Below are 72,089 nucleotides of genomic sequence, written 5' to 3'. Positions count from 1 at the left end.
CACCATTTTCTTGCCGTCGGTTAAATTTCGCCTCTGTAGCACGTCATCTTCGTGGTGTAGCAACTTTAATGGCCAATAGTGTAGTTTCAGGTCGGAAGTTTTTCTCCGTTACGAATATGTTGTGTTCTGTTTTCTTAATCACAAATCTCGCCTGATCTGTGTATGCCTGTATTATGTTCACAAGAGAACAATAAGGAACTATGTCCAAAGCCTTCTGGAGGTCAACTGTGTTTTCTGCATACTATCCTGTCACCGCGGGACTACGCATTCATAGAATAATAGCTATCTTGCTTAGATGCAAACAGCTCAACAGAAAAATGTTTGCACATAAACTGCATACGTGGGCATGCAGACGGAGGGCTCGCGGACTAGCGGAGTCGCTGCTGGCTGCGGCGTCGTTTGTCATGCGCGGCGAGTCTTCCCGGCCGGCGTGGCTTTACCTGGGCCCTGGGACCGCGGCTGTCACACCTGTGATCGATTGCGGCCGCGTGTCGCGCCGGCCGCTGATGATACGGCGTCATTTGCCGGCGCCATTCATCCCTTACAGTGATATTAATAGTCGCCCGGCCGGCGAGCATTGTCCTCTGCGCGCCGCCGTGTCTCGCGCCCTCGCACCCTCCACCCCCGCCGCCGCCACCGCGCCGCTTTCACGCGGCCCGCGGGATTCTAAATCACTGTCACGCAGACACGATGCCCCTACTCCTGGCCGTATCCCCCAAATCTCGCGCCGTGCAGATTTTATCACGAATTTGGTTTTCAAATTCGCCCCAAATAGCCCGTCAGATTTTTCAGAATTTAGTCCGACAGCTGGGATTCGTGATTGCGTTACGTCTCAGAGCATATACTGCTCTGACAGGCGTTGTGTGTGTGTGTGTGTGTGTGTGTGTGTGTGTGTGTGAGTGAGTGGTGCGACGTAGGACGTCGCTAATACCTCAAATTACACGAACAGACAATAAACTTAGTAATACAGAACTCTACAATATGTTAATCGGATTGTTGTGAACGAATTGCTTGTGAATCTATCACAGAGATGCCTAAATACGTCAGTTTTATTGACACGATTTTCAACATACACTGTCCCATCACTGGGTGAATTCCGTTCAATTCCCTGTTGTTTCCAACCCTTCCAGGCAAGATGGGGTTGCAATCACGTCACTGAAATTATCATCAGTGACTAGTTATGCTGTAATCGTTTCCGTCTCCAACTTCTCAGTAGTCAGTGTTGTTGATCTGATTAGATCCAGGCTGACCTCGGTTGCTTATTCATATTGTATACACTCTACAAATTTATAAACCCATAAGGCCAAGAGCATTATACCAACTGGCCAAAATATTCTTATTCTTTTGCAGTATCAACTAGCTGATTACCCAGCACTGACCAGGTATATGTTTACTCCAGTCTTCCGTTAAGCCTACCTCTCCATCCCTGTAACTCCGTTCATTTCCTCCATCACCCACTCTCCATCCATCTCCTCCACCTCCTGTCTGCCCTTCCCTCTGTCCCCCTTTGACAACACCTTCACTCACACACTCTTCCTTTTCCTCCCGTGATTCTCTGTCCTTTTCCTCCTCCTCCCCCCCTCCCCCCAACCTCTCTCTGTCAATATGTTGCTTCGCCCTCTGTCCATCTGCTGCTTTCCCCTCTGTCCAATTCTTCGACCCCTTCCAATTCCATCTCCATCCTCTTTGTCCATCTCTCCCTCCCCCTGCCTCTGTCCATTTCCTGCAGTCTCTCCCTGCATCTCATACTCTTTCCTTTCCGGGGGCAGAAGTGGCGGAGCGGTTCTAGGCGCTACAGTTTGGAACCGCGCGACCGCTACGGACGCAGGTTCGAATCCTGCCTCAGGCATGGATGTGTGTGATGTCCTTAGGTTAGTTAGGTTTAAGTAGTTCTAAGTTCTAGGGGACTCATGACCACAGCAGTTAAGTCCCATAGTGCTCAGAGCCATTTGAACCATCTTCCCTTTCCACTCTCCCTTTCTCTGTCCTCCTCCCTCCTCTGTTCGTTCATCTCCTCTCTCCCCTCTGTCTGCTTCCCTTTCCTCTCATTGGCTCTCTCCACCTTTCCCTCAATCCTATTTGTGTCCATCTCTGCCTCTCCCCTCTCTCTGCTGATTTCACCACCTCCCCTCTCCCAGTCCGTCTCGTCCTCCCTCCTATCCGTTCCTATTTCCTCCTTCCCCCTCCCTGTCCATCCACTTCCTACTCCACGTTAACATACTTACCCCAGCAACAGGCTGGTCGTTCTTACCCCAACAGTATTTCTTTCCAGATTGTAGCTAATAAGTGTACCAGATTCGGTTGAAACCATTGCAGGGGCTTAGAGTGAGTTTTTCACCTGTGGTTTTGCCCCTCTACACACATTTCACATATACATCATGTATATTCAACATGTTCCACAGATATCTACATACAAATTTCACCTGTATCTCTACCGAATTTTATCCTGCAGTTCCATTTTCATGCAGCTCAATGTTAATGATACCGTATCTTCTGAATTACGAGCTGCACAATGATATAATTTTGCAGGTACTTATAGTGACACATGGAGATAATGCCAACGAAATTTGTTCCGAATAGATTTAATGGAAAAAAATAATAAATTAAAAAGTCCTATTGCTGCGGCAGTTTTTCACACATCTATGTTCTATGATGACATATCTCATGAATTACAAGTCGTACAGTGATATATTTTTCTAAGTCCATCCAGCTGCATACGTGTCTACTGTGTGCGAAGTATTGCGAACAGAGTTGGTCCTAGAGAAGTAATAAATTAAAAAGACATGCCTGATACGGCAGTTCTATTGCATGAACAGCAAAACTGTGAAAATAAAAGGATGTATGATCAGAAGCAGTACCACTTCAGTATCATGCAATACTAAGTGGATTGTCCTTAATAGGAAAAGGGTTCACTTTAGAACAGGATAATGACCTAAAACATTGGTTGGCATGCTGTACGAACTACATTGCATCAAATGAAACACAGAAAGTCCTGAATGGCTGTCCCGAAGCCCTGATTGTAATCCCATTGAAATGGTCCGGGATGAAGTGGACAGACATACAAGGGAAGTTAATATGTCCAGCAAGGAATATCTCTGTAATATAGTTAAGGATGTGTGGAATCATGTAGATTCATGATATCTACAAAAACTGATTGACTGCATGCTTGTAGTTTGTGAGGCAGTTATTAAATCCATAATACTTTGATGAAAGTAAAATATGATTGTGATTGTATTACATATGTGGAAGCTAATATAATTATATTTTGTGAGAAATAATGTTTCATTTGTGTTGCAAATTTGAAATACCAGGTTGTATTGAAATTAATGTGTGGTAGTGTTTATTGAAATAATGTGTACCCTGTGTCTGTCCAGGAATTTATTAGAGTCTTATGTTAGCATTTAAAATACATAGTCACGAAATTTTTGAGGTTTTTGCTGTTAAAGTCTCCCTTCATATATTATGTAAATGAATAATTAAAAATATTATATATATATATATATATATATATATATATATATATATATATATATATATATATATATATATAGCCCATGGTAACATTTTTTAGACAATCATGTAAAACTTTGAAATTTGTCAGTATAGGTTTTACCAGTTATATATATTTAGCCATCGTCTGTCCAGATGTTTATTAGAGTATTGTTTAAAAATTTATAGTAAGTTGTTCAGACTTTTTTTGAGCTTTTTGGTAACAACAGTACACAATAGCATAATTATTATTAGATTTCTGTTCATATGTGGCATATATTAAAAAAGTACATAGCCTCCATCTTTTGGAATGTTTATTAGACTAAAAAAATCTTGGTAAACTAATCAAGAACTTTTCTGAGATTTTTGCTAGCAACTTAAAAAAAATGGTTCAAATGGCTCTGAGCACTATGGGACTCAACTGCTGAGGTCATAAGTCCCACTAGAACTTAGAACTACTTAAACCTTACTAACCTAAGAACATCACACACATCCATGCCCGAGGCAGGATTCGAACCTGCAACCGTAGCAGTCGCGCGGCTCCGGAATGAGCGCCTAGAACCGCTAGACCACCGCTGCTGGCTAGCAACTATCCTCCTTTATGTAGTGTATATATGTTTTTATGCTGTTCATATTTAAAAAATCTGGCGGAACTTTTATTAGAGGATCGCTTAAAAATCTGAAGTAAATCAGTCAAGAACTTTCTGAGATTTCGGGTAACAAGATTAAACAACTAGTTTTTATACAGCAGTTCATAGATTAGGGTAGATTTCGATTCTGCTTACACATGTGTGCTACAGGATTGATTAGCCACTATTTAATGTTTTTTTGTCATGGGCAACCTAGAAAAGGGATTCGTTGTATGCACTGGTCGATCTGGAGGTATTCACTAAAAAATTGCTCATGAATCTGTAAAGTTATATATGATGGTAAGAGAGTTGTCCAGCTGATTATACGAACTCTGCATTACTCGTCAATTGCTCTTTTCCGAACAACCCGCCAGTGAGATCATTGTTCTGTGATATGTTTATTTGTCTTTTTCTTCGCATCAGGCTTAGCTGATTCCATCAGTGTATTTCGTTGGCTTTTGCCAATATCTGCTGTCCTGTACCCCATGAATTTAAGCATTTTCTTCGGGCTGGTGTTTTATACCGCAGTTGGATGTGATATAATGCAACTGATTTCTTCTAAATCCCATTTAAGCAAATTTAAGTAACATTGTTGACAAATTTACCCGCCAGCATTGGGCGGTCTTTCTTGCTTCATTTTTTAATTATAATCTTACTCCCATGCACTTCAGGTATCGTATTTAATTCTGTATTTTGTCTCTGTGAAGAGTTCATTTTTTATCGGTTAACCAACTGCTGTTCAAGTATAACTTATTTTCTGGTGCCAGCACATTTCCAGCCCTCATCCACATTCCTACCGATTTTGATATATATAAACTGGTACTATATCGGATGAGTTAAAGGAGACTACCACGATATGATTGTAAAGAAGAACAAACAACTACTTATGAGGATGAGGTTACATCGAACATTCATACTTAGAAAACTCACATCTTAAGAGCAAAGCTGAAGCCAGTTTAATTGAAACTTATTTGACATCCGGGAAGGGAGAGGCACAAGAGCAGCTACCCCTTTTCTTTGCAGTATACTTGATGAAAACATCTACATAGCTTCAATAAACCCAAGGAAAACATTGCACACTGCCAGTTTGAACAAACTGAGGAAAACTCTTTAAATTATCAAACTGGACTTTAGAGTTAGAAAAACAGTGAAGAACTATGTAAAGAACAAACTGAGATAGCAAAGTTAAAACACAAAAAAGGAGGTAGAATTCTTATAAACGTTGGAGAAGGATGCGCCCTATGCCCACTCCTACACAAAAACTACACGGAACATGCCATAAATGAGAACAATCGATACTTCAGAATTATCAGAAATAATGGAGACAGATTACAGGTCCTTAGGATTTTGTTTGACATAGCTTAGGTCTACACACAACACAGTTTTGATAGCTCTAGATCAAAGAACGCTCTAAAGGATTTTAGAAGTTACTGGTTCAGTACTAAGGAATAACTACAAAATGGATATTGACTCAGAAATACAGAAATACTTGTGTGCGCCAAGGAATATAAAGAAGGAAATATTAAATTTAGAGAACACAAATAAAACAAACAGGATGATATAAGTATTTGGAAAGTAAAGTAAGTGAAGACAGAAGAAGCAAAGAAGACACAATAAAAGTTATTAAAGAGAAAAGCAAGGTTCACGAATAAAAGAAAAATATTGTCTTCAATGATCGTAATACTGAATTGGAAAGAGTGAGGTTAAGAGCAGCATTTTGGGTGTAGCACTTTACTGCAGTGAATCGCTAACACCAGGGCCAAATGACATGAAATCCCTTAAAGTATTTTAACTGTTATGCTGTAGACCCCCAGTAAAAACAAGATGGACTGATAAAATCACAAAATTAGGAACTAGCAAAGCACAATAAACGATGATAGCACAAGTAGTTCTGTCGCATAGTACGACACATCCAGTTACTTAAAAATAACCTAGAAGGAAGAATGCAAGAAAGAGCGAGACTGGCATTTTTAAAACAAGTTATAATTAATTTAGCAGTCTCTGATTATGCAAATATAAGGGAGTTATTTTCTAATTGTCCCAGATGGAGATCTGCAAAACAATCAAATTCTTACACTCTTAGTATATTACATGACATTCCGTTTTGGCCGCTTTTTATTTTCATGGACATTATAGCTTTAATACATTTCGGTATAGGCCGTCATAAAAGGTATGCGAGATAAGAAAGAAACGAATGGGAAGCTCTATTATAGAAAACATACCTTGTTATTCGAAATCCACACTCCGTTTCCGTCTTTTCCAATAAGAAATATTCTGTCCTGTTTGCATTCATTTGTAGATCTCTTCTCCCAAATTCTTCTTTTAAAGCATGTTACCTGTAATACACATCACATTCATCTGTTCCTAGGATCACTTGTACATCCACTCACTTGAGGCTACAGAGCCTACTTCTGGCAGGTAGTCCTCCGCAAGTGTCGCCCAAACATTCTGAACTATGGTTACTGCTCTGCCATGATGTATTTGACTTATATGATTTGCTGTGTGAGCACAGTAATAATTAGGCATGGATGTCTGACGTCATGTCATACGCTAGCGTTCTCACCATGACTCACCTGTTTTCGAAAGATACTGATCACCACTAGGCGTTAATTCCTGGAGAACTCATCTATTCTTTAGACATATTCTCCGTGACTGAACAATCTAAATGTCTTTATATCAGCGAAATCTGCAGCTATTCTCTACACACAGAGTGGATCACATAGTTTCTTTGCATTTTTCACACGCCGTTTGAATTGCACGTGCATACCTATAAAACATTACCTGTGTTCCATTGATCCCGTGATAAGGGTCTCTCGAATGTGGAAGGAGCGTAAATATGTGTATTTGCTTTAAGTGAAATGCGATGGCATTATTTAACATTAACAATTATATTGCATTACGGTGCTACTATCAGATACAAGAAAACCTCAAATGTAAATTTCAAAAGTTTATGTGACGGCACGCTTCAAAGGAACAGAAGTAATTTCCAACAGAAAGTTTTTTAATTCACTCCTAGACTATATAACATTATTCATAAGGTGTTTAATATGTGCTTGCATGTTTTTGAATCCAAGTGTAATAGTGCATCTGAGCTCGTTCTCTATTAATGTTAAGCTGTTAAAGACCTTGCAGAGGCTGTCTCAATTAATAGCAATGTATTAATTGTTTGCGACAAAAACGACATAACCTATACACTATGTAAATGGATGGTACTTAGTGTCACATACCCCGATGTTTACTATGTTTTAAATGACTGACGGAAAATTTGATTCTCAGATAACAATATAATGTTTTATGTACACTGGACTTACTGTTTCAGGTTTCACGTGCACAAGGTAGCTACAGAAGCAGACTAATCACGTATATAGCACTTCCAGAATCAGAACGTAAGTACTGGATTAAAGTACTAGAACTGGATAACATTCACAACATAACAAGATCGTATGAACTGATGTTATCGCCTTCTAATATCAAATTCCGTCAATGCAACCTCTCACAACTGCGCAGTACATTCGGGGAGTGGTTATAGCGGCTCTGGCAGGTTGGTGAGATGCGACACGGGGGAGGGAAGCGGGATACGGCGCCACCGACAGGTGCAGCATACATACAAACACTGCTGGGGTAAACATGACACTATAAAAGAGGCTAAAGATCGTCAGCTGGCAGTAGCAGAGTATTCGAGGCTGCGCCGCAAGTTCCCTTGGTTGCTGGATATCTTTCCAACAAAAATAACTTCGGGTTTCCGGTATATAATGCTATAATTATGACAACATGTACTTGATTAAATGTTTCGTGGTGTAGCCTCGCTGTAACACCTTAAGCCCTAATTTTAATAAAAATAAAATTTAATTAGTTTATTTGAAGTATTTAAGTATTAGTTATAAAAAAGGAATACATTTTAATCATAAGAGAGTAAAAAAGTAAGAATGCACTAGATTAGAACACGTCTTTGTGTATTAATCTATAAGTAGCAGAGACAATAGTGTCTCATTCTCACCGTGTACAGATATGTTCTCTAACAACCTTGTCGTTAACACTCATCGTTTCGATGAGATGTGAAATTGTGAACTGGAACTTGAAAAAATTTATCAGTATTATTAAAATTGTGTTTTACCCAATTTATTCCAAAAATGAATTCACCGTATGGTCGACATTGATTACAAAGATCACGGGATTTTCCCAAGTGTAATAAATCAGGTAAAGAAATAGAAAGCCTTAATTTCGGAGATAGTTAAAGAGACTGAAATTATTAACAGATAAGGAATTTGGACAGCGAACGGCGGTGAAGTGATCATTCGTTTCTGAAATTTTAACACTAGAACCGCTGATATTTGGACATGCCTAGAACCGTGGCTGGGTCACATAGACCCGCGATCTTTTCCTTTTTTCCCCTATGTCAATGAATCTATTGTTAGAAGCACTAGGAAATTTAGAATGAAATTAACAAAAATAAACAAGGTTTACACAAATAATGATTTTATATTTTAATACTTACATTGCTGAGTGTTTTTATTGGCTACCGTTACATAATGAACACAAACAATAGTCTTTTGATGTACATTTGTTGCACACAGTTTTCTTGCAGATGTGACACATTACAAATGATTTGTTTCCTTCACCGTTAGACTTTACAAGGTAACGTGTTCGCTTTTTTGTCTGTCAAGAATATCTTCAGGTCTGACAGGGACTGCGTACTTCTCAGGAAGCTCCTCCCCCCAGCTGCAGGATGAAGTCCGTGCGTTTCAATTTTTTATCATTTAGAGAATTGAACAATACCCACGCATTTACCCCAGCCAAATCCAGCAAGTTGTAAAATGTGGGAACAGGCCAACGTCTCGATGGTACTTTGACAGAGTATTTGCGAGCCATTTGGTCGACCACGTCCACTCCATAGTTAGAGTAGTTATAAAACGTAACTGTATCTGGCTTCTTTTTTATACCATCCTCAAGCGTCACATAAGGATACATAGTGCTCAGAATCAGGACATTCTTGATGCTCTTACCCTGATAAACAGTCAGTGTGGTATCATCTGGTATCATCTTTTTTCAACAATACTTTGCTGTATAACTGTTCTCTTGCCGTTTTGATACAGACTGGTATTTCCCTGCCAGATCGATTTATTGTACCCACAAGACTCGTAGAATTAGCTTTCAGTGTCTCAGAAAGCGCTAAGGAGGTGAAAGAATTGAGGTTAGGTTACATCAATTTTTTTTACAACAAGTCACCAAGACGCTCATCACTCCGCCTAGTGTCATCCTTTCCTAGATAAGGGATAGCATTCACATATATTTTGAGTCTTTATCTACCTCCTTCCAATACTTTTGCCTCTATATGTCCAGTTTTGAGGCTATAAATTGCGTGAATCTGCAACGGCACTTTGAAGGAAAAAGCTGTTCGTCGATTGTTATATATGGACCCGGTATGTAGCTAGACTGTACATTCGTAATGAACTCATTCCAGATTTCTGATATCAAAGCAAACTTGTTGCAACTGAAGTTAGTGTCTACGCAACATATATATAAACAAAAATTATTATAAAACATACACATAAACAAGCATACCTTTCTCATCAGCATTTAGTAGAACCTTCTCAGGAGTAACATCGTCTTCTGATGAAAACTCCGAAACTATTGGCAATGGAAGTTCTTCCTCAGATAAAGACTCCAGCGGTTCACTCTCAGATTCATTAGCTAAAATCTCATTTAGAGCATTTATAATGTCCTGTTCTGTGTGTAGAAATTTGGCCATAATATATTCGTTACAAGCACTATCTACACAGACAGAATGCACTACTTCGTGGTACAAAACTCTGGGTGCGCAATATCTGCATACAAGGTCAGACTTGTTTGAAACTCTCTCCATCTCGTCCCCTGCTGAAAACTGGAACGTCAGCCGGAAGGGAAGTAAAAACGAGTTTTGCGATTGTTGACCAAACACACACTAACAATAGGCATGAAGCTACATGAAAAATGCGATTGTTATAGCGCTGGTTCTAGGTGAATCTTCATATAACACAAGTAGGCAAAAATACAACAGAGTGACAAACAAAAGAATTATCAAGTGGGTCACGAGTGACCGCGGAACATTACGCTAAGCGATAGTCCACTGTACAATAATCAGTCTATATTAACTATCAACTTAGCATCTATGGTTGCTGTAGAAAGCAAGCATTGAAATCAGTTTTGTTGCAGAAAAGTAGTTTTCAAATTTAACCAAAGTACATTTCAGTTTGCTCGGCCCAAGACTATAAACACATATAATGAAAGACTTTTTTATCTGTGATTAATTTGTATCTCAGAAGTAAATCAACATTTAGTTCATGATAAAAGTAAACTGTATTTAACCTGGGTCCCACAAGTTTTCACTTCTATGCCCCTGAGATACTTCGATGTGTGCCTCATAATAAAATCTACTGCTAGGATTTAACAAGAAAGAAGCCACGTAAGCACATATAACTCTTAATAGAAACATCATTAAAAATACCCATACCATCAGATGTCGCATCGACAATCCAATGAGTGTAGCCATGGCTACCGAGATTTGCTGTTTTCATTAAAAATTTTTGTTATTGTAGGGACTGTTTTATTCTTCGCATTATGTTATATCATGAATTTCGTTCTCTCTGTTATTTTATTGCTTGTATATTTTTATTGTATTTCCTTTTATTAAGCAAAGAATAAAATCTGTGTACATAAGGGGCACTCTTTATGACTGATGGTCGCATTCTGCAGCTATTTAAAGCTTAACACTGATCTCTTCTTTTAGTGTTTGACACACCTGCTTGGGAAACGAACATGATAACCGCATAAGAGGCTACCTATACACTTTAAAGTTGCTCTCTATAGCATATATTTATCACAGAGAGAAATTTTCTTATGAATATTTCTTGCTTCATTCAACTATGTACCATGATGTTTGCCTGTAGGATGGCCTGAGGATGGTACTGTGTACTGAAAGAGGTAGCAAGTAGACAAAATAAAAAAACTACGACTGTAGACTAAAACAAATACTTTTCCTGGTTTTGTTGGTCGATATTCCAACCGGCAGTATGTTTGGAATGTGTAAGAAATATAAATAATTGTGAAGGACTTAATGAACATATGAATGATGAAACTGTTGTAATTTCCCAAGCTTCTAGAAGACATTTCTGCGCTATGTTCTTGAATTAATATTAAATATATCTCTCACATCTGAAAATACAATACTATACTTACGTCTGAAAATATTTTCCTTATATCTGAACGTTCTATGCCAGAAACTGAGGTAAAAAAAAGCCCTTTCTCATTAGACCATGGAAGTACTCAGAAGAAACTATCTACAAATGTAATAACTGAACTAATGCGCTTGGAGCTTAGTCTCTTCAAATTATTTTAGCCTTTCGCTTCATATGGTTAAAATGGCTCTGAGTACTATGGAACTTAACATCTGAGGTCATCAGTCCCCTAGACGTAGAACTACTGCAACCTACCTAACCTAAGGACATCACACACAGCAATGCCCGAGGCAGGATTCGAAACTGCGACCGTAGCAACAGCGCGGTTCCGTACTGAAGCGCCTAGAACCGCTTGTTCACCGCGGCAGACTAGTCTTTCGGTTAAGGCGAAGTCTCCACCTTACACTTGATAGCCGTGAGAAAATCCTTTATCCGAATAAAATGGTGTGAGCGCTATAGTCAGAATAAAGAAATGCTGTAAGTGCTGGATAAAACCGTACTACTATAAATGTGAAATCGTTTATAATTACGGTAGCAACATTTTATAAATTGTAATTCAAATGAAATTTAGCTTTATTAACTGAGGTGTCTTTCTCCTCTGTACGAACCTGCAAGCATAATTCAACCCAGAGAAGATTTTCAGTAAAGCCGGAATGTCGCTGGGCATTGATCCCGGAGTAGATTTTATTTATTCTTTTATTCCGACGTCAGTCAAGTGCTGATATGTGTGTCAGATGGACGATAACAGAGGCGACGCATCGCGTTGTTAGCGATGCACACATTCCGCGAAAGATAAATAAGTGGAGATAAAACTTCTCGTTAAAAGTCAATACCCTGTGCGATGCAGTGCAGCGATAGGCAGCCGTTCGTAATTGCGTTTTATCATGACAAAAAAATTAAAAAAATGGTTTCGATCCTATGGAACATTTTATTACGTGATTATCAGCTTCGATGTGCAATTTTGCGAAAAAGTTATGCAAAATAAATTAAATCGTTTCTTACTTTCATGGCTGACGCGGCGTAAACTTGGAGCGAATTAAAAACGGAAACACTACGACGTACTGGAAAATATTTCAGAACAAACTGAGAATATCCGTGCTACATGAATCGTTTTAGCATACGCCTACAGTATTTCTCCAGTGAGATAGTAAATTGGTTAACGCTGAAAGCTGCCACTACTTTTTAACTTTCATCTGTGAGTAGAAAAGACATTATTAACCAGTTTTCAATACCCTGAAATGTGACCTATAAATGACAAAAAACTGGATCAGATAACTTTTTGTGAACCAACTTTCTCGTAGCAAGGAGACAACAAAGGGTAGACCTACACAAGTCAAATCAATCTTTGCAGCTAACCTAATGCAACCTATCAGTGTTTGTGGATTATTCCTTATAGAAGTGGCTCGCGTAATGCAGATGGAACTCCACACAGTATTCTACAATAGTTAACGAATTACAAATGATTCGTTTAATGGCAAAGTAGAAAGTTCTTCGTCGGTACAAAATACTTTAGTTAGTAGCTGGTTCCATGTTTTAGGAATCATTTGCACGATAAATCGTAATGAAGGGGAACGAGTCATTTCACATCCACTTCGCAAAATATGGCTACATTTATAAGGATTGTATTTTCTAGTTTTTATTTTTGTTGCTTTTTTAAATATACAGATATGAGTTACTAATTCATGCCCACAACCTTTCTGCACATTACGCCAATAGCAAGTCTTCAGCAGAACAGAAGGAGTTGTTAAGAAGATAATTTTTCAATTCGGTTTCAAATTTTACTTTGTTGCCTCTGAGACATTTCGTATCATTGGGTCAGTAATCAAAAATTTTATTTACAGCTTTTTACACCCCTTTTTGAGCTGAAGACAATCAGTGTCATTGTATCTTCTAGTACAGGTACATCGCTGATTCTTTTAAACTTCAGTGTATTATTTACGACTAACTTCGTGAAGGAATAATATACTGTGAAGCAGTAGTCAAAATGCCCAACTCCTTGAAAAATATGTTTACAAGATGATCGAGGATTAGACACCATATACCGTTAAAGTGAGTTTCTGAACAGTGAAGAATTTCGTTCTTAAACATTAGTTACCCTAGAACGCTGTTCCATACGGCATTATTGAATGAAAATATGCAAAATATATTAACTTACTCATGTTTGTGATTCCCCAAGATCTGCAATAGCTCCAGATGCAAATCTAACCAAAATAAAATGGCTTAGATATTCCAAAACGTACTTCTTCCACTTTAAATTCTCATCAACATGGACACTTAAAATTTCTGAATTTTCCACCCTCTTTATTATTTCACCATCATGTGTTATCCTTATCTTCGTGTAGCAGGTGTAGATGTGGAGAGCTGAATATGTTGCGTTTTTTTTAAACAGAGAGTGAGACTATTTGCAGAAAACCACTCAATTACACTGTTAAGAACGTTGTTTACCGTTTCTTATGTTGCTGTATGTATGCTCAGAGCGATTACAGTACTGCTGTCATCCGCAAAAGTAATAATTCTGTTTGTTATACAGGATGAAGCGAAATTCGCGCACTCGGGCTTCGCAGTGTGACTCCTCTCATGCCAGCGATAAAAAATCGTCTGTCCCAAAATTTCGTCTGGCCAGTATATCTGGGAGAAAAAGGACGTTAAAGAGTGGCAATCTGGCAACACTGTAACAACACATATGATAAATATATCTGACAGGACATCTCAATCCTGCTGCGTAGTTGGCGCGGTGGATAGAGGTTTGGGTTACCAAGCAGGAAGCCGAGGGTTCTATCCTCGGTTGGGGTGTATTTCTTTTATTTTCTAATTTCATTCTGACATTTCATACTGTAATACACACTGTTTCTTATGTCACGTTACCCTTAACTTACAACATGTAGTAACGTTGAACACAACAAATACATGGTTAGACAAATAAGAAATAGACAGTTGAAACAATTAATGGGAGCATGGTGATAATACATACTAATAGCAACCGAGTTTGGACATTATTCGCAAAGCACGTTGCTAGTCCTACTGGTAACGTAAGGCCCTAGCGAAATGTAATGTACCTGAACGAGGCAAGAATAATAGTTGGTGCTAATCTATGTGACTAATAGAGGAGTGTACAAAGAAAACAGATTTCGCTTCTAGTATAGGAAGTGATGCGAATAAATTCGAGCCCATGAAGTGGAAAGGGCATCTTTCAAAGCTTGTAAGTAGGCTGTTTAGGTTTTTATGTTGATAACGCCATGTAGAGATCTACATGAAAATCACTGGCTGTGCTGTGTGAAGGCTGTGGTTGGTTTGCATTGTTCGAGTAATATTCGCCATTTTAGTGTTGCGCAGTTGACTGTTAACAGCACGTAGCGTTGCGCAGCTGGAGGTGAGCCGCCAGCAGTGGTGGATGTCGGGAGAGAGATAGCGCAGTTTTGAGAGTGGATGATCTGGACAGAGACAGTCAATTTGTAAGACTGGATATCATAAACTGATATATATATATATATATATATATATATATATATATATATATATATATATATATATAACACTATTAAGGTAAGTACATTGTTTGTTCTCTTTAAAAATCTTTCATTTTCGAACTACGCCTCTCAGTAGTTAGTGCCTTCAGTAGTTTGAATCTTTTATTTAGCTGGCAGTAGTGGCGCTCGCTCTATAACAGTAGCTTGAGTAACGAAGATTTTTGTGAGGTAAGTGATTTGTGAAAGGTATAGGTTAATGTTAGTCAGGGCTATTCTTTTGTAGGGATTATTGAAAGTCAGATTGCGTTGCGCTAAAAAATATTGTGTGTCAGTTTAAGCACAGTCATGTATAATTTTTGTAAGGGGACGTTTCAAGTTGACCAATGTTCCATTTCTACAATGGTCGTATGTAAGTGCAAATGTTTTCCAGAGGTCCCCCTGCAACCACTTGGATTACATTTACCAAATAAAAAATATATGCTTAAACTCAAGATCGAACCCTCGACCTCCTGCATGATAAACCAAAACTCTATTCACAGCACCAGCTATACAGCGCAACTATAATGCGTAGACAGAGCTAGTTACTGTACATGTGGTCACAGTATTGCCATATTGCCACTCTTTAACGTCCTTTTCCTGCCGGATGTACTCGCCTGGCGAAATTTTGTGACAAACATTTTTTTATCGCTTGCATGAGAGGAGTCGCGCTGCGAAGCCCGAGTGCGCGAATTTCGTTTCACCCTGTATTTTCGATGGATGATGGTTTACATACGTGACAAACAGTGGTTAACCTAAGATTGACTCTCAGGGAACTTCGTATGTGATATTTCCCCAGTCAGAAGAGTCTCCCCTGACTACATTAGTTGAATTACTAAATGCAGCTCTCTACATTCTTTTGATTAGACGTGACGTTATCTATGGACTGTTTATACCATTAATTCCATAAAACGTCCCTTTACTAAGAGGATATTGTAATTCACTCTGCAAATGCCTCAGATAGCTCACAGAAAATACCAGCTGGCGCTGTTTTCTTATTTAATCCTTGTTTGGTGAGTGAACATGCAGATGGCATTCTCAGTGGAACAGCTCTTCTGAATTCCAGATTGTGATTTACTGTGGATATTATTGTTGCTCATATGGGATACTAGTCTAGAATACACCGCCTTCTCGACGATTTTGGAAAATGATCTCCTTAGCGAAACAGTTTACTATATATTGACTTCTGTCACTTATTTCTTGTAGAGGCGTTTAACAATAGAATATTTCTATCTCTCTGGCACAATGACTTGAGTAACTGATCTGTTATACATTGTAGAACACACATGGCCTATTATATAGTAAGAGATTTTTAGTAATCTGTTTCTGAGAGGACATATGATTTCGGAGTGAGAAGTTGGTGATAATACTCATATGACTGAAATTTATTTGAGTGGTGTTTTTCAACCTACTGCATTAGTTTTCTGTTGAACTCTTTGTCCCTATATTTGGTATGATATTTATTAAATGACTTATTGTTTATGGCCCTTCCATATAATTCGGAAGTGATGTTGTCCTGTTCTTTGAACAGTTGTTTTATCTCTCTTTTAACTATATTCCATACAGCCTTCAGTGTAGTGTCCAAAAATATCTGATCTTTGACATAATGTGCATTTTCCTTCATTGTAATAACTTTTCCTAGTAATTTTGAGTAGTTTTTGTAGTGTGCAAGTATTGCAGACTCACTCACTTGGTCTTGCCAGAAGATACATTTGCCTTTTCCTTTCACAGGATACTTTAATTCCTCTATTAATATAATGTCATATCTGATTAGCTTATGAGAAAAGCTATTTTTAAATAATGATGTGAATCTAACATAGAATAGATAAAATTTCATGTCACCTTTGGTTCATTATAAATTTCATACTGCCTCATCTCTTGAAAATTATTCTTAAAAACATAAGTTCTTTACTTATTAACTAACTGATTTCCACTGAGGAGTATCAATACTGTAAGGCACTACCTTATTTCTTCTAACTATGTATGATGATCAGAGAGAGAGTGTTTGTTACTGCATATAGAGTTATTTTCTTGCTTTGAACGTCTTCAAGGAAAACGTTGCCGATTAGTGTCCCTCTGACTTTATCCAGCTGTTTGGAAAATTAATTACTGAGATCGAATTGTAAGCTCAAAGATTATTTTACGTATTAGAATCCTTTATAAATGTCTCACAAACAGTTCAAAATTTCCCAGTGAGGATCTATATGCAAGGGAGGAAAGGATCATGTAGACAATTTTAGAGCTATATCTATGCCGCCAATGTTTGCTAAAGTCATTGAAAAGGCTGTGAATGGAAGGATAATTGTCATTTTGTGTAACATAATTTACTATCAAATGTACAGTTCGGCATTAGAAGTAGTTTAACAACTAAAAATGCTATATTCTCTTTTCTCTGTGAGGTATTGGGTGGATTAAACGAAAGGTTTTTAACGCTAGGCATCTTTTTTGATTTAACTAAAGCGTCTGATTGTGTTGATCACAAAATATTGCTCCAGAAGTTGGACCATTATTGAATATGGGGAGTAGCTCAACTGGTTCACCTCTTACTTTAACAACAGGCAGAAAAAGGTCATGAATGAGACTGGCTATGATTTGGAGTCCGAGTGAGATACGGCCAAATGGAGGAGGGATGCCCCAGGGATCAGTGTTGGGGCCGCTCCTGTTCGTTATTTATATAAATGATATGCTCTCGAGTATTACAGGTGATTCTGAAATATTTCTGTTTGCTGACGACACTAGCTTCCTAGTAAAGTATGTTGTGTGCAACATTGGCGCTGTTTCAAATAGTGCGGTTCATGACGTAAGTTTATGGCTTGTAGAAAATAAACTAACACTAAATCGCTGTAAGGTTTAGTTTTTACAGTTTCTAACACACAATTCAACAACACCCAACGTTACAATTTCACAGAATGGGCATATGATTAGTGAAACTGAATAGTTCAAATTTCTAGGTGTTCATATAGAAAGTAAACTGTTGAGGAAAGCCTATATTCAGAATTTTATTCAAAGAATTAATGCTACCACTTTTACTATTCGAACGGTATTTGAAGTAAGTGATAGTTCGACACGAAAAATGGTCTACTTTGCTTGTTTTCATTCGCTTGTGAAGCATAGTTCTATATTTTGGGGTAACTCTTCCCATTCTCAAAGGACATTTTTGGCGCAGAAACGGGCAGTGCGGGCAATAAATGGTGTAATTTTGTGAACCTCTTGTCCAGTTCTGTTCATTAGTCTGGGTTTTCTGACACCGGTCTCTCAAGATATATATTCTTTATTGTCGTTTTTTCTTAACAATATCAGCTTATTCCCAAGTATTAGCAGCTTTCAGTCAATTAATAATAGGCACAAATCTAATCAGCATTTGATTGCACTTCCCTGAATCTTGTGCAGAAGGGAGTACAGTGTACTGCTTCACCCATTTTCAATAAGCTACCACAAGAATTCAAAAACCTTAGCAGTGATCCACGCGCTTTTACATCTAAACTGAAGAGTATCCTCATGGCGCACTCCTTCTATTCTGTCAAGGAGTTATAAAATTAAGCTGATTCCTACGTAATGTTGTTAATTGCGTTTACTTAAACTTATAGCTTGTATTTTTTTGGGTTCATAAACATTTGATTTTATTTGTTGTTACTTTTATGTTGTGATTTCACGTTCCTCGCCTTGAAGATTTGCTCCTGAATTTGGTCCAACGGAGCTCGACGTGTAAAATAAAATTAAAGAAATACCGTAAGTCGGCTGTTGTGCTTGCAAACTTGTCCACTCTCTCTCCTTTCTGGGCAGACGAGTAAACTTGTAGGCGAAAACAGACGCAAGAGATGAGATTTCAGTTAAAGGCGCGGCGGCGGTGGAAGAATCGGACCAGACGGGGATGGAAAATTCGAAGATGATGTCATAGGACCCGATGGTGACTTTAAACCCAGTTGGTTTTTTTCTTCTCACACTTGTCAGCTCGTACAATCTTCGGAATGTGTCTATGGTGGCTTTCCGAAAGTCAGATGGTATATTGTTGCACTTGTATTTTCTGAAAACCATTGTGAGTAGTAGTTTTATTGCCAGTTCCCCCTAATGATTTTAGAAATTCTGATGCAATGTTGTCCATCAGTTGCAAAGCTCTTTTAAATTCTGATTCTAATACCAGTTCCCTTATATCTTCTATCGACACCTGTTCCTTCAACTATCGCGTCATCGGACAAGTCAGACAAGTATTCCCTCTCAAAGAGACTATCAACGTATTCTTTCCATCTATCCACGCTCTCCTTTGCATTTAACCATTGAATTCTCATTGCACTATTAATGTTATTACCCTTGCTTTTAATTACACCAAAGGATTTTTTATGCTGAGTCAGTCCTTCCGACAATCTGTTGTATGTCTATCTCTTTTTCATGTATTAATTTCGCCTTAGCTTTCGTGCATTTCCTGTTTATTTGATTTCTAAGTGACTTTCATTAATGTATTCCTGAATTTCACTCAACATTTTTCTACTTCTTTTTTCCATCGTCAGCTGAAGTATTTCTTGTGTTATGCATGATTTCTTCGGAGTTATCTTCTTTTTACCTATGCTTTTGTCTCCAACTTCTGTGATTGCCCTTTTTAAAGACGCACGTTGCTCTGCAACTGAACTGCCTACTGAGCTATTCCTTATCGCAGTATCTACAGTCTCAGAGAACGTCAAGCGTTTCTTCTCATTCCTTAGCCCTTCCGTATTGCATTTCTTTGTGCTCTGATCCTACCCCCATTATATTATTTTCTGTTGCTGTTGACATTATCCTGTACTCATTTGACCGTAAGTCCTTGTGTTCTTTCCATTTCACTTCACTGAATCCCACTATAAATAGATAGAGCCTTTGTATTTCCCTTTTCATATTTCATAGCTTTCCTACCACTTTCAAACCACTGACATTCCACGCCCCGAATTGAGGAACGTTATTCTTACATTAGTTATTCAACCTTTTTCTCAGGAATCTTTTGCCAATTGATAGATGATAATCACACTTCTTCATTACGGGCCGCCTGGATACACAGTACCTGCCATTAATACATTGCTTTTCATAGCCTCCTGCATCCTCATACCATTCAGTATTGATGATTCTTCCGCCTTTAGGGGCAGTTTCCCACCCCAAGGGCAAGAGAGTGATCTAAATCTCTGTCCGCCTCTTCACCCTCTTTCACAAGGCCATTGGCAGAATTCCAGAAGTCTTCGACCGCCATTGCTAATTATTTTTATTCAAAGATTAACGTTGGCGGGGTTCGAACACGAGAGCGAAGTCGTTTTGATAAGTGAGTAAAGGGCTACACCTTTTTACGCTCTGAATGTAAGAAGTTCTACTGTGAGAACCCCGCCTAAGCCCGGTTGATATGTAGACATTAGGTTGTCAAACTCGTGACTTGAAACCAATATTACGAAGCTAGTTTCGTAAACGGCTATTCCACACGGCGTCTATTTAAACTATTAGTTGCCGAGTTCATTAATGTCTGCTTGAAATAAGCAGAAAAGAAAAAGGACAAACGTTTTTCAAGGACAGAAGAAGCAACAGTTTTACATGAATCACTAGTTTATTATCAGTTATGTTGCCCCCCATTCACGCTCAAAGCACCACTTATTAACTTAGGTTATGTGATCACGAGATTGTCAGTTGTCTGGGTCGTACTTCGTTTACTTGGTATTATTATTTCACAGTAAAATGTCACCGACACTGTTTCCTCAATAAGTATGCACCAGTAAATTTCCTCGCTAAGCAGACGTAGGACAGAAAAATGAACTCTGCCCGAACGGGTCATGAGGGCACAACAGTACAGACCGGCCGTCGTGTCATCCTCACCCCATAGGCGTCACTAGACACGGGTATAGAGGGGCATGTGGTCAGCACAACGCTCTCCCAGCCGTATGTCATTTTCCGAGACCGGATTTCTCAATCAAGTAGTTCCTCAGTGTGCCTCACAACGGCTCAGTAGAGCACGCTTGTCAATAGATGCAGATTGATTGCTAATCACTGATCACATTCATCAACAGCACCGCATGATGTAGATTGGAGTCTGGTAGTAATCTTTAATTTGAAACCTTATTCACCAGAATATCGTCAAATGCATAAATTACAGATCTATGATTGTTTCATGCAAACAATGTCATATCACATTTCTTAGGAAAAAGAACTGATGCTTTCCTATTAAAGAAATTGTTCCATTAAGTTCAGTGAACGTGTTTTGCGTATGCAAAAGAAAACTGAAAATGGAATAGAGAGTGAGAACTAGAGTATATGGTGAAAATAGCTATTTTAACGGAAGAATACAAACTGCTACGGGAAAAAGAGTAGGTCAGCTGTACTAAGCAATGTGTAATTAGTGACGCAGCAAGAAGGCCTACATGTGCATCACTGGGAGAAGGTTAACCATCCTTTTCCTATATTCTTGACAGTAACAAAGGTGCCATTAAAATTACAATATTTATAAATTTAGTTAATCACACCAGTTGTTCAAATAACTGTAACTGGGTATCAGACATTATTTACTGAACCGGAGACTGTTGCTGTTGTTGTTGTCGTTGTGGTCTTCAGTCCAGAGACTCGTTTGATGCAGCTCTACATGCTACTCTATCCTGTGCAAGCTTCTTCATCTCCCAGTACCTACTGTAACTTACATCCTTCTGAATCGCTTAGTGTATTCATCTCTTGTTCTCCTAAGATTTTTACCCTCCACGCTGCCCTCCAATACTAAATTTGTGATCCTTTGATGCCTCAGAACATTTCCTACCAACCGATCCCTTCTTCTAGACAAGTTGTGCCACAAATTTCTCTTCTCCCCAGTTCTATTCAATACCTTCTCATTAGCTATGTGATCTACCCATCTAATATTCATTATTCTTCTGGAGATTGTACAGAACAGAATAGAATATCGAATTTATTTTATGATTTTCAACAAAGCTAATCTTTTGATTGTAATAGCAAGAACAGAAAAATACTGTAGAGCTGTTACTTATGCAAAACTAAGCAGATTGCCTCACGCCCTGTGCAATGGCTGTGATACCAAACTGGGCGAGTGCATGATGAAACACCATCGTTTCCGAGTTCACAGACGCCACGGGAGCAGACGCAGTAGGATCTCGGGTTCCTGCAAGGCCTTTCTACGACTCCGCCGAGGCTAACATAGAGAGTGAACTGTAGCTACAGCGAACGGTTCCTTTACTGGAGGCAAAACAATTGATACGGGGGAAGGGGGGTGGACAAAAAACGATTGGAAGAGACAGGAAGTGCAGTTTCTGTGGCGTAGGTTTGGGTACGCGGGAGTAGGGTGGGGCGGGGATGCGGGGGAGTGAGGAGAGGAAGGAAGTGCCGCCGCCAGGCACGGAAGTCCGTCCGTCAAAGCCAGCCGCCTACTTGCCATAATAATGGGGCAGCAGCCTTCGCGATAGCCTTCTGGGAAGGGAACGTCCAAGGCTTACAGCACGCGTCTGGTGACCCTTCTGCCTGCAGCCGGAAATCGTAAACAATATCTTTTTACTCGCGATAAAACTCTTCGATCATTTCTGTACTGCATCACCTGTGCAATGTGTCTTTCACGTGTTGTCCGCTCCTGGTCAGGTTTGAACAGTTCTTCGTAAAATAATTCAGAAAAAGGAAAGGAAAAGATAATTTTACAAATCTTTAACATACTGCAGCACTTCAGCTATCGTGAATTGTTGAGACAATAAGAAACTCGGCCTTCAGTTGCAAGGTAAAATTGTTTAGTTTACCTAGGTTTCAAAAAATGGTTCAAATGGCTCTGAGCGCTATGCGACTTAACTTCTGAGGTCATCAGTCGCCTAGAACGTAGAAGTAATTAAACCTAACTAACTTAAGGACATCACACACATCCATGCTCGAGGCAGGATTCGAACCTGCGACCGTAGCGGTCGCTCGGATCCACACTATAACGCCTAGAACCGCACGGCCACTCCGGCCGGCACCTAGGTTTCGATGCCAGTAGTGGTATCTTCTTCAAAACCTATTAATCACCCGATACAGACATATATTAAACACTGAAATACATCATGAATATAATGATCAATAACCTCCATGAAAACATGAGCTTAACGCAAGAAAATGAGACAGGTGATAAGACCTTAGACTATCTCGATCTTGCCGGCCGGAGTGGCCGTGCGGTTCTAGGCGCTGCAGTCTGGAGCCAAGCGACCGCTACAGTCGCAGGTTCGAATCCTGCCTCGAGCATGGATGTGTGTGATGTCCTTAGGTTAGTTAGGTTTAATTAGTTCTAAGTTCTAGGCGACTGATGACCTCAGAAGTTAAGTCACATAGTGCTGAGAGCCATTTGAACCATTTTTTATCTCGATCTGACTCTATCCATTATTGGCAACAACATAGATTTCAAAATTTTTCGAAAAGCAACCTATTCAGACAATGTCATCCCAGCTGATTCCACCCATCCTCAGGCTCACTCGAGTATCCGTCGAGCCCTATCCATTCCGCTTTCGCCAGACAATTTACGGAACGAAATAAAGGTCCTCGAAAAGATCGATCAGAATAATGGATGTAATCCCAGTATAGTGAGACAGTTATTTAACAAAAAAACACGAAGGAAGACTACCACCCTTTCCAGGTCAGGTACCCACATTCAAGACCAGGCAACGAAATGCATATCAGTTCCCTTTATAGGTAACGTATCCTACAAGGTAGGTCGCTTATTAAAAAACCTAGGGTGTAAAATTTCTTGCTCTGCGACCAACAACCTTAAGAAGCATTTCGTCCATTCTCTTGATAAAGGTACTGATGAATCATCCCTGTCAGGCGTATGTAAGCTCACTTGTGCTGAATATCCCTGTTATTACATTGGCCAGATAGGAAGGGCACTGTCTGCTAGGTTTAAAGACAATCTACCGACTAAAAGCGGTGATGGAACACGTGGATCTACATTTGCTGAACATCACGTCCAAATGGCCCATGCACTCAAGCCTCTAAAAGATGCAAAACTTGTGCATAATGAAGTCAAAGGATGTAAGTTAGACACCCTTGAAGAATTGCAAATTTTTAAACATCTTATTATTGATAGAGGAAATGTACTTAATGATCAGCTGAAACTAAAAAATAGAAATTATTTCGAAGGATTTCAACCTTTACTCCAGTGGAGTTGACCCACTCTCCGCTTCGAATGGCCGATGCTGTTTCCTATCTGCTTTGCCCTTTATTATAGTGCGTTTGTGCATTGTGTCTCCATATATTTTGTATTATACTGGTAATGACACCCACTGCAAAGGTGTTTCTTAATTTGCCTGTTTTATGATCAAGATATTTCATGCTTCGCACGCCTGTGTCTGCCATACTAAGTTATTAGTTACTGTTTTGGGATTTCGCCCTTTTATTGTAATATTTGAATGTAAATTTTCTTGCTCTGGCTTAGTAGCTAGTTCTTAGGAAAAATTTTTAATGTACTGTACCGTAGGTAGGCATTTGTCCATTTGCACGACTGTTTCCCGTCACATTCTGTTTACAATTTACGTAGCGCTAAGTAATTTGGAGTCAGCTTGTCTCTAGCGCTTGAGCCTCGCCGCGGAACTGCTCGCGACGCGTAGTTTCCTTGTTGCGTACCTGTGACCCTTATTCCTGGCCTGGCGTAGCTCCGTCTACGTTCTACTTACTGCTTTTAATATTGAAAGACATAATCTTATGATTATGCGTCTTTATTCTGTATTAGTTTCATTCTGTGATACAGCCAACGTTTGGTCCTCAAAGTAATTTAAGTTTTCTTTATTATGAAATCGTTAGATTGATGATGTATTTCAATATTTTATATGTCTGTTTGGGCTAATTTATAGGTTTTGAAGAAGATAGCATTATTGGAACCGGAACCTAGGTAAACTATGCAACTGAAGGCCGAATTTCGTATTGTCTGAAGAGATAATTAAACGCCAATATCCTCGTTTCCAGTATTTTTGCAGATTTCTGAGAAAGCAGTATGTAAGAGAGTAGTGAGATATCTCAGTATACAAAATCTACAGATCGGTTTCAGTGAAGAAACATCAACAGAAAATGGGAAGTAATATTTTGTGTATAAGGCGCATGCTTCTTTGGACGGTAAGTACTCCGCTGTAAGGCTCTAACACAGACACGAGTGGTTGCTGACACAATTATATAAAACTGAAGATGATCGAAAGACATCTAAACATGTCATGTATTGAAAAACGTGCAAGCGAAGACTGTGCAGTATCAGGACCAGATGCTCCAACCTGTTGTTCACTTACTACAGTGAACACTAAGATGACACATTCGTGTTTCTGATGGTAATAAACACTCCTCCTCATCCATTTCGCTCAAATCTTGTAAGCTTTCTGCTACGTTTGAAAAACGGATTATCTATAACAGTAAGTCCGGAATAAGTCCGGATTGAAAAGTACCCTCTCATATAAAATGTTTAGGCCCAAAAATCAGAGTAGCAACACTGAATGCAAAATGCACAGAATATAACCTAGACAGTAAAGGCTTCTTATTTAGCGCAACAATTTACAATGGTCATAGCAAAGGAGATTTGAATGTACATAATCTGAATAGTAACAGATATATGAAATTGTATCAGAAGCGTGTACGCTTCCGGACTTGTAGTATTGAAGCGTGACATGGACGTGTGGACCCACATTGCTACCTACACCAAATCTCGATACCCACCTTCTGTGCTTAGAGGCTCAATTTGATTTTTCATAGTAGTGTATTCTAATTGTGGGGTTAATTGTCGTAAGCTTCTCCAAAGTTGCCTTCATCACGAAGGCAGCTTGTACACTCTGCTTCGAGTGATCGTGTACTAACTACCAGGTGCAACTAGGTGCGAACTCGCTTAAGCAGAAAAGTAGCAAAGAAGCAAGATAACGGATTCAGAAGATTTTTGAATACGAAGCCATATAATTGTTTGCGAAAGTGTTAAGGATTAGTATTCGAAAACATGTGGGATACTGAGTTCTCAATACGTGAAAAAATGAAACCATAGTGGAAAAAGTTGAACAAATCTTATTGTAGTGAATTTGACGAATTCAAATATTCTACCGTGTGGTTGGCTTATTAGCAAACAGATTCTGTACCTTGCATAGAAATATACTAGTGTAAAAAAGGCACGAAGACCTGATTTCCACATGAGAGACATGCTTCCAAATCATGAGCGTCTGAGTTAAATCCTGTACCTTAGATTTCGCCCGTCTGCCTTGAGCTTCGTGACACGAAGTGAGAAAATAAATACGTTGAGCTACACTACCTCTGTCGATGATGAACAACTTCGTATTGTAAACGCACTTGTCCAGCAAACACCTAAGCTGCATGTTGCCATATTTAGAGCTGCAAAGAAGACATTCGCTTTATCGCACTGCCTAAGAAAACTTCACGCTAAGCACGCCAGAACTAACTTTTCAAGCCCTTTAACCAGAGTTCCCTGTGAGATAGCTAAACTGGAACCAAAAGAGATGTTCCTACCATTTTTTGGACTTTCTGATCGAAATAGCAAATGCTGAGTGTAATGTGGGATATTAGATATAATAGTTATTTAAATCAGCACTGAAATCGTATAATGCGACGACTGGTAATTACCTGTATGATCACACGTGTGTTACAATATTTCTTCGACGAAATTTCATTCAGACTAGGATATTTAACGATATTTTTTACCTTTGCACTTGATACCCTTCTAGTGCTAATGTGAAATATAAAATTTTCGTCCAAATGGTGGCAATTTTATTAAAAAATCACATTATAACGAAGTAAAATGACCTCATAGATTGTTGCAAAAATAAACTATGTTGACAGCAATCGATAACTACGAACAGAGTTGTACTTTTCCAGTAAACATGCGTTACCTACACTGCCGGTCGAAAGTTTTCGATGACCCATGATAAATATTGTCTACTTTAATTCAGTGTACAAATACATTGTACAAAAGATGTAGAACAACAAAATAAATATTTTCTCAGTGTAATTAAATACAATACAATGTGTTTCAGATTTTAGCCTCTTGAAAGTATCCACCCTTTGCCCTCAGAACAGCTGCACAAACGTTTTTCATTTTAGAGATAATATTTTGCAGTGTTTCAGAATACATTGCTGTCCAAGACGTCCATAAATTATTCCATAACTCTTCAGCATTAGACGACCTCAGTTTCCTAACCTTCGAATTAAGTACATCCCATAAGATTTCAGTGGGGTGACTGACCTGGCCAAATCGTATTCTTCAGTTCCCCACATTTCTCTTTTCTCTTGACCTCTAGCCGGCCGGAGTGGCCGTGCGGTTCTAGGCGCTACAGTCTGGAGCCGAGCGACCGCTCCGGTCGCAGGTTCGAACCCTGCCTCGGGCATGGATGTGTGTGATGTCCTTAGATTAGTTAGGTTTAATTAGTTCTAAGTTCTAGGCGACTCATGACCTCAGAAGTTAAGTCGCAAAGTGCTCAGAGCCATTTTCTGTTGACCTATTGTGGTGTGGATACTGTAAGACCTTCAGTACACACACCATCAGATTATTTGACCTGTCGCTCTAACGAAGTAGGCGAGTGTCAGCAATGTGTCTCGTGGTCTTATCGTGGTGTGTTTATCTTCTGCCGTTAGGTCAGACGATAGAAATGACACTTTCCCGCTTAGAGTAGCAGATTGACGGTAACCAATTTTAAACAGAACTTGACTAGTTCGTAGTGAAATTGCGTGCTTATGGAATATCGTCTCAGTTACGTGACTGGGCCGCCCGATGTGGCCGAGCGGTTCCAGGCGCTTCAGTCTGGAACCGCGCGACCGCTACGGTCGCAGGTTCGAATCCTGCCTCGGGCATGGATGTCTGTGATGTCCTTAAGTTAGTTAGGTTTAAGTAGTTCTAAGTTCTAGGGGACTGATGATCTCAGATGTTAAGTCCCATAGTGCTCGGGGCCATTTTAACCATTTGAGTTATGTGACTGGATTTATGATTTCCTGTCAGAGAGGTCACAGTTCGTAGTAATTGACGGAAAGACATCGAGTAAAACAGGAGTGATTTCTGGCGTTCCCCAAGGTAGGGTATTATAGTACCGTTGCTGTTCCTTATCTATACAAACGATTTGGGAGACAATCTGAGCAGACGTCTTCGGTTGTTTGCAGATGACGCTGTCGTTTATCGACTAATAAAATTATCAGAAGATCAAAACAAACTGCAAAACGATTTAGAAGAAATTTCGAAATGGTGCGAAAAGTGGCAGTTGACCCTAACGAAAAGTGTGAGGTAATCAACACGGGTGCTAAAAGGAACTCGTCAAACTTCGGTTACACGATAAATCAGTCTAATCTAAAAGCCGTAAATTTAACTAAATACCTAGGTATTACAATTTGAACAACTTAAATTGGAATTAACACACAGAAAATGTTGTGGGGAAGCCTAACCAAAGACTGCGTTTTATTGGCAGGACAGTTAGAAAATGTAACGGACCTACTAAGGAGACTGCCTACACTACGCCCTCTTTTAGAATACTGCAGCGCGGTGTGGGATCCTTACCAGATAGGACTGACGGAGTACATAGAAAAAGTTCAAAGAAAGGCATCACGTGTTGTATTATCGCGAAATATGGGAGAGAGTGTCACAGAAATGATACAGGATTTTGGCTGTTAATCATTAAAAGAAAGACGTTTTTCGTTGCGACGGAATCTTCTCTCGAAATTCCAATCACCAACTTTCTCCTCCGAATGCGAAAATATTTTTTTGACACCGACCTATATAGGGAGGAACGATCACCACGATAAAATAAGAAAAATCAGATCTTGTACGGAAAGATGCAGGTGTTCATTCTTTCGGCGCGCTATACGAGATTAGAATAACAGATAATTGTGACTGTGGTTCGATGAATCCTCTGCCGGGCACTTAAATGTGATTTGCAGAGTATCCATGTAGATGTGGATCAGTATTCTGCGCTATCCTTCCTTCTTTAATGTTCCATTAATTCTCACTAGGTCACCAACTTCACCATAACCGACGCACCACCATGCTTTACCGTTAACGTCATACGTTCTCCACGAATTCTGTGAACAAACTCTCCAAAACAACCAACCAACCATCCATCAATGGTTAAGAGATACTTCAAACTTAGATTCCTACGTGAATAACACCTTGGACCACTACTGTACGCTGCGTGTTTTATATAGCCTGCCCACTGCAATATTTTATTCTTATTTTTTTGCGTAATGGACGCCTTTTGGCCGCTGTGCACCATTTTAAACCTTGTTGGCGAGGACGGGGTTGCATTTTTTAGACAGAGATTGGAACAGCTCGCGTGCTGCTTAGTTCCTCGCAAATTTCATGTGGTGTACGTGTCCTCTGACGTTTACTCTGTACAAATATGAACTGATGTTCCCTATATGAAGTATTCGGATCTTCGAGGTCGCGAAACGCATTGACACCAGTTTGCTTAAACCGCTGCAATGCATACACTGCTGTAGACCGCGCTATGCCAACGTTTGTTGCTATTGTCCTAGTAGAATAGTCTTCCTGATGTGAGCTACAATTACAGCAAGTTTTCCAATTTTAATAACCATCTTCTGCCTCATTAGGAGGTAATATGGCATGAACCTGATCAGGTATACAAATACACTGCTAGATGCAGTACTAATGCGAACTGTTCGCTGAAGGCCCATTCGAAAGGACCCGCCTGGAGTGAAGAGACGTCAGTATTGTGACTCATCAACGGCCCAGTCAAACAAACAAAAGAGATGCTTAGTCTTAACATGTTTATACTTATTATATTATCAGAATAATCAAAACGGAATCCCCGTTGTAAACACAAATCCATAGTCGGAACAGATGATGGAAAGCTTTTGACCAACATTGGAAAACTTCGTATAACTGAATAATGAAAGCTGCAAATGAAACAGTCAGCTTGTAAGTAGGATGTTTAGGTTTTTTTATTGGTAACGCCGCCGCCACGTAGCGCTCTGTATGAAAATCACTGGCTGTGCCGTGTGCAGTCTGTGGCTGGTTTACATTGCTGTCTGCCATTGTAGTGTTGGGCAGCGGCAGCTGGATGCTTACAGCGCGTAGCGTTGCGCAGTTGGAGGTGAGCCGCCAGCAGTGGTGAACGTTGGAGAGAGATGGCGGAGTTTTGAAATTTGTAAGACTGGATGTCATGAACTGCTATATATATTATGACTATTGAGGTAAATACATTCTTTGTTCTCTATTAAAATCTTTCATTTGCTAACTATGCCTATCAGTAGTTAGTGCCTTCAGTAGTTTGTATCTTTTATTTAGATGCAGTAGTGGCGTGGCGCTCACTGTATTGCAGTAGTTTGAGTAACCAAGATTTTTGTGAGGTAAGTGATTTGTGAAACGTATAGGCTAATGTTAGTCAGAGCCATTCTTTTGTAGGGATTTTTGAAAGTCAGATTGCGTTGCGCTAAAAAATATTGTGTGTCAGCTTAAGCACAGACTTGTACAATTGTTCTAAGGGGACGTTTCATATGTCGACCCTTAGTCGAGGATACCTCACTGGAATCTTCTGATTTTTTCTTGTAGTTTGTGTAGTTAGCGTAACCTTTGCTTATTGCTAGCGCGCAGTTGTAGAGAGAATTTCCTCTGAAGTTGTAGTTTTTCATTGTTGTACAGTAAAACAGTTGTGGCATGCATGTAGGTTTGCACCAAATATTTCGCAGCTGCGCTTGCAATTAACTAGATATTATTTTCAGTGCTATGTTAATGTGTTCTCTTATTTTTGTTCTTCAAATTGTGTTTTTCTGTGTTGTTGTGTGAAATATTGTGACTATAATGGCGTGTGAAAAACGTAATACTAGGCTCCAAAGTAAACTGAGAAATGACAGTGAAGACGAAAGCAGTGTGTTACCGCCACCATGTAATGAATCAACTAATGTTCAAAGTAGTAATTTGATAATTGTGCATAGGGAAATGGAGCGGGCTGCAAATAATGGCGTAGGCTGTGAAACAATTAGTGAACAGGGAAGCATTATTGATCGATCGGTCGGCAGCAGCTCGCCTCAGGATTCCGAAATGACAGGACACAATCTTGCAAATACTGTAGATTCAGGTTTTGTGTCCTCACCGTTTTCTCAAATAAATCAAGACACATTTTCTGCTTTTCAAAATGCTAATATTGCCGGTTCAAATGCACTGGCGAATAGCACTGAGGAACATGTTTCAGACACCAGTGCACTGTTATTACAGTTAGTGCAACAAATGGGACAAATGCTACAAAAGTTAGACACAACGGTTGAATAAAATCAGAAACAAATGGGACAAAATCTTCAAAAGTTAGACACAATGGAACAAAATCAAAGACAAAAACAGCAAAAGCTTCAAAAGTTAGACAAAATGGAACAAAATCAGACACAAACACAGGAAAAGCTTCAAACGTTAGACACAATGGAACAAAATCTTCGGAAGTTAGACACCACGTGAAGATTTAACTACTGAGTTACATAACATTGAATCGAAATGTCAAAAAGTCTGTACTGACGTAAAAACACAAATTTGTGAGCATTTCCAACCTCTTTTTTCGCGGCATCAAAATACATTACAGAATCATGAATTAGCCATAAAGGAGCTGCAAACTATTGTTCATGAAAATCATGAGACCTTGCAAGCTAAAATTGACTAAGTTGCATCTACCGATTCGGTTACCCATCTTGCAAAAACTCAGGAAAACTTAAAGGACACAGTAGATTCGATTTCAACACAAATGGGCACTCTGAAACTTGGTTCAGAAAAACACACTGAGGAATTGTGTTCACTATCGGAGAAAGTAGCCGAACTTTCGGATCAGTTCACTAACTTATCTACAAAGGTAGATGATGATCTGAATGACCCAAGACCTGTAGCCTTCACTGACACTGAAGAGTATGAACAAATTAGAAAATTCAAACAAAATCAGAATCAAATCAATACACAGTACAAAAGAGAAATCCGGGAAGTACAAGATCAGTTGGCACAAGTAATACAAGAATTACATACTTCAGAGGACACTCGCGCTCCAGTACGGGAAGAGGGACATAGAAATACAGAACAATCACAAAATAATAACACATGACACTTCGGAAATTATGAAAGAAATTGGCAAGGCGCATTGGATTTTGAGATGGAACCGCCGAAACGAAGTAACAATGAACGATGTGCGACTCGCCGACAGGATGATTTTAACTATAAGCTGTTCATTACTACACGTAAATTCAAAACATTTAAGAATTCTGACAACGACATTCATCCACAAGCATGGCTTCATCAATTCTCTCATTGTTTTCCCCCCAACTGGTCATTGGAGCACAGGTTACAATTTATGTGTGGCTATTTAGAGAACGAACCAGCTGTAAGAATGCGATCGGTCATTCACGATTGTCACAGTGAAGGCGAATTTTATCATGCTTTCCTCTCAGCGTATTGGTCTCAAGCTACACAAGATCGAGTAAAACATAGCATCATAATGATAAAACGTTTCGAAGAATCTGAATTTGCTAGTCTTATGAAATATTTTGAAGACATGTCACATAAGAATCAGTATCTTTCAAACCCATACAGCCCCTCAGTACTCTTCCGCATTTGCTTAATGAAATTGCCTAAACATTTACGACATATTATTTTGGCAGGGGGTTGCAAAGACCACATTGAAGATTTTCAGGGACTCTTACAAGAATTAGAAATTGACATAGACAATAGCGGGATGCAAAAACAGGAAAACAATCACCACAGGTCACATCCGTTACAATTATGTGACGACAGAAACAATAACTGGACACGACAAGTCTATTGTTACAACGCAAATCGTGACCAAAACAGACACCACCTATATGACAACTACTGACAGAGTAATAATAGTTACAGAGAAAGATCGCATTTCCGTAGTAATGAATATGACACAGATTACCATAGAAACAGACAATATGGGAACAAAAACAATTATTATCAAGGGAGACAGAATAACTTCAGACGCAACAGTTCAGCGCGCAGTTACGATTCAGGAAGAAATTCCCCACCACGTGACCGACAAGGAACTATGGAATCTACCGACATGACGACAGACGATATGATCGTAACGACAGACCTGAATTGCATCAGAACTGACGGGATTTAAACATGGCAGGGCCCTCTCGACGAGGTGAATTTGTAGAAGTTAGGTCTCCAAATCCCAATAACGACGCACGCCAACAAAGAGATAGCAGACAATGACTCGCACCGCAGGCAACCACGTGCGCCGGCTGGCTCAGAGAAAAATAACATAGACGCTAACATTGAGAAAAATTTGAGCATTCTTTGCCGATGTACCATATACCACATGATAATTCCGTTGAAGCTGGAGGTCTGCATAGTAGGAAGAGTAAAGTCTTGCCCCACATTTCGCATGAAAAACCATTTATTGAGAGATAATATGCTTTTTAACTTTGTCTTTGCCATACAACTTATCACTTCACCTTACTAGTATGCATTGTCAGACTTAAAAACTGTTATAATGCAACAATGTTTGAAGTTAAATATCCAGTCAAGAACCAAGAGAACTTATTTAAACAGAAATTATGAATGCATTGTTACTGTGAACAGACGACACAGTATTATTGCGTGTTTACATTCTTGTTTGTTAGTTGCACGATTACGTAACGACTATCAGTCTAACATACTTAGAACATTTACCAGTACTGCTAATGAGATTTTAATGCAATATTTTGGTTTACTTGAAAATACATTCTGGATTTAATGTACTTTCTGTGAGATACCAGACGACACAGTGGTTAGTTTATGTGACAGCTACACAATTTTATTTCGACGCTACTAAGGAGTGACAATTTACAATGTTGCTTTTGCGGTGTATCTGTTTTATATCTGCACAGTTTTCCTGAATTCTTCTGGAAAGTAAAACATGTCTTACTAGTAACTTTTATGATATAGCTACAATGAGAAAGCTTTTTTGTAGCACAACAATACGTTACATTGTAGTACTTTCTTGATCAAGGTACTGTACGTAATAACTACGATATCTATATGCAGAGCATTTCACTTTTGTTTATCATGAGGTAAGTACATTGAATTCTGCAGAACTTAGCTTTTGGGGGACGATAACTACGACATTTCCACAGAGATTATCTTACAACAGGACGCACCGTTTAGCGCTACAGTACACGTATTTGAGTGATTAATTTTGTACTTAAAACATTTATTTTTAAAGATATTTGAAGTACAATGATACAAAGGTTTTCTGTGATGCATTTCATTCCATTGCTGTAATCTGTAACACCTGAGGGTATAATTACATTGATCCTCAGGGGGGTACACGCTTACTTTGTGTACCATGTTTTTGGCAAGCACAAGGAGCCCTAGCTAATATGGTATTTGCTTATACAACTTTACACATTGGTACCATATTTCTCAAACACAGAATTACACAGCTATGTGATCATTTATCTGAGAGACAAACTTTTTTTTTTATTACGTCAGTGACACATGTTTACGCAATTACACAGTTGGATAATTTCACACTTATGAAATTGTATTTGGTCTGTACTTTGTGAAATGTTCATATTTTGTCGGAACCATTGTGATGCTATGAGAGCTCTGAATGATATATTTGGTGTGGGATCATGATTTTAAAGTATGTTTGAGGTAGATGACACTATTTAAAAGAGCAGAGAATTTTGTTAGGTTTTGAAATTATTGGAGGAAACTACGACGATTTTGAGAGTTGACTGAGGTGTTATGATTTTATTATTACGATGACTATGTGTATTATGCTGTTGCGGTATATTTATGACCAATAAACTGATGCTATATGAGTTATTTGATTATGCTACATATTTATTATGATGGAATATTAAAGAAGTGTCGGAATATGTATATGTATAATGTTGTTGTTGTTGTTGTTGTCTTCAGTCCTGAGACTGGTTTGATGCAGCTCTCCATGCTACTCTATCCTGTGCAAGCTGCTTCATCTCCCAGTACCTGCTGCAACCTACATCCTTCTGAATCTGCTTAGTGTACTCATCTCTCGGTCTCCCTCTACGATTTTTACCCTCCACGCTGCCCTCCAATGCTAAATTTGTGATCCCTTGATGCCTCAAAACATGTCCTACCAACCGATCCCTTCTTTTAGTCAAGTTGTGCCACAAACTTCTCTTCTCCCCAATCCTATTCAATACCTCCTCATTAGTTACGTGATCTATCCACCTTATCTTCAGTATTCTTCTGTAGCACCATATTTCGAAAGCTTCTATTCTCTTCTTGTCCAAACTACTTATCGTCCATGTTTCACTTCCATACATGGCTACACTCCAAACAAATACTTTCAGAAACGACTTCCTGATACATAAATCTATATTCGATGTTAACAAATTTCTCTTCTTCAGAAACGCTTTCCTTGCCATTGCCAGTCTACATTTTATATCCTCCCTACTTCGACCATCATCAGTTATTTTACTTCCTAAATAGCAAAACTCCTTTACTACTTTAAGTGTCTCATTTCCTAATCTAATTCCCTCAGCATCACCCGATTTAATTTGACTACATTCCATTATCCTCGTTTTGCGTTTGTTAATGTTCATCTTATATCCTCCTTTCAAGACACTGTCCATTCCGTTCAACTGCTCTTCCAAGTCCTTTGCCGTCTCTGACAGAATTACAATGTCATCGGCGAACCTCAAAGTTTTTACTTCGTCTCCATGAATTTTAATACCTACTCCAAATTTTTTTTTGTTTCCTTTACTGCTTGCTCAATATACAGATTGAATAACATCGGGGAGAGGCTACAACCCTGTCTCACTCCTTTCCCAACCACTGCTTCCCTTTCATGCCCCTCGACTCTTATGACTGCCATCTGGTTTCTGTACAAATTATAAATAGCCTTTCGCTCCCTGTATTTTACCCCTGCCACCTTTAGAATTTCAAAAAGAGTATTCCAGTCAACATTGTCAAAAGCTTTCTCTAAGTCTACGAATGCTAGAAACGTAGGTTTGCCTTTTCTTAATCTTTCTTCTAAGATAAGTCGTAAGGTCAGTATTGCCTCACGTGTCCCAACATTTCGACGGAATCCAAACTGATCCTCCCCGAGGTCTGCATCTACCAGTTTTTCCATTCGTCTGTAATATGTATAATAAGGTAAGGAATAATGAGTAGTAGTTAGGGACTCTGGTTTGTGAAAAAGGTTGTTGGAAACCAAGAATCGTACTTTAAGAGTTATGAAATGTATGTAAATGCTTGAATGTATTACAATGCCGACGAAAATTTTTTGGACACTGTTATAATTATAGGATTTTATTTTCTACACATTTGTAACGCAAATTCTCGACCTGCGAAAATATTTTTATATGAGACTGTCACTGTAGCGGAAACTGCTGTCGTAAATATTTTGGTATGAAAGGAAAGTGACCGTCACGTAATGCGTTGTGAGCGTCCAGGTGTGCCAGCCGCCTTGAGAAAAAGTCATTAGTGTGTGCCTTTCAGAGGCACAGGTGGAGAAAAAAGGAGGCCATTAACCTCGCTATTGACATTCCTTTGTAGAAAGCATCGGAAATACGACACGCCCACACTTGAAATCATATGATTACACTGTGAAGCTCTTAATTTATGATATTTACTGGAATGAAATGATGAGAAACATTTTGTATCCATTGTCTTTCTAGCTGAGAGATTGCTCATTTTGTTTTATATCCAGTTTCTATCTGCACTGCAGCATTGGTTAAAATAGAATTTAATAGATGTACTAATATCACTATTTTCTGTCTACAGACCCAGTAAAGAATCATTTTATGATTAGAAAAGAGAGCACAAATAGACATTTCCCTTCACAGGGATTGCAAAAATAATTTTTTTACGAATTGGTAACTTATCTGCTAGCGTATGTTCCCGTGATACATCACTCTAGTGTTAAGATGTGACATAGGTATTAAACATTTTTACTGTAATATTTTTTCTGCTTGAGCTTTGACATGTTTAGGTATAAGTTATAGCATTTGCTGCTGCTGTTTGCCATGCATAGTGCTACTGAATGTCACTTTGTATTACTAGGTTAAGCCAATTTTATTACTGATTTATTTTTCTTGTTTGCTGCGCATTGCCTTATATTAGTTGTAATATTGTTGCCTTTTTTTGCCAATTTCCATTTTTTTATCATTGCTGTTTGTGTTAATTGTTTTGTGCTGTTGCATTGCCTCGTCCCTTAGTTTAGCATCTGAGCTCAGTAGCTTTAGGTTAGCTTAAGATGGGGTAGGTTATAAAAGAGAACGAGTTGTGATAAACTGGAAGAAATGCATTGAGAAGCTATAAGAAATGATTTGGCCAAAAAAAAGTAGTGTACAGTGGATAAAAACTATTTTTGAAAGAGGATGTGAACAAAATACAGAAAGCGTGCTTGGATAGGATATTTTTGGTGGAAACAAATGTTGAGATATGACGAAAGATCTACAGAATGAAGTTTTGGGTTGGACTGCAGTACCAAATGTTACCCTGAAAACAAACCCTGTCCTTTCCTTTTGTGTTATCCCACTATGTGTTTGTGTACCCTTGTGTATTTGTTTTCTTCCTGTCTCTGTGTACTGTTTCATAGAATTTTTTCTCTTCTAATACTAAGCTACATTCACTATGAAGAGGAATATTGTTATCCTCAAATATAATTTGCATTAATAACATGTTATTTACTTTGTAAAGATGTTTACACGTTATTTATTCTGTTTTGTACTAATGCTCATGTGTGAAGTTGATGTTTCAAAAGTTATTCTGATCTTTTATGTATGTATTTATGTCATAATTTTTGTAACACTGATGTATTTGTTATTTCGATTATTTTGTAAAGCCTGTATTACTACAAATGTCATCTGTATTGTTATGTTCTTTAATGATGTATTTTGTACCTTTGTTATTGTATTCTCATGTTATAAAATTGTAATTGGCACCAGTTCATCAAATTAAGTAACTTGTAAATTACATTTCACTGCACACGTTTCTGTTGGTCATAGTATATGGACAATATGTGAGAAATAGGGACTGATAGTGTTTGCACGTGTGTCAATAAATCAGCAAGGGACTGGATAACAGCGTTGCTGGTTCTAAGGACATTTCAAACAAATTCTTTGTGAGTGGACAAGTGGTGGTTTATGGACTTGCTATTTTGTCCACAAGACTCTTCGATGGTGATTGTGCACCTGCACAGTCGCAACAGCTGGCTACTAGCCATCTCTACAACGACTGAAGTGGGTCTGCACCTTCGATGGCCCACCAATACCATTATTTCTATAAGGACTGCAGTGGGTCTGCACCTCTGGTGGCCCACCAATACCATAATCTCTACTAGGACTACAGTGGGTCTGCTGTGTGATGACCAACCTTCCAATATTCTTCAAAACTTCGACTGACTCTGCTGTGGGTTTGCTCTGTTGTGGCCCATTACCTGTCAGCATGTCTTTCTGTTGGAAGGACAACACTACTTCTTCAACACTGCACTATTTCCATGTGCATTTTCTTTTACTACTCAGACTTTGAGAAAAACAGTGCAATTTTACTTTGAGGAATGATCAGGACTGTCTTTATGGACTGTCAGAAAATTTTAGCTTTTGACCAACGTTGTATCGATAAGTGTGTGCATTTCATTTCTTTGTTATTATAATTATGAAAAAATTTTCAAATCTGTATTGGCCACTGCCCAAAACAATTTGTAAATTTTTTTTGTGGGGAGCATGGGGGCTATGTAAGTAGGCTGTTTAGGTTTTTTTATTGGTAACGCCGCCGCCACGTAGCGCTCTGTATGAAAATCACTGGCTGTGCCGTGTGCAGTCTGTGGCTGGTTTACATTGTTGTCTGCCATTGTAGTATTGGGCAGCGGCAGCTGGATGCTTACAGCGCGTAGCGTTGCGCAGTTGGAGGTGAGCCGCCAGCAGTGGTGGACTTGGGGAGAGAGATGGCGGAGTTTTGAAATTTGTAAGACTGGATGTCATGAACTGCTATATATATTATGACTGTTGAGGTAAATACATTCTTTGTTCTCTATTAAAATCTTTCATTTGCTAACTATGCCTATCAGTAATTAGTGCCTTCAGTAGTTTGAATCTTTTATTTAGCTGCAGTAGTGGCGCTCGCTGTATTGCAGTAGTTCGAGTAACCAAGATTTTTGTGAGGTAAGTGATTTGTGAAACGTATAGGCTAATGTTAGTCAGGGCCATTCTTTTGTAGGGATTTTTGAAAGTCAGATTGCGTTGCGCTAAAAAATATTGTGTGTCAGCTTAAGCACAGACTTGTACAATTGTTCTAAGGGGACGTTTCATAAGCTTTGAGTCTTCCTTCGGGTGCTAGTTACCAACAGATTAGGATGGGATGCTGTACTTCCATACATGAACCCAACTGAGCATGCTTGGAACCACTTGAAAATTTTAGTGTTTTTATGCAGGGACGATCCTTACGTACTGTATTATCTCAAAAGGTTTGCCGATGAAGAATCGGACAGCATGAAGCACTAATGTCTCGAGCGCTTTGTGGACGGCATCCCACGGAGGATATAAGAAAGTGCCAATGCTCAGGACGCCACAACAGCAACACAGTGCAGAGTGCTACCCAGCAGCAAATTCTGGTTCCACATGTGTCTCGAAAATGCAGCCAGTATCTCGTTTATTATTTAATTTTTATTCACAGATAATTTATTTGTAGTTTCATAAGTCTGATTTTTTTCATTCGGTTTTTGCCTTGACTCTAAACACGCTCACCTTCATTGATATGCAAGTTGGCACACAACATTTACTGGGCACTTTCTGTGAGTGATCTTCAACAAAATGTGGCAAGTAAAAAAGTTTCTTGGTTATAGAAAACAGTTCGACGCTCAACAACAAAACACAGTGATATAGCTTCTGACAAGGAGCTGTTGTACTAATTTTAAATGTCACTAGGCGATCAAATAGTCAGCAATGCAGACTGAGCCGTGCACGGCTCGCGTTCATCCCATTTATTGTTTGTCATCTTCTGTTACGGTACTGCTGCCTCGTTTTCTTATTCCATGTACTGGCGTCACTAACTTCCCGCCTTACTTACCCGTAAGCGGCAGCAGCAGCGCATATCGATAAGTGCACTGTAGTACCATCTCTGGAGCGGCCGATAGTACTTCCGGGTCGTCATGTGGCTGGTAGTTCGGGACAGACCAGAAGTGCTGTCAGGACGCAGCATCGGTGAAGTCGGGGATGGAGCGCCGGTGAGGCGCCGACATAAAGTGCGCGCCGACCGCTGGTAACACACATGAACTGTTCGACGGAGGAAGATTGGAGCGGGATGACCGTTGGTAGGTCGTTCGGTTGGTCGTGTCATCGGCCTACGTATATTTGGACCTTTCACCGTTTCTGGGCCTGGGAATTGGTCGGTTGGCGTGGAGCAGCGAGGAATTATCCGCGGCACGTAGTTTGGCCAATGACGCTGGCAGTTTCTACGCGGTGTCGGAGCGTGTGGGGCTGTTCCCATTGCTACGAGGTCCGTGGCTCACCGACCTCGGACACGAAAGTTGAGTTTTCATTTAATCTACCAGCAAGTCAAGACAGTTCATTGTGGTGTGCGTGCTGTAAGACCTTCAGTACACACACCATCAGATTATTTGACTTGTCGCTCTAATGAAGTAGGCGAGTGTCAGTAATATGTCTCGTGGTCTTATCGTGGCGTGTTTATCTTCTGCTGTTAGGTCAGGCGATAGAAATGCCACTTGCACGCTTAGAGTAGCAGATTGACGGTGACCAACTTTAAACAGAACTTGATTAATGTACACACACTTTTATTAAAATAATAAAAAGCATAGACATTACGTAACTGGATTCTGGATGCTGTTTACAATTGACAATCTGAAGTTCCTTTGGTCTTGGTACGTTAATCTTATTCCCACATATCTCTGATACTTGACAAAGAGTCTATTCATTTATCTTCATGGCCATGTACAGGAATATGATAATCGTATTAGACGTAGACTGAAACTTGATGGTTCAAATGGCTCTGAGCACCATGGGAGTTAACATCTGTGGTCATCAGTCCCCTAGAACTTAGAACTAGTTTAACCTAACTAACCTAAGGACATCACACACATCCATGCCCGAGGCAGGATTCGAACCTGCGACCGTAGCGGTCGCGCGGTTCCGGACTGAGCGCCTGAACCGCTAGACCACCGCGGCCGGCGACTAAAACTTGACTATAGACTGGTACTGACTAATGCAGACTGTTACAGAGTAATGCAGACTGACTAATCGGAGGTCTGTACACTCGTTATAATACCTCGCGCGTTCAGGTATCACTGCGCGAGTGTGATCCGCGAGACGAAAAGGTTCTAAGTTAGCAGCAATCTCATTGGCTGCGTTACATATTAGTACGCGGATCGGCGGAAGCAGAATTTGGTCCGTGTCTTAAAGACAGCGCCATCTCCTAGTGCGGAGACGGACGAGCGCTGCGCCTGCGCTGTTGTGCTTAGCGGGGCGCGCTCTATTTGGAAAGTTTTGTACGCACTGACTACGCGGAACTATGTACACAACATTCACATTCTGTCGTTTGGAGTTAGTTGTGAGCTGTTGGGACATCCCGTCGCTTGGTCCATTGACTGTCTGTCGGTTGGGTTGTCGTCGGACCGTGGATGGTTGGCCCGACTGCCTGTCTCACCTAAGTGAGCGTTAGCGTTTGAATTCCAGGCCGACTCTCTCGAACATCTGAGCGCCCTTTGGTGTACTGCCCTTTTTTATTTGTTCTTGTTGTTAGGACTTGTATGGCTCCTAGCCCATTTTTTTAAAATTAAGGTTGTTTTGACCTTAAGGCGTAAGATTCCTTAGGTCTTAAACCTAATTTAAAGAACTGTTTCACGTAAGACTTTCGGCATTTTACAGGTTTTAATGTTGTTGAATTTTAAGTGTAGGGCCTTCAGCCTATTTTGAGTGAGTTGTTTTGCTCTTAAGGCCTTCAGCCTAGTTCAAAGAACAGTTTCATGTAAGGCCTTGGTATTTTAAAAATTTTAATGTTGAATTTTAAGTTATTGGCCTTCAACCGTTTTTAAATTAAAGTGGCTTTCACCCGATAATTAAGTGCCAAAGATTAAAGCTGTGAGTTTAAAAAAAAATTTGTGTTCTTGTAATGTCTGATCAGATAATAAAGTTGTATGTTCGAATGTAACTGACAGCCCCTTATTTTGGCCCCTTTCCACAATTTAATACTATCTGTCCTGTCGTGCGGGTTTTGCAGGGCGTTTCATAGACAGTTTCAAATCCTTAGGACTACAGATAGATGAAAAGCTATTTTAGAAGTGTAATTGTCATGACATTGTCGAGGAAATTAATTTCTGCCGTAGTTCCTGTAAGTATAATCTTCGCTGTCTCTGATTCTTAAAGCATACCTTCTCTTCTCTTTTCCCTTGATATTTAGATGACAGCTCTGTGTATTTATTCAGATTTTCTATAGCTCATAAACGGCATTCGGAACCGTCTGCGGTGTCACTTTACGAACTTCAAGCTTCTGGGAAATCTAACTGTACCATCTCTCCAGTACATACATAACCTCATGGAATTTATCGTTAAGAAGATAACACTCCCACTGACGCAGGTGACAGTTAACACCCTTTCCGTATTTCAGACCTGAAAATGGTATAATTAGACCGATATCAGTCACTGAAATGACTAAGTGTGTAAGCTAGACATGTTGTTGGTTCATTAAGCTATAAAAAATACCACTGTTTTCTCTTGACGGCGCAGTGCAGCATTGCTGCAATACAGGCTCCTTATAAAGGAATTACCACATTATTCAGTGGACACCAGACGTAAAAAGTTACCAACATCTGGATAACATTTCATCTACAACTGAACTGAAAGCTGTGCAGAAGTCTTTTAGTCTCCATTGGCTGCTAGAAAACTTAAGAGACAAAGAAACTGGTACATCTGCCTAATATAGTGTAGGGTCCCCATAAGCACGCAAAAGTGCCGCAACACGACGTGGCGTGGACTCGACTAATGCCTGAAGTAGAGCTGGAGGGAACTGACACATGAACTCTGCAGCGCTGTCAGTAAATCAGTAAGAGTACGAGGGGGTGGAGATTTCTTCCGAACAGCATGTTGCAAAACATCCCAGATATGCTCGACATCTGGAGAGTCTGGTGGCCAGCGGAAGAGTGTTTCTGGGGCCACACTGTTGCAATTCTGTACTTGTAGGGTGTCGCATTGTCCTGTTGGAATTGTCCAAGACTGTCTGAATGTGACCGAGCGGTTCTAGGCGCTTCAGTCTGGAACCGTGCGACTGCAACGGTCGCAGGTTCGAATTCTGCCTCGGGCTTGGGTGTGTGTGATGTCCTTAGGTTAGTTAGGTTTAAGTAGTTCTACGTTCTAGGGGACTGATGATCTCAGACGTTAAGTCCCATAGTGCTCAGAGCCATCTGAACCACTGTCTGAATGCACAATGGACATGAGTGGATGCAGGTGATTACACAGGCTGCTTAGGTACGTGTCACCTGCCAGAGTCGTACCTAGACGTATCAGGGGTCCCTTATCAATCCTACTGCACACGCCCCGTACCATTACAGAACCTCCTCCTTCTTCAACAGTCTCCTGCTGACATGTGGGGTCCATGGATTCATGAGGTCTCCGTCTCCGTACTCCTCCATCCACTTGATACAACTTTAAACTAGTCTCGCCCGACCAGGCAAAATGTTTTCAGTCATCAATAGTCCTATGTCGGTGTTGACGGGCCCAGGCCAGGCGTAAAGTTTTGTGTCGTGCAGTCATCAAGGACACGCGACTGGGCCTTGAGATCCGGAAACCCATATCGATAATGTTTCGTTGAATGGTTCGCACGCTCACACTTGTTGATGATCCAGCACTGATATCTGCATTAGTTTGCGGAAGGGCTGCGCTTCTGTCACGTTGAACCATTCTCTTCAGTCGTTGGTCCCGTTCTTGCAGGACAGTTTTCTGGCCGCAACTATGTCGGAGATTTTAAGTTTTACCGGATTCTTGATATTCACGGTACACTCGTGAAATGGTCGTACGGGAAAATTTCCACTTCATCGCTACCTCGGAGATGCCATGTCCCTTCGCTCGTCCGCCAACTATAATACCACGTTCAATCTCATTTAAATCTTGATAACCTGCTATTATAACAGCAGTAACGGATCTGACAACTCCGGCAGACACTTGTGTCTTATATGGATGTTGTCAACCGAAACGCCGCATTCTGCCTGTTTAAATATCTCTGTACTTGTATACGCATATCTATACCGGTTTCTTTGGGGTTTTAGTATATTTAAAGTATTTCTCTAAACCTTTTTTTTATATTACATAAACTTGGTTTTTTGTTCTTCACTCATTTTCGGCTCTCTTTTAATAATGTAGTGCCTCGTTACTCATGAATTATGAAACTGTACAGCCCTTTAAATGCTAATGGAAGTTCGTGGCTCCGTTGTAACAGTTCTTTTTGTATCCATCTTACAAGATGGGTCAGACCACTGCCATATCAGTTCGAAGTGCAGTCTCTATTTTTACAATTGAAATACGTCCGAGATGTATGAGCAAAAATATCACTTAGTGACTCTTTGAGCAGGCGAAAGCAATTTGGATAGCCAACATGGCAACATGATAGAGCAACGGTTAAAAGTCCCTTTGGAGATTGGAAGCAATAGCTATTGCTGTTATAGAGCTGTAACGGAACGGTTATCTAAATTGGATGATTATTTATTAAACTGTCAATCTTTACTATGGCTCGCCTCTCGGTGTAGGTTAGACTGAAGGTCCTCCTACAGCTCAATGGGTAAATCAAAGACTGAAGAAATACACGGACATACCAGCCCTAATAGAAACATATCTAGAGGAACATTGCGGTAAACAAAAATTTCTGCGGATTAAAGAAGGGTTTTTTTTCTAATAACTAAGATTCTAACCTAGACGCACCTAAAATACACTCCTGGAAATTGCAATAAGAACACCGTGAATTCATTGTCCCAGGGAGGGGAAACTTTATTGACACATTCCTGGGGTCAGATACATCACATGATCACACTGACAGAACCACAGGCACATAGACACAGGCAACAGAGCATGCACAATGTCGGCACTAGTACAGTGTATATCCACTTTTCGCAGCAATGCAGGCTGCTATTCTCCCATGGAGACGATCGTAGAGATGCTGGATGTAGTCCTGTGGAACGGCTTGCCATGCCATTTCCACCTGGCGCCTCAGTTGGACCAGCGTTCGTGCTGGACGTGCAGACCGCGTGAGACGACGCTTCATCCACTCCCAAACATGCTCAATGGGGGACAGATCCGGAGATCTTGCTGGCCAGGGTAGTTGACTTACACCTTCTAGAGCACGTTGGGTGGCACGGGATACATGTGGACGTGCATTGTCCTGTTGGAACAGCAAGTTCCCTTGCCGATCTAGGAATGGTTGAACGATGGGTTCGATGACGGTTTGGATGTACCGTGCACTATTCAGTGTCCCCTCGACGATCACCAGAGGTGTACGGCCAGTGTAGGAGATCGCTCCCCACACCAAGATGCCGGGTGTTGGCCCTGTGTGCCTCGGTCGTATGCAGTGCTGATTGTGGCGCTCACCTGCACGGCGCCAAACACGCATACGACCATCATTGGCACCAAGGCAGAAGCGACTCTCATCGCTGAAGACGACACGTCTCCATTCGTCCCTCCATTCACGCCTGTCGCGACACCACTGGAAGCGGGCTGCACGATGTGGGGGCGTGAGCGGAAGACGGCCTAACGGTGTGCGGGACCGTAGCCCAGCTTCATGGAGACGGTTGCGAATGGTCCTCGCTGATACCCCAGGAGCAACAGTGTCCCTAATTTGCTTGGAAGTGGCGATGCGGTCCCCTACGGCACTGCGTAGGATCCTACGGTCTTGGCGTGCATCCGTGCGTCGCTGCGGTCCGGTCAAAGTCCGTCAACTGCACATACGGTTCACGTCCACGCTGTCGCGGCATGCTACCAGTGTTAAAGACTGCGATGGAGCTCCGAATGCCACGGCAGACTGGTTGACACTGACGGCGGCGGTGCACAAATGTTGCGCAGCTAGCGCCATTCGACGGTCAACACCGCGGTTCCTGGTGTGTCCGCTGTGCCGTGCGTGTGATCATTGCTTGTACAGCCCTCTCGCAGTGGCCGGAGCAAGTATGGTGGGTCTGACACACCGGTGTCAATGTGTTGTTTTTTTCCATTTCCAGGAGTGTAGTTCCCTCCAGACGCGGCCGTTATAAATCTCGTCTACAGGTAGGCTCCGTCGAGACTACCGTGCCTTTTCGAAAATTTCAACATTACACAGATATTCTTTGACAGCAATCCTATACTTAAACATCCAAATAATCAGTAAGTAGCCTTGTAAATAGAGATGGAGGTTTTTGCTTAAATTCTACGTGGAATCACCTCCAAAACGTTGCAACAACCCAGAAAAAAATGTTTTTCCTTTGTAGTTTGTGTTCCAATATAAGACAGCGCGGATCCCATCATGCCAAAACTTTTGAATATCCAAGATCGCAGATAACTGCACTTTCACTTCCATTTCTGTTTGACCGCAGCAGCACCAGCTGACGACTTGTACCGTGTCGATCCTTGCGAATGAAAACATGAGTACGCTGCAACATACCATGTGTGAAGCCTTGGATGTTCTTCCCGCTTGGTCCAGATCATTGAGTTCCGGCAGACCACCTTCAGATGGCCTCACCTTCTTTATCAAGCGTCCGGCTGTACTCCTATACGAGAAAAATTACCACCACGCCTGTATCTTGAGAATATCTTCATTCTACCACATGACTAGTTTCGGCGATATATTACCGTCATCCTCAAGAACCACCACTGCCAAAAGAGTAATTGTTGAAATGTGTGTGAAATCTTATTGGACTTAACTGCTAAGGTCATTAGTCCTTAAGCTTACACACTACTTAACCTAAATTATCCTATGGACAAACACAAACACCCAGGCCCGAGGGAGGACTCGAACCTCCGCTGGGACCAGCCGCACAGTCCATGACTGAAAGGCCTTAGACCGCTCGAAAAGAATAATTCCCCTAGCGCATTTACTATTGGATCCTTATTACTAGCACACGGTGAGACTCCTGATGAAAGCTATTCCACATGTGCTGGTAACAAGGATCCCACAGTAAATAAGCCGAGATAATCAATTACCCTTTTGGCAGTGGTGGGGCCTGAAGATGGCGGTAATGTGCTGCCGAAACTAGTCATGTGGTTGTATAAAGACATTCTCAAGATACAGCTGTGATGGTACTTTTCTCATATTCAGGGTGGTCCACTGAACGAAAAAACTACAAAGAACGGAAATCGTCTAGCTTGAAGGGGGAAACCAGATGGCGCTATGGTTGGCCCGCTAGATAGCGCTACCATGGGTCTAACGGATATCAACTGCGTTTATTAAAATAGGAACACCCATTCTTTACTAGATATTCGTGTAGTACGTAAAGAAATATGTATGTTTTAGTTGGACCACTTTTTTCGTTTTGTGATAGAAGGCGCTGTAATACTCACAAAAGTATAAGTACATGGTATCTCGTAACATTCCGCCAATGCGGACGGTATTTGCTTTGTGATACATTACCCGTGTTAAAATGGACCGTTTACCAATTCTGGAAAAGGTCGATATAGAATTGATGTGTGGCTATTGTGATCAAAATGGGCGTGTGCTATGTAAGCTGGTCGGTATTCTGGACGACATCATCCAAGTGTCCGGACCGTTCGCCAGATAGTTATGTTATTTAAGAAAACAGGAAGTGTTCAGCGACATGTGAAACGTCAACTGCAACTAATGATGATGCGCAAGTAGGTGTTTTAGCTGCTGTCGCGGCTAATCCGCATATCAGTAACACAACTGCGTAAGAATCGGGAATCTCAGAAACGTCGGTGTTGAGAATGCTACATCAACATCGATTGCACCCTTACCATATTTCTATGCACCAGGAATTGCATGGCGACGACTTTGAACGTCGTGTACAGTTCTGTCACTGGACACAAGAGAAATTACGGGACGTTGACAGATTCTTCGCACGCGTTCTATTTAGCGACGCAGCGTCATTCACCAACAGCGGTAACGTAAACCGACGTAATATGCACTATTGGGCAACGAAATATCCGCGATGGCTGCGACAAGTGGAACATCAGCGACCTTGGCGGGTTAATGTATGGTGCGGCATTATGGGAGGAAGGATAATTGGCCCCCATTTTATCGATGGCAATCTAAATTGTGCAATGTATGCTGATTTCCTACGTTATGTTCTACCGATGTTAGTACAAGAAGTTTCACTGCATGACAGAATGGCGATGTACTTCCAACATTATGGATGTCCGGCACATAGCTCGCGTGCGGTTGAAGCGGTACTGAATAGCGTATTTCATGACAGGTAGATTGGTCGTCGAATGACCTGCACATTCACCAGATCTGACGTTCTCGGATTTCTTTCTGTGGGAAAAGTTGAAGGATATTTGCTATTGTGATCCACCAACAGTGCCTGACAACATGCGTCAGCGCATTGTTAATGCATGTGCGAATATTACGGAAGTCGGACTACTCGCCGTAGAGAGGAATGTCGTTACACGTTTTGCTAAAATGCATTGAGGTTGACGGACATCATTTTGAGCAGTTATTTCATTAATGTGGTATTTACGCTGTAACAGCATGCGTTCTCAGAATTGATAAGTTCACAAAAGTACATGTATCACATTGGAACAACCGAAAGAAAATGTTCAAACGTACCTACGTTCTGTATTTTAATTTAAAAAACCTAGATGTTACCAACTGTTCGTCTAAAATTATGAGCCATATGTTTATGACTATTACAGCGCCACCTATCACAAAGCGAAAAAAGTGGTCCAACCAAAACATTCATATTTCTTTACGTACTACACGAATATGTAATAAAATTGGGGTTCCTAGTTTAAAAAACGCAGTTGATATCTGTTTGACCTATGGCAGCGCTATCTAACGAGACAACCATAGGGCCATCTGGTTTCCCCCTTCAAGCTAGATGAGTTTCGTACTGTGTAGTTTTTTCGTTTGATGCTTATTTCGTGACATACACTCCTGGAAATTGAAATAAGAACACCGTGAATTCATTGTCCCAGGAAGGGGAAACTTTATTGACATATTCCTGGGGTCAGATACATCACATGATCACACTGACAGAACCACAGGCACATAGACACAGGCAACAGAGCATGCACAATGTCGGCACTAGTACAGTGTATATCCACCTTTCGCAGCAATGCAGGCTGCTATTCTCCCATGGAGACGATCGTAGAGATGCTGGATGTAGTCCTGTGGAACGGCTTGCCATGCCATTTCCACCTGGCTCCTCAGTTAGACTAGCGTTCGTGCTGGACGTGCAGACCGCGTGAGACGACGCTTCATCCAGTCCCAAACATGCTCAATGGGGGACAGATCCGGAGATCTTGCTGGCCAGGGTAGTTGACTTACACCTTCTACAGCACGTTGGGTGGCACGGGATACATGGGGACGTGCAGTGTCCTGTTGGAACAGCAAGTTCCCTTGCCGGTCTAGGAATGGTAGAACGATGGGTTCGATGACGGTTTGGATGTACCGTGCACTATTCAGTGTCCCTTCGACGATCATCAGAGGTGTACGGCCAGTGTAGCAGATCGCCCCCCACACCATGATGCCGGGTGTTGGCCCTGTGTGCCTTGGTCGTATGCAGTCCTGATTGTTGCGCTCACCTGCACAGCGCCAAACACGCATACGACCATCATTGGCACCAAGGCTGAAGACGGCACGTCTCCATTCGTCCCTCCATTCACGCCTGTAGCGACACCGCTGGAGGCGGGCTGCACAATGTTGGGGCGTGAGCGGAAGACGGCCTAACGGTGTGCGGGACCGTAGCCCAGATTCATGGAGACGTTTGCGAATGGTCCTCGCCGATACCCCAGGAGCAACAGTGTCCCTAATTTGCTGGGAAGAGGCGGTGCGGTCCCCTACGGCACTGCGTAGGATCCTACGGTCTTGGTGTGCATCCGTGCGTCGCTGCGGTCCGGTCCCAGGTCGACGGGCACGTGCACCTTCCGCTGACCACTGGCGACAACATCGATGTACTGTGGAGACCTCACGCCCCACGTGTTGAGCAATTCGGCGGTACGTCCACCCGGCCTCCCGCATGCCCACTATACGCCCTCGCTCAAAGTCCGTCAACTGCACATACGGTTCACGTCCACGCTGTCGCGGCATGCTACCAGTGTTAAAGACTGCGATGGAGCTCCGTATGCCACGGCAAACTGTCTGACACTGACGGCGGCGGTGCACAAATGCTGCGCAGCTAGTGCCATTCGACGGCGAACACCGCGGTTCCTGGTGTGTCCGCTGTGCCGTGCGTGCGATCATTGGTTGTACAGTCCTCTCGCAGTGTCCGGAGCAAGTATGGTGGGTCTGACACACCGGTGTCAATGTGTTGTTTTTTTCCATTTCCAGGAGTCTATTTGGACCGGTCACGATCAATGGACCACCCTGTATATCATCAGATGAAATGCATCATCCTAGCAATGCAAACCTCCATAAATTGAACTGCATTGCTGTCGACTGCAGTTGCTCCACAGACTTCACGCAAATGTTTGTGAATAGTCCCAATAGTTTCTTTCCCAGCAAAGACAAATTGAAAGGTGTCATTCTGCTTGTAACGTACAGAAACCTTTTCGAAAAATTGCTGCAGCTATTGTATGTCTCGGAGGAAATCGAAGTTTTACGCACGCACTTTGGAAACGTCAAAGAATACATATGTACCATTTCGCAATCACAACATTGTTGTTGGCGGAACAATAAATGTGGGGCATTACTTTCTGGGCGACAATAATAGAAAAAAGGTACAAGTAAAAAAAAAAAGTTTAAAATCTGCGGATGTGTCGGTACCCAGTGCATGTTGTAAGAGCCGGCCGGAGTGGCAGTGCTGTTCTAGGCGCTACAGTCTGGAGCCGAACAACCGCTACCGTCGCAGGTTCGGATCCTACCTCGGGCAATGATGTGTGTGATGTCCTTAGGTTAGTTAGGTTTAATTAATTCTAAGTTCTAGGCGACTGATGACCTCATAAGTTAAGTCGCATAGTGCTCAGAGCCATTTGAACCATTTTGTAAGACAAGAGAAACTTGCTGATTGAAAATATGGAAACAACTGCCTCTACAATCAATCGTTTCTTCAGATATTTTCCTTCTACCATTTATGTCATCCTAGAAAAATTATTGTTACGTGGAGTACTAATGAACATGACATTAGCTAAGATAATAGTGAGATTAATATGTTGTACCTACTGCAAGATATAGCGCACATGTAAAATTAATTTTTTTTTAGTCATCCGCTTTCAGATTTTTTTGATGCGGTCTGCCACGAATTCCTCTCCTGTGTCAACCTCTTCATCTCAGTGTGGTACTTACAACCTACGTCCTCAATTATCTGCCAGATATATTCCAATCTGTGTCTTCCTCTACAGTTTTTGGCCTCTACAGCTCCCTCTAGTGCAATGGAAGTCGTTCCCTGACGTCTTAAAAGATGTCATATCATTCTGTCCCTTCTCTTGTCAGTGTTTTTCACATATTCCTTTCCTCTTCGATTCTGCGCAGAACGTCCTTCTTTCAACGTTCTTCTGTAGCACCACATTTCAAACGCTGCATTCTCTTCTGCTCCAGATTTCTAACAGTCCATGTTTCACTTCTATAGAATGCTGTACTCCAAACGTACATTCTCAGAAATTTCTTCCTCAAATTCAGGCCTTGCTTCATACTAGTAGTCTTCTCTTAGCCATGAATGCCCTTTTGGCCTAAGCTGGTCTGCTTTTGCTCCGTCCGTCACTGGTTATTTTGCTGCCTAGGTAGCAGAATTCCTTAATTTATCTGCTTCGTGACGATCAATCCTGATGTTCAGTTACTCGGTGTTTTCACCTCTGATTACTTTCGTCTTCCTTCTATTTACTCTCCATCCATATTCTGCACTTATTACACTGTCCATTCCGTTCAGCATGCAAGTCTTCTACACTTTCATTCAGAATTGCAATCTCAGCAGCGAATCGTATCACTGATATCCTTTTACCTTGGATTTTAATACTACTCCTGAAGATTTCTTTTATTTCCATCATTGCTTCTTCGGTGCGAAAGACTACATCCCTGTCTTATGCACTTTTTAATCCGACCACTTCGTTCTTGGTCGTCCACTCTTACTATTCCCTCTTGTCTGACGCACATATTGTATATTACCCTCGCTCTCTATAGCTTATCCCTATTTTTCTCAGAATTTCAAACATATTGCACCATTTTACTTTGTCGAACGGTTTTTCCATGTCGACAAATCCTATGAACTTATCTTGAGTTTTCTTTAGTCTTGCTTCCATTATCAACCTCAACGTCAGAATTCCCTCTCTGGTGTCTTTACCTTTCCTGAAGCCTAACTGTTCATCGTCTAAAACCTCCTCAATTTTCTTCTCCATCCTTCTGTATATTATTCTTGTCAGATATTTGGATGCACGAGCTGTTAAGCTAAATGTACTATAATCCTCGCACATGTTAGCTCTTTCAGATTTCGGAATTGTGTGTATGATATTTATCAATAAGTCAGATGGTATATCTATAGACTCATAAATTCTGCAGACCAACTTGTATAGTCGATTTGTTTCCACTTCCCTCAATGATTTTAGAAGTTCTGACGGAATGTTGTCTATCCCTTCTGCCTTATTTGATCTTAAGTCCTTCAAAGCTTTCTTAATTTCTGATTCTAATACTCTTCTAAATCGACTCCTGTTTCTTCTTCTATCACGTCTGGCAAATCTTTCCCTGACAGAGGCCTTCAATGTACTCTTTCCACCTATCCGCTCTCTCCTCTGCATTTAACAGCGGAATTCCCGTTGCACTCTTGATCTTATCATCGTTGCTTTTAATGTCACCGAAGGTTGTTTTGATTTTCCAGTGTGCTGACTCAGTCCTCCCGACAATCATTTTATTTTCGACTTCTTCACGTTTTTTTGCGGCCATTTCATCTTAGCTTCCCTGCACTTCCCATTTATTTCATTGCTCAGCGACCTGTATTTCTGTATTCCTGATTTTCCCTGAATATTTTTGTACGTTCTCCTTTCATCGATTAGCTGGTGACCGATGGTTTCTTCGCAATTACTCCTTTGTACCTATGTTTTTCTTTCCAACTTCTTTGATTGACCTTTTTAGAGGTCTTTCCGTACCACCTGTTTCTCTTGTGCTTCTTGAGCAGAGTATTCGCTATTTCTAGCTGAAATTTATTGCAGAACTCAATTAGTACTTCTCCTCTCTCGTCCTTGTACCCACCCTATTTTCTCTTATAACCCTTCCTTCTACTCCTTCTTCTACAACTGCATTCCAGTCCCCCAATGCTGTTAGATTTTCATCTTCCTTGATGTACTGCAATACCCTTTCAATGTCTTCATATACTTTCTCTATGTCTTCATCTTCAGCTTGCAGTGTCAGCATGCCCACCTGAACTATCGTTGTCGGTTCTAGTTTGCTGTCGATCCTGATAAGAACAACAATATCACTTAACTGTCCACAGTAACATACTCTCTGCCCTACCTTCCTATTCACAATGAATTCTACTGCCTTATACCATTTTCTGCTGCTGTCGATATTACCTTGTACTCATCTGACCAAAAATCCTTATCTTCTTTCCATTTCACTTCACTGAACTCTACTATATCTAGATTGAGCATCTGCATTTCTCTTGTCGGATTTTTTAGCTTCTCTACCAAGTTCCAGCTTCTGACCTTCAACGTCCCGCCTAGTAGAACGTTATTCATTCGTTCAGTATTCAATCTTTCTCTCGTGGTCAACTCCCCTTTGGCAGTACTCTCCCACAGATCCGCATGGGGAAGTATTCCGGAATGTTTTGCAAATGAAGAGGTCATTACAGGCCATGTGTCCTGTGGATAAACCTTATGTATCTTTAATGCAGTGGTTTCCATTGCCTTCCTCATCCTCATGCCGTTGATTATTGCTGATTCTTCCGCCTTTGGGGGCAGTTTCGCACCCCAAGGACAAGAGAGTGCCCTGAAACTCTGTCCTCTGCTCCCCCCCCCCTCCCTTTTTGACAGGGCCGGAAGTCTTCGGCCGCCAATGCTGATTATTAATCAAAACTTAAGCTGTGGCGTGTTTCGAACTCGGGACCGAGAACGTTTTCATCACAAATCAAAGACGGTATGCCTCGAGTAGGTTTTGCTACCAGAGTACTATACTCCTCAGTCGCCATGCTGCCTTGCACGGGCTCCACGGGACCCATGAACGCCCACGTGTATCTTCCTCAGAGCAATATGGAGCCGCTGCCAGCTTGTCTCCGTTCAGCAGTAAAGGCCTCAGTTTGCTGTTACCCTGGAAGACGACGGGTTCGCGTCCGTTAGCTGGTATGATGAAAAAGGTATCACGATTCATCAGACCATGCAACGTTCTATCAGGTACATTGCCGATGGTCACGTGCCCATCTGGGTCATAGTAGCCAATGTCGAGATGTTAATATTGGCACATGCATGGATCGTTGGCAGAGGACGCCCACCGTTAGGAGTGTTCGGTGCACTGTGTATTCACATTTGTACTCTGCCTAGTATTAAAGTTCGATGTTAGTTCCTCCATAGTTCGCTGCCTGTCTCTTTTTTTTTTTTGTCAGTCTGTCCAGCCTATGATGTTCGACATCTGTGATGAGGGAGGCCGCACAGTCCCACGGCATCTGGACGTTGAAGACACCCATCACAGCACTCCTCGAACACCCGACGAGTCATGCAGTTTCCAAAATACTCCTGCCAAGCCTCTGGACTATCACAATCTGACCTCGGCCAATCTCAGAGTGGTCGCTCGCCTACACACGGACAGCAGACTCACTGATACTACATGCACCGTGCTTATGTCTGACTAGCATTCATTCCTCGCCAGGTGATACTGATATCGATTGGTCGGGTTTACATCGATAGTAGATCGGTGGCCATGATCTTCTGGTTGATCAGTATATAGGTATTCTAGCAGACGACAAACACGGCTCCAGGCGAACAACCAGAGAGATGGAATAAGGAAACTCTAGGGTGACATCGCAGGTACGAGATGATCGCTTTCCTGTATCAAATTAAGATTCTGTATCTATATAATGTGGAAAATGGCTTAGATATGAAATACAATTCAGATATGGTAATACAGTATTGAAATATCACTATAGCTTCCAGATGTATCACCCAGTTATTCATCTTTCGCTCAGTTTGAATTTACAGGAGTACCGAAACGTTAACGATGGTGTTCAGAAATGTAAAAGTGGGTGTCAAACCTGAAAGTCAATGAAGCGACTTACACAGTGATGCATCACAATAACAGATGGTGACAGGAGTAAGGAAGACACAAACTGCAGACTGACAATGAAAAAATAATATTTTCTGAAAAGAAGGAACGTACCGAAGTCTAATATAAGTGTAATTATTCGCCAGTCTATCCTGAAGTATTTGTTTCGACAATCTCGAGACATGAAAGTGAAACGTGATGGAGAAAAGACACGGTTAAGAAGGAAACAGCAACACTCTTTTTTCCGGTAACAGAACAGATGGCGAAATGTTCGTAGCAAATATTACGTGCATGGAGTCAATTTTTCTGTGGCGTGGCAGTTAAATATCAAACGGCGACTCAAAAGCTCTGTGGTTCATTCCACAGCATGCCAGAGCTGTGTGTGAATATTCGAGAAATATTTGCAGTCATATCTACATGCAGAAACATCTAGTCATCTCTTGTGAATACCATATCTGAAAACTGCAGGTCTCCGCCTACATTTTTTACAATTGTCATATGCCTTACGGAGTTTACCCCAAGAATCAGTTGAGTAGTACATACAATCATTTGAAAATGGCTATACACTGGAAAGCTCATAAATTTTAGTGTTGAATGCAAAATGAAGGAGTGTTTTAGTTCAACCAGTGACTGTCAGCGTGGCAATAACTCGTAATTCAGATAATTTATGGTCCCTTTGAATTAAAATAAACTAAAACGTTTACCTTCGTGGTACCAATTGGGGGGGGGGGGCAGAGAGTACCTTACGTCCACCTTTTGAAAAATTTGTAATCTAGTAATATACTTTACATTTTAAATTTTGAAAATTTTTGTTGTTGTTTTCAGTGGTTTTTGTTCAGATTCCGTAGGTGTTTTGAGTTTTTCAGTAGAACGTAGCCGAAAAAATTAAGTGTAGTAGTAAATAAGACTTCTTACAACAAATGTCATATTCATATTTTCAAGTTCAGTACCGTTCTTACATATCTGTCTGTGTCTTTAAAAAGTAAGTCGTAAGATAATTGGCGAAGGCGACATTTTTAAAAAATTACTATTTTGGTTACAAATTACCCCTTCTTTCTGTGTACACGTTATGGCAAATGAGTTGCTTCTGCTACAGACCGTGCTAAACGATATTCTCTTATATATCAGCACCTATTTAAAAAGGGTGTTGTTATTAAAAGTTAACACCACTTATTTTTTTATTTTTTTTTGTTTTTTGTAGTGGACATAAGGTACTCTCCCCTCCCCCGCCCCCCCCCCCTTTGTAGTTTGCGTTATGGAAAATGCTACAGTTAAAAGGAGACTCAACGCAAAGAATTAAAAACACAGTCTGCTTAGCGAAAAGAGGACATTAATAATGTAGAAATTTTTTACTTACAATTTGATATTATACTATTGGAAATGAAATTTGAGTTTCACATGCTCATGTTCATGCAGTTTGAAAATTAAAATATTCATAAACCGCTTCAGACGGTAGAATTATTTTATGGGGTGACAGGGACGTGCCCCGTTTGCGTGCTCCATAAATACGTTAAAGAACTGCAACACCAAATTAGAACTTCAATGTTTCAATTGGATCGCTTGAATTGTGAATATACAGGACGCGTAAGCAAACTCTGTCGTAACATTGTCTTGATGTCAAGTGGTTATGGAACAACACCATTAAATACTTTATTAACTAAGAAATAAAACACTGCTATGACCGCAAGTGCGTTTTCACCTAAGAGTCACATAAATTTTATGTATTTGCGCGGTTGTGCGAGCGTAACCTGGAATGTTACTCCAAGAACTGCAATAACTGTAGCAAAAACGACGAAGTTGTTTTATTTAAGGGCCAGCCGGGGTGGCCGTGCGGTTCTAGGCGCTACAGTCTGGAACGCAGGACCACTACGGTCGCAAGTTCGAATCCTGCCTCGGGCATGGATGTGTGTGGTGTCCTTAGGTTAGTTAGGTTAAGTAGTTCTATGTTCTAGGGGACTGATGACCTTAGAAGTTAAGTCCCATAGTGCTCAGAGCCATTTGAACCATTTTTTTTTAAATTTAAGGTTGCAAACTGTAGCGGGAAATATTCGCAGTGTAGTAGTGATTAATAGTGATCCAGAATGTTTTCGCTGCTATCGTGTGAACGATTCTTCCGGTATATCTCTTACATGATATTTGAATATTGTTTTTTTTAAATCAGTTTTTTAGTTTTTGAATATTGTTATTTTTAAATCAGTTTTTTCCTTTATTTACGAAGAGAAGGGCATCCTGTAAGATCTGTTTCTTCCCAACATTTCGAGTGTGCGCGAATGACGAATAAAATTCTGATAAACAGCAGGGAAATTCAATTCGACAGTACTTTTTTTCGCACAAAAAGATGTACGTATGAGTAATTCAAAATTATGAAGCTTTCGCGTCAAAGAGAAATGAACAAAGGTCCGACAAATGTGTTTTATTCCGGTTCCGCTGTTCCATGTCAATAAAATACTGCTCACCTGGCAGGATGTTTCGCATACGTGTTTCACACCTCGCTTCATAAAGAGGGCAAAAGTGCGGTATTTTGTAACCGTGCTGGAATAGGAGTATCGGTGCTGCACGTTTCGTTATTTTGATATTCTTAACGGAATACCGCTCCCGCTATGTGGAATATGAACTGAAAAAAAAAGAACATCAGAAACAAGAAATAAAAAGTATATCGTTCAGACAGGTGGAGCAGCGGAATATCTGGGAAAATTGCAGAGTTTTTGTCATAACATTTCCCCCCTAACGACGAGGGAATAAAATTCTATACGAAAGATATTTAATTGAAAACAAAACGTATTTTTCTACCATCTCCGATCGTGTTTGTTTCCGCGTGATATTTGTTATTATTGGCAAGCGAACGCTCGCAGGCATGGCCGTGTTCTGAAAACAGCGCTCAAATTGGAATTCTAGAAATTGTTGCGACGGTAATTGCTTGGCCGTTGAGCACAGGTGCGGCCGCGCGCGTGCCAGGGTGGCCAAGTTTGCGGCACGAAAGCGGCGCACAGCGCAGTGTTGTTCTTGGCGTTCCGCCGCGGTTTGCGCGCTACACCCGCGGCTGTTTTCCCACGCAGCAGGTTGCGTGGACGAGGCTTCTGCGTGCGTGGGCGAAAATTCTCTGGCACGAACGCACTGCACGAGGAAGCTCTGACAGAGAGTCGCTCTAAACGGGGTTTGACCTACAGCTTTACAGGTATTTCTTTCCTGCCGTGTCGTGTTCGAAAGATCAAGCTTCCTCTGATACTTTTGTAAATTAAGGCGCGTTACGCAGTTAAGCGGATGGTCCGCGCGCGATTTTGGGCCCACGTCGAACGCTATGTAGCACTCTAATGCCGTCGGCACACGGTAAGAGCTAGCTAACGTTGACATGGCGCTCAACGAGTTTTGTGACGTCACTTCCTGCTGTTTCTCGTTGAGAAGCCATATCACCACGTGAAACACAAAATAAGTTCTGCGATGTTTCGGCAATGTGCTACATAAAGTAGAATCAATGGGAAGCAAGAACGTTCCCAATGTCACAAGCAGAGAGCAAGATGCCGTACTGTACTTGTCGTGTTCAGAAGAAGCCTATATTTGATGCGTTTTACGTTATACGTTGCAGCCTACGAACATATGCTATTTCTAAGCATCAGAACGTTGAATGTCTCGGTTCAAATGGTTCAAATGGCTCTGAGCAGTATGGGACTTAACATCTGAGGCCATCAGTCCTCTAGAACTTAGAACTACTTAAACCTAACTAACCCAAGGACATCACACACATCCATGCCCGAGGCAGGATTCGAGCCTGCGACTGTAGCGCTCGCGCTGTTCCAGACTGAAGCGCCTAGAACCGCTCGGCCACTCCGGCAGGCGAATGTCTTGGAAGTGTATCGTTATTGGTACGAGTTGTTGAAGTAAAATGATTTGAAAAGTCATATTGGTGGTTAAAGAATTTTCGCAAGTAGTTATTTTCGCGTTATAGCTCGCGTGTAAAGTCAGTAAGCAGTTTTAAAGCAACGATCCATTAAAGCTTTATGAAAGCATATTGCTCTTATTACGATTTATTATATAATTAATAACCAATAACATTTGGGAGAATAAAATACAGATTCGGGAGGCGTTTGTCATTCAATTGGATGAGAAACTGCATTAACAAAACAGCTAGTACATAGAACACGGCGTCGCGGCCCATTAATCCATTTTTTTTTCACTTTCAAATTTGCCGAAAGGTTGTGGGAGTTTCACATGAAATTAATAAAATTAATTTCTGGTTATTTAATGTTATATGAGTGCGATCTCTGTTAGAAGTGTGTTTAAATTGGTGAACTTTAATAATTTGATGTCTTTCCTAAGTATTAATTTTAATAATCAACAGCCTCAGTTTCACCGTTTACCTAAAATTTACATAGATTTCAGTCGAGATATCCCAACCTTCTTCAGAATAACAGAAACTACCGTTTGTCCATAGTGGACATCGTCAAGCTAAAACTACAAATCCATAAATGATCGTCAGACTGTAAAAACTTATCTGAGGCTGCCTCGACCCCTACTTCGCGACAGCGATGCGACAGCCACAAGTGCTGTACTGGAACAGTACAGTAGTGTCATTACTGACATTGCTGCGATGCGGCAGCCACGAGTGTTGTACTGTTTCATTGCAGCACTCGTGTTAACGTTCCACAGCAATGCCTCTGCGACGTGCATGGCGTCGTCGCTGGCGGCGCAGTGTACCTGTGTATCGCAGCTTGAAGGCTATTGATATTGACCTTGCTGGTCAATTTAATAAGCAGCAGTTAATTGGAGGCCCTAATGTGTTTCGTGGATTACATCTGAACTTTACCTGTGATGTACAGGCAGTGTTTGAAGGTAGTACTTGGCTCACACTTGCTGTTGTGTAGGGCAGTCAAGCAGACTATGGTGGCCTTGAAGCTTTTCCTGATGCTAATATTCTCACTTGGAAGACATGGACTATATCTGAGACTACAGGACTGTTGGCTAAACAGCCTTATGGTACTCTTGTCTCAAGCATGCCATTTGTTTTGAGTACTAGGAAGAAGAAGAAATTAAATGCTGATGAGTACTTGTTTATATGGGCCAAAGTTGGTAATGGCAATTGTAAAATAAAGATTAACGGAGATTGTATGATATATTACAGACAATAAAGATCCTTATCTCCTTTCCTTAATTCCTTTCTAAAAAAAAAATAAAACATTGATCTAGGTGGTTATGTGTCGCGTCAGACCGCTCTAGAGATTTTTTTTTTTTTAAAGCCGGCCCTCTGGTTTGCTCGCTAGGCGGGTAACCTTGAACCGGACTTAGCCGCTGGCGAGGCTGTGGGGCGCAACACTATGTCCACTATGAACAAACGGTAGTTACTGTTATTCTGAAGAAGGTTAGGTTATCCTGACTGAAACCTAACTTAAATTTTATGTAAATGGTGCAGCTGAGGCTGTTGATTATTAAAATTAAAATTAATATTTATACAGTTGCTGACAGGGCCGCGAAATGCTGAAGCTATTTAAATTTCCTGAGTATGCTCCATTTTTGTCTGCCACATACACGGTTACTAAATTTTTACTTATGTGTACCACAGAGGGAACAACATGACTAGCATGCGGCTAGGAAAAGAAATGTTCGTTTTATTAGAGGTAACATAGGAATTCTACGCTCATCCCTTTTGGTGAACAAACTTTATGGTTTGAGAGCCAAATAAATCCGACAACCGCCGATAGAGAGCGCTGAGAGCGCAAAAACACGCCAACCAGCTCGTGCCGTGTGCCGACAGCTGTATTTCTCGTGACGTGGGGTATCCCGTCTGCGCGCACATCGACGTTAGCTACCTCGTCCCGTGTGCCGACGGCTTAAACTATAACTCACCTATATAGGGTGCAAAATAGAAACTAAAATCCCGTAATGCTGTCCTGTCGAGCCTATTGAGGAGTTCAACTGCAGCCCCTGTCTACAGCGAGCTTCAATGCCGTTCGTCAGTCCGGATGTGAAGTGCACATGTGGCTAAAGTGTAGATTCAACTGAAGGAGGCAATGCAGAAAATGTCTGTAACACTCAGGGCCACCCCTAGCAAACACTGTGCTCTCCAAAATTTGGCGATGACATCTAGCCACAAGATCGTATTAAAAAATCCTAGACAACCCGAAACTCCCTGTACGGCAATATCTAGCACCTAAATCGATGTCAACTTTAAAGAAAACGTGCAAGGCTTCGTACGAGTCGAAGACAGCTTGGAGACAACTATGGGCTGGATGGGTACATAAGAACCGACACTTTTCGGAAGACCCCGACAACACGATCGATGGATTTAGCCGCCAGAGGCAATTGTGGACGAGTTCGGTAGTTGTAAGCAGCTAATGAAAAAAGTGGGGCCTGTAGGATAGTCCTGAATATGGGGGCCTGTAGGACAGTCCTGAACATGGGGGCGGGGGAATCCATCAAATGGACCACTTATTTTTGTGTGAAGCGCATGTGTTCTGCAGCGTGACGTGAAGGACATGCACGCTCTTCGACTCAGCCGTAGACTCAAGAACATTTGCCATATTGTATAGTATTACACGATCATGTGAATAGAATTTTGTAACTAGACACAGAACTATAAGAATATTTTAGTTAGCACAGTATGTAATATATGTCTTTGTAAATGCCGGAGTAGTAAATAAATACAAACAGTCGGGCAGAAACTCGTGGTTCTGTTCAGTCGAGCGAGTGTGCAGTTCTGTGCTCTATGCCCCGTGATAACTGCTCTAGCATACTTCTCTGTTTGATCGGAAATGTAGAAATGAGCTTGCTGCAATTGAAACTCATTTCAGCCTGTCAGGTGCAGAAAAAGAGAAATTCTGCCCGCGAGAGAAGATTTGTGGTGCAGTCTACGGTAAAAAAAAAAAAAGTGTGAAAGATCGATTAGTCACACTGAATGGTAAACTGCGTAGCGACTAAGAAAAATTTCATAACTATTTTCATACGTCTATTCGATCTTTTTCCGACCTTGTCTGTAGACCACAAGACCATCTGACATTAGAAGATACGTACCACACCGACAGAACGAGCAGCAGTAACTTAAGGCAAGAATAAGAATAAGTTCACGTAACATGTTTAGTTTAAATAATACTTTTAACATTTAGAGCGTTCTTAAAACTGTGCATTTCATTTTTTTGCGTTATACGACTTTACATTTTTTATTTTATTACACCGTAATTCCTAATTATTACAGCGTCTCCCAAAATAATGTCGACGTTGATTGATCTGGAGAGGGATTGGGAGTAGCAACTTGAGTTTGAACGGACTGATCTAGCTGAAATTGCATAAACTGGTTAGTATGCCTTTGGTTTATAGAATATCGAGCGAGTTTGAAAGATGTCAGTCAACAGTGGGCAGAGCTAGATGGAAATCAGGATGAATTTTTAGTTAGCCTGATTAGTTTGCTTAATCGACTCGAGCAGTCGAAGTATCTGATTACAAACAAATAGCTTGCTGATCTGTGTCTAACGGCTTCAAATAGGACAACAGGGACACGAAGAATTCTCGGCCGTCGTTATCTTTCTCCTTACCATCTTTTAGTAATATGAGCAAATTACCTTCGAATGATGATTTCTTGGTAGGCTTCTTCCACTTGAAAGGCTATTTTTCGGTGCTTAGATTTGGTCTTCCATCATCGATTTGGTCTTCAAAAGGCACGCCTTACTGTTTCTTGCACGTTTGACGTCGTTACAGTCTGTATATTGTGCGACTGATTTTCAACCAAGGTTACTCTCAGCTGGTTCTTCATGAATACATTCAATAAAATTCAGTTGTTTCCAGCAGATATATTTTGGTATCTTAGCTAATGCTGATCCGGATATCTTGTAACTAAGTTCGTTAATGATTTTGAAATTGGCGTGACCTTCAGCTTTTCATGTCCTCTGGATCTTATAAAATAAACAAGAAAAAGAGATCTTAACTCTTTTATTACTGAGGACACGCACTTCTATCATTGTAACAAAAATACGTTTTAACGTGGCAGGCTTAATACATAAAATTACGCTTAATTTACTCTGTGAATGTAAATATGTATTACGTAATCTTGTTGTATGTTACAGGTGCCTTGGAAGCGAAAACACATTTACAGATCCGTGTTACTTTGATTAGATGGATACATTAACAGATTACCAAGGAGGTGTGTGCCACTATGTGGAATACGTTAAGATAAGAAATATATCCATGGGAACTGTGAAGGAATGGAAAAAGAAATGATTGCTGAAAAGGCTGACTCAGTATAACGACAAATCAAAAAAACTTTGGCCAAGTTGAAGGCAAGGGTGGTGACATTAAACGTGCAACGGTAATTCATTTGTTAAATGCAGAAGAGAGAGCGGACAGGTTGAAAGAGTACATTGAAGCCCTCCATGTGGGGGTGGACTTGTCCTGCGACGTGATATAACGAAAACAGGAGGGAAAAGGTAAGAGATAGGAATCCAGTATTAGAATCAGAAATTCAGAGCTTTGGAAGACTTAAAATCAAATAAGGCAGATGGAATACATAACATTCCATCGGAATTTCTAAAAGCACTGCCGGAAGTAGCAACAAAACAACTATTCACTTTGGTGTGTACAATGTATGAGACTGGCGCTATACCATCAGACTTTCGGAAAAACATCATTCACGCGATTTCGAAAATTTCAAGAGTCGACAAGCGCAAGAATTAACACAGAATCAGTTTAACAGCTCATGCATCCAAGTTGCTGACAAGGATAGGATACAGAAGAATTTAAAAGAAAATAGATGACGACCAGTTTTGCTTTAGGGAAGGTAAAGTTACGAGAGAGGCAATTCTGACGTTGCTGTTGATAATGGATGCAAGACTAAAGGGAAATAAAGACACGTTCATAGGATTCGTCGATCTTGAAAAAGTGTTTGACAGTGTAAAATGCTGCAAGATCTTCGAAATTCTGAGAAAAATAGGAGTAAGGTCTATGCAGAGACGGGTAATATACAACATGTACAAGAGCCAAGAGAGAATAAAGTGGACGACCGAGAGTGAAGCGCTGGAATTAAAAACGGTTTAAGACAGGGATGTAGCATATCGTCCTTACTGTTCCATCTGTTCATCGAAGAAGTAATGATGGAAATAAAAGAAAAGTTCAGGAGTCTAATTAAAGTTCAAGGTGAAATGATATCAATGATACGATTTGCTGATGATATTGCTATTCCGAATGAAACTGAAGAAGAATTACATGTTCTGCTGAATGGAATGAACAAGCTAATGAGTGTAGAATACGGATTAAGAGCAAATCGAGTAAAGACGAAAGTAATGAGAAGTAGCAGATATGAGGACATCGGTATTGATGGTCACGAAGTAGATGAAGTTAAGGAGTTCTGCTGCCGGCAGCAAAGTAACCATCGACAGAGGCAGCAAGGAGGACATCGAAAGCAGACTAACACTGGCCAAAAGGGATTCCTGACCAAGCGAAGTCTCTTAGTATCAAACATAGGCCTTAATTTGAAGAAGAAATTTCTCAGAATGCACTTGTGGAACACAGTATTGTGTATTAGCGAAACATGGACTGTGGGATAATCGGAACAGAAGAGAACGGAAGCATTTGAGATGTGGTGCTACAGACGAATGCTGAAAATTAGGTGGACTGATAATGTAAGGAATGAGGAGGTTCTGCGCAGAATCGAAAAGGAATATGTAGAAAACACTGACAAGGAGGACAGGATGATAGGACATTTGTTAAGACGTCAGGAAATGACTTTTATGGTACTAGAGGGAGCTGTAGAAGAAGACAGAGACTGGGATACATCCAGCAAATAATTCAGGATGTAGGTAGCAAGTGCTACTCTGAGATGAAAAGTTTGGCACAGAAGAGGAATCCTTGACGGTCTACATGATCAAAAAGTGCATGCGAGAGTCCTCGTTAGATAAATGGAACGAAATTGTAATGGTTTCCACAATGTCGTCAATTTTTCTCAATGCATCGGAGCCCTTGATAGGGAATGTATCCAACCAGTAACAAATATCAGATGTGGTTCATTATCCTTCAGTAACAATTTTTTTTCCTTCGTTGTCCTCAAGTTTTGTTTCACTTTCATTTAAAGGAGCATATGGAAAAATTGTGACATTAATACATTTAAAACAGTGTTATCCCAAAGAAAACTTATGATGCGTATACATGACCCATTATTGCCAAATATTCAGGTAGAAGATTTCACTCCATCGTAACACCTGTTAGGGCCGTACGTGAGGGAAGACTGAAATTACAAGAGAAGATTTTTAATGAGGGACTTAATCGAACTCGGGTGTTTCTTTTATGTATTTTCTAAATTTTAAGTCGCAGTTGGAGGGGTTTCAATCGTCCACTGAATCTCAATCTTGATCTAGCAGCACTTACGGTCGACGTGTGCTACATTTTGTACATTTTTTTGAGTAAAAGATGGACGCAAATTTGAAGATTTCCTGTATGTTACAATCTTTCGAAGGTATGGGAGAAACTGCACCTGTTGTCAGTGGAATACTTTGTTACTGCAGGAGGTGTGCCCTGACAAGGCTCAAACATTCACTGAAAAGAGGCTAATCGTCTCCAAGGCAGATATTTTCATTAGTGTAAGACTGTTGTATACAATTATCGATTTTGATGTGCAGTAACTGAACCACTGAATTTCTGTAACTCTTGAATTGTAGTTCTTTATTTCTTATACAAACAAAATGAAAATAAATTATAACATTACTAATCACATTTATTCTAAATTGCCTGTTTCAGATATCAAAAGCTGAGTATTATATCTATGCTTGTCTCTTGCCATGCCGTCAAACGTATTTCAGGCTTCTTACAGTCCTCAAGCTATGCAACCCGTATGTGTGTTCTTCTATCAACTTCACTAATTATAACGTCAGTGCCGAGCGTCAGTACCGTAGATCCCTTGACCAAATAGTTGTGAGGAGTGATTGGAAGAATGAGCAGCTCACGTTGTACGATAACAGCAACAGAAGTGACCTACAGGACTTCCTTGCAATACTATCAGTGCACTGTAGAATATGAGCTCAGATGTGATGATGTATATCGAACAAACTGAACCGGCCGCAGTGGCCGAGCGGTCCTGGGCGCTACAGTCTGGACCCGCGGGAAACTGCTACGGTCGCAGGTTCGAATTCTGCCTCGGGCATGGATGTGTGTGATGTCCTTAGGTTAGTTAGGTTTACGTAGTTCTAAGTTCTATGGGACTGATGACCTCAGAAGTTAGGTCCCATAGTGCTCAGAGCCATTTGAACTATTTTTTACATTCTATGGGTGTATCATTTGGTTCGAACAAACGCGATTTGTGACTGCAGTCACCACGTCTTAGTAGGGAGGAAACAGTATGCGATCGTGGATGGAGAGTCATGCGGATATTTAGAAGTAATTTTAGTCGTGGTGCAGAGAACTCCATTTTATATATTAATGACCTGGCAAAAAAAAAGTGAACTGGTACTTCTTGCACTTGAGGCAGTTGTTTATTATGGAATACTGTCTGAAAAAATCTGCACAAATATCATTACAGTATTTCAAAACAGTAGTATTTGCTTCAGAAATGGAAAATTGTGCATTTCACAAATCTCGAAAAGTAGTAGTTCATGACTACTAGCTATGGCTACTTGTAGGAGCAGGAGATCGAATGACCACAAAGGATAGGTCCTTTACCTCTACATCTATACTCCGCAAGCCGCCTTCGGTTTGAGTGACGGTGCTTTCGGTAGTCTCCTTTCCAATTCCATTCGCGAATGGCGCATGGGAGGAACGATTTGACGTATTATTTCCGCAGTTGCTTTCATTTCTCTGATTTTCTGCTTATGGTCATTTCGTGGATTTGTATGTGGAAGCAAGTAATACAAGGGGTGATAAATTCCGCTGAAGAACGTTGCTGCGGTGTATTCCCGTATGTAAGTACCTACATATAGGCAAAGGATTAGTATGACATTTGTCTCTTTCCAATATGCGTGCGGTGAATGCGGAAACGTGAACTATAGCGACGTTGTTGCGGAATGTATCCAAACCGGACAAACGTGCTCTTATTGTTTTCCTGGCTGACGAAAGACAAACACCGTTAGACATCCATCGGAAAATGAAGGAAGTGTTTGAGGCAGTTGAGGTGAAACGTCCGGGAAAAATGCAACAAAAGGTGCTGCTGCTTATGGCAAATATCGAAACGCAGAAGATACACCAACTCACGTGGGAGACACTTGAGCACCCGCCCAACAGTCCTGATCTTTCCTCAAGCCTTAGGTCCCTTAAAAAAGGCCTAGAAGAGACGACGATTCTTGCTGGACGAGATTGTGTAGCAGGCAGTAAGGACTTCTTCTCGCAGAAGGACGAAGTGTTTTACCAAACGGGTATGTTCAGCCCGGTGCGTCGGTGTGATGACTGCTCGCGACTACTTTGGCTTCATGACGTACCGATTCTGCACTGTACGGCCTTTGAGCTGAAACTGTTTGTTGGTCACTTGTATAACACCGGGCTCTTTTTGTAACGCATTCTCTTGAAACTAAACCCATAAGTTAAGTACGACATCTCTCCGATAACGTTGGTCACTGGAATTTTTTGATAATAAACTGATTTGGACGCAGCCCGCCGCTATTCGTTTAAACTCACACGAAGACCAGGTGAAGTGCCAGATTCAGTTCAGTCGAATGATACCGGGATAATGCAGTCAATATAGCATATTAAGTGGACGCATTCTTTCTTGTCTAGCGAAACGCATTTATTTTAGCACTACACTATTCTTACTTACTTAGATACAGTTACATTGATAAGAAAATAAACATGTGCCTGGATTGAGAGTTTATTGGTAGAAAGGGTGCATCACGTTGTCTTGGGTGAAGAATCATCGACAGATCTGTATCTACATACATACTCCTCAATCCCCTGTACAGTGCATTGCGGAGGTTACCACGTATCACTATCAGTCATTTCCATTCCTATTCCACTCGCAAACAGAGCAAAGGGAAAACGAACGTCTGCTGGTCTCCGTGCGACCCATAATTTCTTTCATCTCATCTTCGCGGTTCTTACGTGAAATATATTTTGGCGGCAGTAGAATTGTTTTGCAATGGGCTGAAATCCCAATTCTCTAAATTTCCTCAATAGTGTCTCGAGAAAATAGGATCGTCATCCCTCCAGGGCTTAACATTTGAGTTCACGAAGCATCTCTGTAAGATTCGCCAGATAAACGAACTTACCGGTGACAAATGTAGTAGCCCGCCTCTGAATTGCTTCAATGTCTTCCTTCAGTCCGACCTGGTGGGGATCCTGAGCTCTCGTGCAGTACGCAAGAATGGGTCGCTCTAGCGCTCTGTATTTTGTGTCCGTTGTAGATGACCCTCACCAACGAGAAGTCTTCTTGTATCCTCCTTCAGTCATTTACCGACGAACCCTTCCCGGTCACGACTGTGGCACAGCAAACTGTCGCAAATTGCTGGTCATCCTATACATAAAATTAACTTCAGATATGCTCCAGGAAAGTGTGCTGGTGTTCCATGTTAGTGATCAGATAGACAATTTAAGTATTAGCCTCATACATTTTGCACGCGATGCAGGTAAAGGCAAAGATGGTGCTCTGACAGACCGTCAAATCTTTATAAGATCAAAAGCAGCACCAAACGCAGTGAAGTGTCGTCCTGTGAATACAGTATTATTGACACACAACCGGAATTAGTCCACTATACAAACTCGTACAGTGGGATCACCACAGAGGCTCATCTACAGGCAAAGCAGGTGGTAGACTTTGTAAGCAGGCTGTTTAGGTCTTTATGTTGGTAACGCCACGTAGCGATCTGTATGAAAATCACTGACTGTGCTGTGTGCACTCTGTGGCTGGTTTACATTGTTGGAATTTTTGCTATTGTAATGTTGGGCAGTTGGATGTGAACAGAGCGTAGCGTTGCGCAATTGGAGGTGATCCGCCAGCAGCGGTGGATGTGGAGAGAGAGAGATGGCAGAATTTTGAGAGTGGACAATGTGGACAAATGTCCGTCAGAAAGAGTACATTTTTAATACTGTATATCACGAACTGATATATATGACTTTTGAATATTATTAAGGGAAATACATTGGTTGTTCTCTATTAAAATCTTTCATTTGCTAACTATGGCTATCGGTAGTTAGTGGCTTCAGTAGTTAGTATCTTTTATTCAGCTGGCAGTATTGGAGCTCGCTGTGTTGCAGTAGTTCGAGTAACGAAGATTTTTGTGAGGTAAGTGATTCATGAAAGGTATAGGTTATTGTTGGTCAGGGCCATTCTTTTGTAGGGATTATTGAAAGTCATATTGCGTTGCGCTAAAAATTTTTGTGTTAGTTTAGTGTAGATCAGAATAAGTAAAGAGAGAAATATCTGAGTACGTTCAGTTGTGCTCAGCTGTTTGAAAATCAAATAACGTAAGAGGTTTATCAGCACAGTAATTCACTAATTTTTCTAAGGGGATGTTTCAACTTTACTTCAGTGGTAGAATAATGGGAAAATGCAGTAACTTTACAAAGGATATTGCTTACAAAACACTCCATATGCTATAATAGGGGCTATTCAAGGTAAAGAAGGGCAGAACGATAGGTCACAATGTTTTCCTTCTTTAGGACCAGCAGCATAACATATGCCAGATAATGACATAATTATTACAAACATGCACCAGGATATCTGCTTGTAATAACTGATATTTACTAACGGAAAACTGTTTCGGGCATTTATCGCCTGTGTCAAGTACGTCGAGAATGCTTTGAAATCCATATTACGACGTAATGCCGAAAATGACGAAAGAGTCTGTTGTTAATGATGATTAATTGTTATAAGCAGCTATTCTGGTGCATCTTTACAATAAGTTTTTTGTTTATTCTACTTACGGGCGCAGAGGGTAGAGGGGGCGGGGGAGTCACTGAAATTCTGTAAAAATAAACTTACTCGCACCTGAAGAAAGGCATCAATTAATCGAAAAAGCCTATTTACTGAGTTTCAGGAATTGGTAGGATTTAGCGAGGCTATGCTGTGGGTCACTATATTTTTCCCGTAGGACCTGTTAAGACAAGATTAGACTAATCAACTTTCGCTTAGGAGCCATCTAAGGAGTCATTGTCCCTGTGATCTGAACGCGAATGTAGCGGGAGAAATGGTAATTTGGGAAGCCCTCTCTGAATGAAGCTGTGGTCAAATGAAAGACATCATTGTCCTCCTCGTTCGTTTCTCTGTTTGTTACGTCATATCACTTTCCAGTTGAAAATTAAGTGTAGCATATAGCAATCCAAGATGATCAATTTCCAAATGCAGCCATGTTGATGTCGTGGAATTACAGATTTGGCCCATGCCCCTCCCCCCCCCCATCCCATCTCATACTGTTGAACTTTAAATTTGGTTTTTTCATTTAATTTTCTTTTACAAGGATGGTTTGGTACCTATGGACCACCCTATATTTTCCAAACATTGTGGAAATAATGTTTTGTCAGCATGAGTTAATTGTATGACTCTAACCACTCTATTATTCAGTGCGCCTGGAAACATTGGTTTTAAATAAGGGTTGTGAATTATCTCTTAGAATATTTTTTGCTACTCTGATTACACTGTTCGACATGGGTTCTATTTCTGATATTAAAGTATGTGCTTCTAGACCATTTATCAGTATCTTCTTTAGTGTTCAACCCTGAGGATGGTTTGCAGCAGAGCGCCATTCCTCTCTTCTGTCTGCTTTCCTCTTCATTTCCACATATGTGTTACATCCAACGTCATTCACGATCTGTTGCATGTATGATATCCTTGGTCGCCCCCGCCGATTCCTTCCCTCAATAACTCCTTCTGCTATTGTTCCAATGATATTGTTGTCTCGTAGGATGTGCCCTACAAGTTTGTCTCTTCTTGTTTGGATGTGCCTCCACAGAGATCTGGTTTCCTGTACTCTTCTAAGCACCTCTTCATTTGTTACTTTGTCTGTCCAGCTGATCTTCATCATCCTTCTATAGCACCACATCTCCAGGGCCTCTAGCAGTGGGAAATTCAAATACATGAACAAAATATCGTTGTCAGGGATACTTTTTATGTAATATGTATATATACGTATATTCACAATTCATGGCAAACACAGAGACGTTATAGAGAAATACGGGTATGTTGCCGCATCTAGTAGTGATAGAACGTGATAATTTCTTGTGAAACAGCAGGTGGGAAGAATCAGAAATCATTAGGTTATCCCACGCCACACCTATGTCATTAAGACCACCTGAAACATCTCATTAACTCGAACGGCGACAGCCGGTCGCTGCTTCGGCAATAAAGCTTCACGCTTCCTAGGGGCATGTGCATCGAGTTTACACGGTGGTGTTAGCCGCAATCTGTGTCAGTCTTCACGAGTGGGTGTTTTGGCTGACAAGTAACTGTCTGTCGTATTTCCGAGCACGGTTGAATTTTTGGGTTCCTGTGTGTAAACTGATTGAACCTGGTGCTGGAGGTAAAACGACTGCTTGTTTTTACACATCATCGTTCCTCTAGATCCCTACTATTAATTTAATACAGGTGTATTACCAAAGTGGTATTTTTAAATTTGCAGAAATGCCACGTCGTCGTGGATGTCGATATAAGCCGGAAAACTTGTGCTATATCTGTGGGAAGTTCACTTGTGCCAGAAATAGGAAGAAAATTTCTTCAGTCATAAATAATTCTATATATCAACACCTTACAATATTCTCTACCATATATGGATATCTTAGAGTATTCTCTACCACAGAATAATCAATGCACAGAGTGCGTATTACATTTACGATATAACACACATCCTAACGTTGATCAACCAGTGGCGCACTGCCAATATGCATAATTACCATCATTAATGATTAAATTTCATCATTCCCAGAGTTTTGAAGGGTGCTTTAGTTGTTAAAAACAATTCAAAAGCCACATCGCATAAAAAAATTCTTTACCTAAGACGACCGGTTTCAACAATCATTAGTGTCATCTCCAGGTTAACATCTCTCTGTTGTAAACATGTTCATTTTACGTTGAACCTCACGCGTAAGATATCAAGTGGATAAAATGTGCTTGGCTTTATCCCTTCGACATCTTCTGCGTGGGGTT

The sequence above is a fragment of the Schistocerca gregaria genome, chromosome 4, assembly GCF_023897955.1.
Source record: "Schistocerca gregaria isolate iqSchGreg1 chromosome 4, iqSchGreg1.2, whole genome shotgun sequence".
Lineage (NCBI taxonomy): Eukaryota > Metazoa > Arthropoda > Insecta > Orthoptera > Acrididae > Schistocerca > Schistocerca gregaria.
Note: the sequence above shows the minus strand (reverse complement) of the source record.